The 64,266-nt window shown below is 34.9% G+C and overlaps 3 protein-coding genes and 2 pseudogenes across 3 annotated transcripts; all 5 read right to left on the reverse strand.

Annotated features, from left to right (window-relative positions):
- Positions 1-9,858: 9,858 nt before the first annotated feature.
- LOC142597881 (uncharacterized) lies at positions 9,859-11,213 on the reverse strand. Its single transcript, XM_075734898.1, has one exon. It carries the CDS (start codon positions 11,188-11,190, stop codon positions 9,859-9,861), a length of 1,332 nt encoding a protein of 443 aa, XP_075591013.1. The 5' UTR covers positions 11,191-11,213.
- Positions 11,214-12,002: 789 nt separating this feature from the next.
- LOC142597882 (threonine--tRNA ligase 1, cytoplasmic pseudogene) lies at positions 12,003-13,311 on the reverse strand (annotated as a pseudogene).
- A 3,188-nt stretch (positions 13,312-16,499) lies between these two features.
- On the reverse strand, positions 16,500-18,182 carry LOC142597911 (uncharacterized). Its single transcript, XM_075734923.1, has 2 exons — positions 16,737-18,182; positions 16,500-16,706 (listed from the first exon to the last, which is right to left on the reverse strand). Exons 1-2 carry the CDS (start codon positions 18,180-18,182, stop codon positions 16,500-16,502), a joined length of 1,653 nt encoding a protein of 550 aa, XP_075591038.1.
- A 15,643-nt stretch (positions 18,183-33,825) lies between these two features.
- Positions 33,826-35,904, reverse strand: LOC142597883 (GTP-binding protein 4 pseudogene; annotated as a pseudogene).
- Positions 35,905-56,279: 20,375 nt separating this feature from the next.
- On the reverse strand, positions 56,280-58,875 carry LOC142597909 (elongation factor 2-like). The gene has a single exon (XM_075734921.1). It carries the CDS (start codon positions 58,873-58,875, stop codon positions 56,353-56,355), a length of 2,523 nt encoding a protein of 840 aa, XP_075591036.1. The 3' UTR covers positions 56,280-56,352.
- Between the last annotated feature and the right edge of the window lie 5,391 nt (positions 58,876-64,266).

The following is a 64,266-nucleotide window of genomic DNA, read 5'->3' on the forward strand; positions in this document are numbered from 1 at the left end:
CTGCGATGTTTAAACGCTTATGACAAGGCGTGTAAAAAAAAAATAATTTTACGAACTTGTTGGTCTCACCGCATTTTGTATTTGTTTAATCGGATGCTCCAACTTTCTTCTCTTATCAGCAACTCGATGAAACGTTATCAGCAAGTTTTGCTCGACTCAGAACTGAATTTCGACCCTAACCGTTCACAAAACTGGAGTTTAGACCTCAATTTGGACGACGAAACAAACTATATTTTTTCTTCTAATTTTGGTTTGATAGATCATTGCTTTAAACGTGAACTTAACATAGTTGAGAGCGATGAATCCATTGAGCCATTTAAGATTAAATCCAGCATTGTTGGAGACGTTATAATTAAACTAAAAACGATTATTCCGGTAAGTATGACTGGAATTTTTCGCCCAGATGACATCTCTTCGTATTCCATAGATTTGTATGACGTATACACTTTATTTTTTCAGTGGGAAAAGATGAAAACGTTCCATAAATCAAAATCTAACCAATTACAGGACAACGCTTCTGAGACGAAAAATAAACCTTGGTATAGTTATTTGGAATTTTTGTTCGACTTGCAAAACGCATCACTTTTTCAAATAGTGCCTCTGCACTTAAAATACAAGTGTTCCATTTATAGGGATTTTTTGCAAATGTTGAAAACACGATTTGAAGAGGTGTATCGTAACATCAACCCTTTTGTGGAGTACGAAAAATTACTGACTACTTGGACGAACAACTTCGAAGACCTTTTTTTGCAACAGAAAATCGGTTGGTATGCGATCGACATCAACGAACATGAGGGTTTTTCACTAGCATTGAACTATTGTGCGGAAAACAAAGCTGAACTGGACAAAATAATGGTGAAGCCCGCATCTAGAGGAAAAATACGTAAATTCGAGCGACTTAGCGAGGAAAAAAAAATAGAAATCATTAAAAAAGCATCTGAGTATATGCGAAACGTGGTACAACAAGAATATGTAATAAATTGCTTGATAAATCTACTTTCCAAAAACTTACAATACGCACGGCAGCGAGAGTTAGCTCATTACAACGGCAATATCGACCCTTCTTGGGATCAAATCGATGCGGAATCAGACAGTTTGCCGAACTCGGACTATTCCGAAGTTGAATCTGACGATTCAGAGGAATTGTATTACTCCGACGAGGACAACGCTGCCGCTGAAGAAATGAAAGATTTGACAGAGCCGAAAAAAAAAAAGAAGATTCCGCTCGGTCCTGATGGTAATCCGATTCCGTACTGGCTGTATAAGCTGCACGGTTTGAATCAATCATATAAATGTGAGATTTGCGGGGATCATACATATTATGGTCAGGCGGTGTTTGCGTCGCATTACAACGGATGGCGTCACCAGTACGGGTTGTCTTGTTTGAAAATCCCGGCAACAGCAGAGTTCAATAATATTTCCAAAATTGACGACGCGCTTGAGCTTTATAAAACATTAGTAGCAAAGCAGTCGCAAAACCTTTTCAACCCGATTGAAGATGTCGAGATCGAAGACGAGTTGGGAAACGTCATGACGTACCAGACATACTTAGACCTGAAAAACAACAACTTGTTGTAATTGTAATAAAGTGAGATAATTATGTATGGATGGCAACGATAGATTCTTTCTACATCAGTGACAAAAATTTTCGTATGACGAATAGTGTGAAATAGAGTTTATAAAGGCTAAAAACGACTGGACAGCTACAACTGTGTGATCGAAGTATTTTTAGATAAGTTATGTTATGCCGCAAATTTATTTAATTATTGAAAATTTATTGTATTGTCAAAATGGCACTAAACCTCAGAATAGTTAAAAGACTTGCTTCTGGCATTCTTAAATGCGGTAAAAAAAGAGTTGTCCTCAACCCAGATTGCGGAACTCAGTTTAAGGACGTCACTACCCGTGCCGGAGTCCGAAAGCTAATTAAGAAGCATTTAATTGTTCGAAAGAGCATCAAATCTCAATCTCGTGCTCGATGTAGACTTTACCGCGATGCTAAGTCTAAGGGACGACACATGGGTCTCGGTAAACGACGAGGTACTAAGAACGCCAGATGGAACCAAAAACGTTCTTGGATTGTCAGACAACGAGTTTTCAGAAGACTACTCCGAAAATTACGCGAAAAAAAGAAGATTGACAACACTTCCTACCACGCTTTCTACATGAGAACCAAGGGTAACCAGTTCAAGAACAAACGTGTTCTTATTGAAGCCATCTGGAACGCCAAGAACACCCTTCTTAAGCAACAAGCTATCAAACAACAATGTGAGGCTAAGATTAACAAGGCTCGTCTGAAGAAAGAACGTGCAGAAGCAAGAAAAAATGAGCTTATCCATGCAATTTAAATTAGTCGCATTAAATTTTCGATAATTTAGTTAATTATAAGTATTTATAGCGTAACCGTTTATTTAATGTTGTAAATGCATTTTTTAAACTGTGAAGACGAATTTTTTGTCTGCATGCATTTGTGATGTATTTTGTTTAGCGATATTTTATTAAATATTCTCTATAGTAGCAAATTTAAAATTCCCTGAAACGAGCTTTTACACCCATGGGTAACATTTTTTCGGAAGTTTTTAAGGCCGTCTCTTTCCGGTTTATAATTTTGTTGATTTTCGGAGCCGCAGTGATTATCATTGGTATTTCATTAGTGGCCTATAGTATATTCCATTACGAGTCGACAAAAAACAACCAATTCAACGAACGACGGCAAGCAGACAACAAGCATAAACGTTTAAAACAACGAAAAAGAGAACTAAAAACAAATTATGCAATTAATGTTCTCGAAGCTCAAACCGAGCAGAAGAGAATAGAGCTTGAACTAATGGAGCAAGAAGAAGAAAGACTCAGAAATGAGAGAGAAGCACACAATATCCCAATGCAAAACGCAATGAATGGCAACCCAGACAATTACACCCCCAATTACTATTCAAACCAATACCCTCCACAACAAGAACAATTTTACGAGCAACCTGATTACAATGCTCCGCCAGGCATACCACCCATGCAAGATAATAATTACCCATATCAGAACCAAGTTTATAACCACCCTGTTTACAACGGTGAACAACCGGTAAACAACTATATGCCAAATCAAGGATATTCGCAAAATAACTTTCAACAAACCCCTAATAACAAGCCACACCACCATTGAGCGGACTTTAAATTGAAGTAATCACTAAATTAAAAAGGAACGGATCCGTAAGTCGTTAAACTGATCATAATATTTTTTACTCACTGTTTTTTACTTATTAAAAGTGTTTTTATGTTTTGAGAAACTTTACAGGTTTTACTGTAACATCCAAATTAAGTAAAGAAAATAGAGACTATTCGTTTAATCAGAAATGATAGTTCAAATTTGCATTTCAAATTGACTGTTATCATCAATTATTAACTTGCACTGTGGAAACGTTTCCAGGTCAGCATTAATTTTTTTTAGAAACTCGATAAAATCTGTAATATAAGCTTTGTTTTCTATCAATTTCATTGAAATTATCTGGTCGAAAGTCGATTTAATCTGCACAACCAAAGAGATGTTGACAGAAATCGTTCGCGACAACTTGTCTTGCACATTCGCGAACGAGTTCCACAACAGTTCTTTCTCGAGTAACGGCAGCAAAATATATTCCTCAAGTGGAGTTCGTAGCCAATATAAAAGTATTTCATTTTTGATTAAATTCAAGATAAATCTGGAGCCGTCTTGTTTGCTGGCTGGGGAATGTCCGTCAGGTGACTGCTCCTCTGCTTTTTGGTTAGTGGCTTTTAAATAATTGGCGGTGCTAGATTGCAATACGTTCAAACTAGAAAGCTTGGACGCTATTTTAAAGAGGTTCGTAGTGTTATTGCACATTTGACCGACATCGTCGTTTTGAGATATATCTTTATATATTGTGTCAATCAACTCGTGTGAGTCGAGGTGCGCTGAATAGTCGTTATCTGTCTTTTCATTAGTTCCGTTATTGGCAGAAAATAACGTTAAGCTCTCAGTCATGGTTTTTATTCTGTTTTCAAATAATTCTTGGATCGTTTTGTGCCACTTGAACTGGAGATATATAATGTAACACAAATCGGCTTCTATATTTTGTAAATCAGCGAGAAACTCGATGTTAAAAGTAGATTCGTTCAAAAACTTGGCCATTTTAAAGATGAAGTCTTGGATACTGCTGCTGATTTTCGATATTGTTGGTACGAAGTGCTCTAGCCAAGTGTAGATTGGCCTGTTTGCAAGGTTGGTTTGTAAATGTGTGTAGATAAAATTTTTAACTGGAACTGAGAAATCGGCGCGAATAACGTTAATCAGGTCGTTTTGAGACACTGAACGAGATATGATAATGTTTTGAGAACTGCAAAGTCGATTTATCTTTGAAATCGTGTTGACCCTTCGAATAGACGAACTTTCGACTAACGACAGGTCTGAACCATTAGACCTTACATAGAGTGAAGTGTCGTTAGAGTCGGGATAAGAACTGGACATCGACGAATCGCTGTCTTCAGGCACGTTATTGTTAATTCCGTAAAACGCGTTGTCGCCTATGATATCTTTAAAGGACAATGACTGGTTTTTGTCTTGCATTTGTAAATTTTCATACTTACTCACTGGAGACTTGGACTGTGTGATTTGCACGATGTCAGAACCGAGAAAAAGGCGGTTACTAAACATCCAATTAGCGCTTAAAGAAGAATACAATGGGTTCGAAGTTTCTAAACTGCAAATAAACTCTTGAACATTTAAAAGTAAGTAAGAACTTGTAAATTGATAAAAAAGCTGGCAGATTTTTTCGATTAACAGCGAGTAATTTTCTTTATCAAACTTTTTCGAGCTGAAAAAAGTCAGCTCTTTTTCAGCGTTAGTCGCGTGCGTCTTTGCCTCTGCAAGATTTATGAAGATTTGGTCAATCTTGGTCCAGAGCCCGTCAATGAATTTGGTGAGGTCTTCGTAGTGGATGTAACTAATCATGCGTTCTCCATTCTCAGATAATTTGTAATTAACGTTTAAAATGTGTTCGCTTGCGTTTTTTTCCGGAACAATCAAGCCAGCTTGCAATGAGATCAAGGGCAAAGACAACTTAGCCATGTCTTCTATTGCTTGCACTGCGACCTTCATCGCAGCATTGCGAGAAGGAGCAGTAAAAATGAAAATGCTTATCAATGTAGAGACCAATATACCTGCAAGACGCCCTGCTGTTCCTAAAAACTGGTTGTAAATTATATTTTGATCAACTGGAGATGGAAACAGTAAATACACACTGGTGCTGATGCAATAAGATGTGAATAATCTAGGTTCTGGAAAGTTAAAGTACACCCAATTCCAAAATATCAAACAAAGCAAAATGGTGAAAATGTAATAAATGATTTGTCGAAAGTCCCGATTAGCCTCTCCGTCAAGCAAAAACAAATTAATTGGTAAAGTAAAAGAAAAAACAACGGATGACGCGATTACCACTGCCAAGAGCGTGTTCTGAGTTTTTAAGTGCGTGGCCCCTCTGTAAAATTCAATAGTTGAAGCTGCAACATAGGTGAAATACGAAGCAGCATCGCCGAGCAAAGTAACTACGTTGTTATAATAAAGCACTGGTGTCGTAAGTAAATATATTAATACAACAACCAAACCATGCCGGTTTTTTTCATAAGTTAAAGGAATAAATTGAAGAAACCACTTAAAGAATCTTGCAAAACGATTTTGCGGCTTTTTTGTAGTGTCGTTGACAGGGACTGTGTAACTAGACAAACTCTGAATGTCTTCATACGACTGTCTGTAAACACGAAGGTCATAGTTATCCTTGCTAGCTTCGAATATCTTACTTTTCTTCTGATCTTTTTCAGTGAATTTTCTACTCATAAGCCAAATTTTGGTTTAATTTTCTGTGAGTCAAATATGTGTAATTAAGTTGGGAAAACTGCGACTTGACCATATAGTCAAAAAACCATACGAGACTTATTTATATGAAAAGAATCTCGCAAAATTTATAGCTTCATTTGCTTTCAAAGAAACATTCATTTAATAATTTAGAATTATTTTTTATATTATCAGCGACTCGAATTCCGAAGCGGAAAACAAAATATTTTTTAGATTAAAATAAAATTTAAAAAAGTCGTAAGTGATCAAAGAAATATTGTACACAAAAAAGATAATTGTCAAGTCGGCCATTTTACAAGTTGGGGATACCAACAAATTTGGTTAGATAAAAAGCAAATTTTTGATGTGTCCTAATGAAGGACCAACGAGTAATTTAATCGTCACTAACGTCTCGAAAAATTTTGTCAGTTTAAAGTTATTGAATTACATCCAATGGATGAATGAAAAACTCGGATCTAAAGTGCATTTTTGCAGCAATAATTATTGTAGCGATTTCTCGTGTAGTAATCTTTTAACATTAGACAAGTCCTGGAAAACTAGCCGAAATTTCGACGACGGATTCGAGTTTTGCATCATCGAATTGAGTTTGCCGATTTTAGTTAAATTTATTGAATTCACAACTGGTGGATTGTATGATTTGCCGGAAAATATTTCGATATATATTGGCCGTCGAGTTGAGGAGTTACACTACTTTACTCTGATGCAGAAACTGTCAAGTCAGACTCAAAGCGAAATAAAAGTTGAAACTAACTACACAATCAGTTGTTCATACCCTTTAGACCCTATTGTGAAAACTCGTGTGTACGAAATTATTCAAACTTGTTTCAATTGGGATGAAGTCTGCACATATTCTAGCTATTCTCCAAATAAAACGACTTTATTTAGCATCAATTACCCTGAGGGAATGATCCGTAGGAATAACTTTGTAATGATTAAACTACACAGGTGTGGTGAGATTTCTAATCTCAAAGTTTACGGTAACTTTATCGGAACTTTTCCGCTTTTGCTTCGTTATAAAAGAATTAAAAGTAGCGACGAACTCGAAAATTACGCAAACGTTCGTTTAGGAGCGTGCGTAATCTATGCATCTGAAAATCGCAGGAATGCACAATGCATTTTATCGCCGTTGTGCGACGAACTCGAAAAGCCAACTAACGATAACTACTGGAAATCCATGAGAACTACAAAAGAAACATTTTGTTTTGAGCAACAAAATCAAGTTGATGTTTGTTCGTTTATTCGATCGTGTCCTTATTTGGTTATAAAATTGGGTTTCGTCGTTTCACTACAAGAGATATCGCTCTCCTTTCGAGACATTCAGGGAGATATTCCTTTGCGCATCGAAATATATGCCGGTGAAGTCGATCTCAATGAATTAATGTGCTGCGATGAAACAAACGTAGGTTCGGATTATTCTTTTTTATCTTCGCTTAGTTTCCTAGGTTATTTTGACAGAACTTGCATTCTCGCCGGTCAAGACAACAAAGTCAGTCTCTTTAGACCCAATAGTTGTGCCAATGTGATTTTACTCCGATTGATTCCGCACGGAGGATTGCGATCGCTTTCCGTGTACGGACAGGCTTTATAAATTGAATGCGTGTATATCATTCCAAAGTTTCGATCTGGAAACATTTGTATGTTAAGATATTTAAACACGTTTTAAGTTAAGTAATGTAATTCGTATTTTTTATTAAATAGCGCTGTTTATTTTCAGTTAACGACTATTTGAGCGTTTCTATTATATTGCAGTATTGGTCGCTTTTATCTTCGAGAACATTCATTCTACTACAAAGATAATTTACTTTTTCATTGAGCTGAGCGTAATAGATCTTTAATTTGTGATTAGCTTTCAAATATTCGTTTAGTTGATTCGACAATGACTCGTAACAATTTATTATTTCGACGATCAGACTATTGGCTGCTTTAAAATTTTTTTCGCACGTGCAATGGTTTTTATTGTTCTGTTCCATCCATTGATCATAGGTATTTTCCTCATCCTGAAATTTAAAAGAATGATCATGATCTTGTTCAAATTCCTTATTATCCATTAACGGTTTAGGATCATTTAAATCACAGTATGATTCTCGTTTTCCACAGCTACTATTAGTGGTAGAACCATTTGTAAACTGATTTTCACTCATATTTTGCGATGTGCATAATATTGAGTCATTGCTAGACATTATTCTTTCTGAATACAGTGAAGCAGTCCCTTCTGAAAAATCGTGGCCGGAATCTTTTAAGTTGATTTTATGATTAAAATTTTTGTAGTTGTCTTTCGACTTAGCTAGAGTTTCTGAATACGTCTTAACCAGGTTTTTATTTTGTCGTTCTACTTGCTGTGAATGCATGGTTTTCGACAATGTGTAGGATATAGATTTGTTAAGCTTATTCATGTAGTCTACAATAAAACGGTTTTTATTTTTCTTTTTGATTTGATTGAAAGTATCTAGAGTAGCCATCACGTTAGTAAATTTTTTTATATGTTAGGTTAAAAAATGGGAACAATATATAGTGATCCCGTAGATTTTTTGTGATTAAATTTGATCACGAGATATTTAAGTATCAAAATGAAAATTAATCGGTTTGATTTTTTTACAACTTTTAAATGACACACGAAATATTGACGATTGCGCTTGGACAATGTGGAAATCAAATAATTAGTGATTACTGGGCAAAATACCTTACTTTCTTAAACATAAATGCGGACGGTACACTAGATGCAGAAAACAATAAAGAAGATTACAAGAGTTGCCGGTATGAAGTTGGCCTAATGGAAGTGGGTGAAAACCGATACAGACCGAGATCGCTGATGTTTGATCTGGAATCAAGAGTAATTTCAAGTATTTTGAACGGTCCAAACGCAGAGTTTTACGATCCGAAGTCCATATGGATGGGCACTGAGGGCGCTGGAGCTGGAAACAATTGGGCTGTAGGTTATGAGCAAGGTCAGAAAAATTTGGAAACACTATCAAATATGATTGACACTGAATTAGAAATGTGTAATTCTGCTCAGGCCATTACGATTTGTCACTCGATAAGTGGAGGAACTGGTAGTGGGATGGGATCCGTATTGCTGGAACTTTTGAGGATGAAATACCCCAAAATTTTACTGCAAACCTACAGCGTCGCTCCAAACACCGAATGCGGAACCTCAGACGTTGTAGTTCAGCCTTATAACACCGTCCTAACTCTTGACAGGCTGGTTCATTGTGCCGACGCGGTGCATTTGATACAAAACGAGTGTCTCGACAATATATCGTCCGACTCAAAGACGAAAAAAATGAAACCAGTAAACGCTCAAAATGAAATAATAGTTAACTCAATGATTGGTTTGTTAAACTCAGTATTGTTTCCTTCATATATGGACTTCACTCTGGTTGAAATTCTTAGTCCATTAATACCAGTTCAAAAGACGCATTTTCTGCTTGACTCTTTTATATCGATGGATCCCTTTAATCTGAAAGCTAACAAATCGGAGAGGTTTATAGCAAACTCAAGTAAACTTGAACTAATAACACGAAGTTTTTTTTCTAACAATTACATAAGCTGTTTAAATAAAAGCGAAGGCCTGTACATAGCTTTGAACATGATATATCACGGGGCTTTGCACCCGTCTATCATAATCGAATGTTTAGAAAACGTTAAAGAGCGTCAGCAACTGTTATTTACCGAGTGGACAGTTAAAGATATCGAATATGTCATAGCAGCAAAAACACCAGCCTTGTTTAGTGACAAATCTTGTCTCTCAATTGCAAATCACACTTCAATAAAATCCACGTTTATAAAGTACCATAAGGATTTTAAACAAATGATAAGTAGAAGAGCTTTTATCGAGTCGTTTTACCGCAGTAAATTATTTGATAATATGAATGAATTTGAAAGAGTTGAAGATACGCTATTAAAGTTAATAAAAGAATATTCAATTTGCGACGAAATGAATTATATTAACATATAAACAAATAATTTAAAATAAAGTCAACGGCAAGAGCAAAGCCGTACTATTCATAATGTTTTCGCTTTGGGCATGACTCCTGCTGATCTTGTGACGTCTGATGTCGTTTTTTAGAAGATTTAGGTTGTTGGTCGTCTAAAATTTCTTCTTTGCATTCCTTAACCTGTTGGTTATCTTCTTTCAATTGTTCTTGTAAAGATCGAATGGATCTCTGCATATGTGGTAGATAACCTTCGTTATTGAACCACTCTGCTGGAGTGTTTTTATTGACCTTGCCATTCTTGTCAAGCAAACCTTTAGAGATGTATTCTTTCTTGAGACTTGAAACAGGGCCAAATCCCCATTTAGCGGAGTAGTGGTCTTTGGGCATCAAGTTTCGTTTAATCACGGCAACTACTCCGTGATCTACACTGCACATCGTGCTGGTAGACATTTTGGCAATTCCAATGGCAATTGCTTCACCCTTAGTTGTCATCATAACAACTTCCGTATTCACTTCAATTCCGTTTTCAAAACGAAGTAATCCTGGAATCATAAGCTGAGCTCCGTAAGTAATTGCGTTTACAGCAGTGTCTTTGACAACAAGTCGGGGGAGGTGAAGCAACAGCGTCTCGTATGGCATGATAATTTTACGCAAGTAACTTTCATCTTTGGTCGATTCGTAGTATTTTTTGGCGTCCATAACGTCATACAAATTAACTAAATTAGTATCTTCAGTTAAGGTTCCGGACCTGACCCTTCGCAGTTCAGCCATATGAGCTCCGCAACCTAACAACATACCAATATGGACGCACAAAGTTCTAATATATGTACCAGCTTCACAGCTAACCCAGAACAAAGCAATTCCATTTGCTTCATCGTATTCGATCAATTTAGACTCGTATATTGTTCTAACACGAAGTTGACGTTTGACAGCGGACAATAATGGAGGACGTTGAAATAAAGCTCCAGTAAGGGTTTCAAACGCTTTTGTTATTGCAGCTAAGCCACTAGGTTTGTTGTGGAATTTTATGATTCCAACGTACTCTTTACCTACAGATTGTTGCATTTTCACTAAACGAGTAGCTCTATTTATGCACACAAGCAAACAGCCAGTTACTTTAGGATCGAGTGTTCCTGAATGACCGGTTTTTTCACAATTCAAAATTCGTTTTACCCACGAAACAACCTCGTGAGAAGAAGGGTTTGCTGGTTTGTCTAGATTTATTACTCCAGAATCAATGTATTCAGTTATGGGGCGTTTAAGTGGCGAAGACCCGTAAGCTAGTGGCGTGTAATGCCCAGTTCTTACGTTCAAATCTCCATAATTCTTTAATAGTAAAGGCCAGTTGGAAGTATCAATGGCTTTAATTTCTTTGGTAGGTTCAATACATTCCATAGTTATTAGTAGGCTAACAAAGTTTCGTGTTAAACATCAGAAACCTAATAAGCTATTTTTTATATTATTTTTTTTTCTAATTTGTAACAAAATTTGTATAAAGGCAGTGCAGCATATACTAATATATTTTAATTTACGTAATTTTTTTTTTGGAAAAATCTTTTCATTCTGTACATTAAAACGTAAGAGCTCAGCACAATGATGACCATCTGAATCATTGTAGCCAGCCCAACTCGGTTAGATAAGTTCTTTGTGGCGATGTTCAATTCATCAACAAATTTTTCGTTGTATTGATGATCTGCCACAAGCTTTTTCATTTTCGTCTGTAAAACTTTCATCATTGACTCGCTGGATTGAACGTCATGCGCAGTAGCAATGTCTTCTTGGTTCATTTCAAAGTCGCCTAAATCCACACTTAAGTGCCATTTAGTGCTGTTCTGGTTAAACCACTTTGAACTGGGGCATTCAATGCAAATTTTGTGTGCTCCCTCAGATTTTGTCAAGTAAGTTTCTTTTGCGTAGTTAACTACGTGTGGGATATTGGTGTTAAGAACAAGAAATTCTTTAGGGTCGTATATGCGTAAACTGCAAACAATACCTGGATTGTCGTAAGTTCCATACGAAACTGTAATTGGAAGCACGTTAGCTGTGTTTTCTATAAAACATTTAGATTTTCCCTCTTTGACCAAAAAGTAAGGGTACCGTGATTCATCTTTTGCCAAAACTATAACGCTTACGAATGTTAACAGTTCGAAAAAATTCATCGCGATAATTTTTTGTGCAAATTTGTAAACGTAGTCAAGTTAAAGTATTTAAAAATTTAATCTTTTATTTTAATATTACAAATTAAAACGTTTGGTTTAATGTTAAAAATTAGATAAATCGTTATATTATTTATTAAGCGTCATTCACACAGTTTGGGTCAAAAGTGGGAATATCATGCTTGATCCTTCTGTGTAGATTGTTTAATTTTTCGAAATGTTGCATAGCTTCGGGTACGGTCAAATAAAGCTGGTTAGACGCGTCGTCCCGATCTCGTAGCGTGACGCACTGTTTGTTTTGCTCTCTTTCACCGATCACAGCAATATAATTGTACATTTGCATTTGACCGTCTCTGATTTTTTTGTTTAGTGTAGCTGCCGCTGTATTTAGCTCGGCTGCGTATCCGTTTTGAATTAACAATTTATACAAATATTTCGAAAATGGCAGAGTTGCGGCTGAGATTGGGCAGATATAGATTTGTCTTGGACTGAGCCAGAAAGGCAATTTTCCACCGTAGTGTTCGAGCAAAATCGCTATCATACGTTCTACACTTCCAAGAATGGCACGGTGAATTATCACCGGCCTGGCATGGTTGTTTCTAAGTGGTCTTTCCAAAGTGTAAGCATTGATGTCGTTGTCATCAACGCTCTTGTCGGTGGTAATTTCACATTCTGGCTCCTCGTCAACAGTGGCATTGCCACTTGAGGTGATGTACTGTAAATTGAAGCGGATTGGAAGTTGGAAATCCAATTGAATGGTACCGCATTGATGTTCACGACCAAGAGCGTCAAATAATATTATATCGATCTTGGGACCGTAGAATGCACCGTCTCCCTTGTTGAGCTGCCACGGAATTGAACACTCATTTAAGGAACGCTTTAACTGCTCTTCTGCTGTGTGCCAGAGCTCCAGACTACCAAGAGCTTTTTTAGGGCGAGTGGCTAAGAACAGCTTGAAGTTGAAACCGAAAACTTTGTAAATGTAGAACAGAAAATCTAATGCACTCGAAACTTCTTCGTGAATTTGTTCAAACACACAAAATATGTGCGCATCGTCCTGCTGGAAGCGACGTACTCTGGTCAGCCCACTGAGCGAACCTGAAAGCTCGTTTCGGTGTAAGACACCAAAGTCGGCCAATCTCAACGGCAATTGTTTGTAACTAGGATTTAAGTGCTTGAAGATGCAACAATGGGAAGGACAGTTCATCGGTTTCAAGGCCCAATCTTTGCCTTCTATGTTGGTAATGAACATATTCTCTTTATATGCTTGCCAGTGCCCAGACACCTTAAACAGATCTGACGAAAAGATATTGGGCGTGTGAACTTCTTGAAAACCACGCAATATGTACTCTTCACGCATGAAGTTGCACAGCTTGTTGTACAAAATAGTTCCGTGGTTTGTCCAAAACGTACAACCTGGCGAGTACACTGGCTCAAAGAAGAAGTAGTTTAATTTGTTACCCAAGACACGATGGTCTCGGGTTTTTAATTGTTTGATTCTTTCCTTGTACTCCTTTAGCAATGTAGTGTTGGGGAAAGCAATACCGTAAACTCTGTAAAGTCTGTCACCTTTGCTATCTCCCAGCCAGTAAACTGCAGAATGACTTTCTACACTAAACGCTTTGAACATACTTAGCGACGGTACGTGTGGACCGAGACACAAATCAACAAACGGACCACAGCGATACACAGAAGTCATACTCTTTATTTTACTGTCGATCAAAGCCAACTTAAACGGGTTGGCTTTGAACAGCTCCAAAGCTTCATCTTTAGTTACTTCTAAATATTCGAACGGAGCTTTGGATTTCATAACACTTTGAGCCACAGTTTCTATCTGTTTGTAATGACTTTCATTAACTACAAGGTCATCGCCAATGTAGAAATCATAATAAAAACCATCCTTCAACGCAGGCCCGATTGTCACGTGACATCCAAAAACCTGTTCAACACACAACCCTAGCAAATGGGCAGCACCGTGGTTGAACGCGTGACGGGCTTCTTCATCGTCATAAGTCAAAAACTCAACGCGGCAACTTTTGTAGATGGGTTTTTTCAAATCCCACAAAAATGAGTAATCTTTTTCGTCATATTCGTCGTCGCTTTCTTCGATGGATTCTCGATTAAGCATTTTTTTTGCTTCATCTACGTCAATAAAAACTAAGCGAGCAAGTAGCACGTCTTTCAATTTGTGTTCGTTTACAATGTCCATTGGAGTAATTGATCCTGCTTTGACTGTTTTTGAATACTCATTCTTAAAAGTTACAACTATTTCTGTGGTTTCGAGCTCACGAGCGTCAGCCTTGGCTTTCAACTCTTCAAACAATTTCAATCTTTCTTTAATGAATGGAGCAGACCCGCCGGAGTGAACCTCAAACGGTCCCCCAATTTTAACACCAGGGGTTAATGTAGGGATAGTTCCTTTATAGGCTCTAGATGACATAATCTTAAAAAAGTTAATTATCAATAAATTTTTTAGTATATATATAAAAATTATATGTTTTTTATTACGCAGCTGCAAATTGATGCATTCTAGTATTACTCTTCCCGGCAGTTTGACCAAGCCTATTGATTGCAAGCCAATCAATAGAATTGACAACGGCATGCTGTCTATTTCTTTCGAAACAGACGGAGTCCAACTCCTCGAAAACATTATTAACTCAGTATTCTTGAACCACGATATTTTCGGAGACGATAAGCTGCGGTTGATCAGTTTACTTTTCAAAATTTTCAAAAATATTTTAAACGAGCCCTGGAACGAAAAATACCGAAGAATTAACATATGCAAACCAGCTGTAGCGCGGCTAGTATCACTATCAAGCAGTATTTTTGACTTTTTTTTTTTTTTAGGGTTCAAAAATGAAATTGACAAACTTTATTTGCAAGACGCGAAGATCGCGCTGATAGCCCATTCTTACAGCCGAATTACTGAATTCAAAGATTACATCACAAACTCTAAATCGGCAGAGTTTGATTTTTACAATCACCACGTCAACTCCATCGCTCATACAAGCAGCAACGCAAAAAAACTAAAAAATGAAACCTATATCGTTGGTTACAGACTGCTTTATGAGTCTTTGGTCAAGATACGAGAAAATATTTCGAAGTATGTTGATATTGACTTATGCTATCGATACACCCAAATCGACGTGGTCTCTTCCGCAAATGTACAGCTTCAACCACAAAATTCCATCAAGATAGACGTCCCTGATGATTTAAGTAGCGAGTCGTTTGAAAAATCGTACGATGACCTTAACCAGGATAAAAATTTCGTCGACATTTTTAAATATAATTATCTGAAACTTCTTCGATGCCCCATTTTCCCTTGTGTCCACGTTAAAATAATAGAAACCAACTATAGCTTTATTACGTTTATCTTGAAACCGTCGGATACTACTAAATATCTTTACAACGTTACTAGAGGGTTTTTTGAAAGTAACAGTCTAAAAGATCAAAAATTTACGCTAATCACAGGTATAGATAAAATACGAGAATGCAATAAAACAACACTTTACAGCGCAGTAAGTTATGTATCTTATATCATTATAGGGTTTTTTTCCTTCTTTAAACGCGATAATACAATTCGCTGTTGACATCGGCATCGATTTTATTTTTAAAAAGCACTAATTAGCTTAGGCCACATTGAACAGTAAGTGATTGTTTATTTTTCCACATACTTCTTCGTGGAAAGACATTATAAGCGAACTAGAAGGCTCTAACGGACTCCACGCATAAAGTTGCGCATCCGAGCAAGCTTGCTTCGCGTTCACGTGGTGAGCGCCGTAACATCTTCCTTCTTCACCGCCAAAACACGAAAAAATTGGAGTTAAAAATGTGGGAAAACGGCCTTTTGTAATAGTTAAATTTTTTTCTGATATAAGTGCGGTTGGGTTGTAGTAAAAACCATTTGTCAAAGCTTTTAACAGTTTTTTGTCGCAACTTTGCTCGCGATAAAAATAAAAAACATCTTCGAAATGCTGTCGTATGGTTCTCCACTCAAATGTAGTGGGCTGATCAATATTCCAGATACAGGCACCTTTTCCTGTCCATTCAATCATCAGACCTTCAAACAGGTTTGGATAATGGTTAAGAAAATTAACTATCAAGCCCCATCCTGGCTTATCAAAAAAAATTCCGTAAACCTTAAAATCAGGATTCTGATCAATTAATTTTTTCTTCAATGTTTCGACCTCAAAATAATATTCTGGACTGTACATAGATTGAACCTCATTCATTAAAGGCACTACCACTACGTTAGCCTCTAGCTCAACGAACTTGTTAAAGCACTTGCCATTGATGTCTTTGACACTAAATGGGTAACAGTAAAGCGCAACAAATTTTTTTTCAGCACTCGATTTTACACTCATCTCTAAAATAGCAGATGCGTGCGTTGGTTCGTTAATTTCTGTTGGGATTTCAAAGTACCGTTCATGACTGAACGTCAAAGCATCCACTAAAAAGGATAACAAAAAAAATGGAACACTCGATATGAACATTTGAAAAAAATATTGATCGTCAACAAACGTGTTATAAATATATTTAGCCGTCTAATTATTCTTCAGCTTCTTCGTACTCGTAGCGGTCTTTTGCAAACACATATCTGTACCATAATACTAAGCAAACTATTGTAACAAACAGAATGCTTAGAGTAACCGCATAGGGGGTTTTGTTTTTCAAAACGTGATTGTAAAACTGAACAATAGTTGGGCTTACCGAGCTCGGCAACATAATTTCAGTTATGACGTTTTGTTTCCAAACCTGAACAACGTTGTGCGTTTTATTACTTACCTTGTACTTATCATTGGACAATGCCATCGTATTTGTAAACAAGTTTACTAATACATCAGATTGGGATGATAGCAAATCTTGAATTTTCTTAATTTTATCTGTTTTCACGTTCAGCACATCTATATCTTTTGAAAATCCAGTCCCGAAGTTATCATCTAGACCGATCCTGCACGCGGTTTGCTCAGAAGCGCCTCCGCACAGCAACTTGAAATTTTCTTTGTTTAAATTAGGCGCAATGTTTTTTACAATTTCCATAAGTTGTTGACGCATAGCTCTCATAGTTTGGAAACTGAAGTTGTTAAGCAACTCGTCCTTTTTCTCTGTATTAAGTATATTTAAATATTTGAATTCACTTGGGGCTTTTCTTCCTAATTCCTTCATAACAAGTTCGTTATTATGAATGAAAGCCACTGTTGTTTTATTTTTTTTTTCTTTTGAGAAAGACTTTGGGAAACCATAAATCTTAAAGATGCTGTCAAATTCCAACGACAGTGCATTAATATAAGAATACCATGGATTACTAGGTTTGTAATTACTCACAGCAATGCTGATTTTTCCATCCAAATCATATTGGTTTTCCAAAACGCTACGAAGCTCTTTACGCTTCCCGTAAAACGGAATAACTGTAGAATAAATGTTTTTTTCTATCCAGCTCAAAATGTTCGGCAGGCTTGTCAATTTTACAGGTAGGACCGCTGGCGTATCAAATGCACTGTGCATATATAGGAACGGAGCTTCAATGTTTTTGACCGGCAGAGTATTGACAGTTTCCTTGTCATTAATGTTGACACGAACAAACTTAACTCTCCCAATAAGTGCTTCGGAAAGATATTTCAGCATAACATTTAAATCTTTGGTAGACGATGATATTGGACTCAAAACAGCATAAAAGTACGAAGAAGCGAATTCTTCAGGGTAGTCAAACCGTTTTCCATATTTCAGAATAGGAAAAATCTCGTTGATCAACGTAGATTTGTTTATTACTGCTTCAATCAGACCCAAATCTTTGCTCAATATTGTAGAATCTTCATTAAGGTTCTTATTTGTTTGGTCGTAAATTTTTCGAGATTCCGAGTTTTTGAGTATTTTGTAGGCTTCTTGCAGTGTGTTGAATTGATCGTAGCATGTTTTGTCACATTCTGCGCGTTTGTCCGGATGCATTTTCTGACTCAACTTTCTGTACGCGTGTTTTATCTCATTGCCAGATGCTGTGATCGGCACTTGCAAAACTTCGTACGGATCAAAATTGATGTTTACACCTTTTGAGTAATTGTAATAATTAGTTATCTGCTGGTACTTCATGTACGAAATGATGCAAGTTAGCAAAAAAAATACTAATCCTATTAAATTTGAATAAAACCTCCTTTTAACAGGTTGTTCATTAGGTTGTGTATTTTCCCGCGCATTGGCATCGTTTTGCGTTCTCCTTAAACGACTGTTGCTCATTTTGAAAATAAATTACTGAAGTAGCAGTACTAACTGGACAACCACAAACTTTTTTTATCTTAAATCTTAACGGGATCAACACTATAAAATGCGTAATTGGTTGGTTAAATCGAATTTATAATGCAAAATAATATTAACGATATTTATTATTGAGACAAAAAACAAAATAGGGGAGCATAAGCGATTATCGTGTCTAAAAGAACTGTTTTAGTTGTTTCTCGACTTGTGAGCAAGTTTTTTACGCAGCGAATTTTCTGCTCGTTTATTAATAATCATAGATCTACATTTCGCTAACAGTTTTTCGAACTCTGGCATCAACAACGGGGACGTCGAACTTATTTTCTCCTGCAATAAAGCCAGAATCGAGTTGCCCGCAAAGGCAACGATTTGTTTTCTATGCGCATTTTTTATTTTCGGCAGTTCAGCCACCCAAGTAGCAACACTCGGGTTTGAGAACGACTTAAACTCCTCAATGTCAAACAGGGACAAAATGGACTTCTGGATATGAGATGAGTCGATAGTTTGGATCGTAGTAACCAGCAAAGCTACTATAATAAGTTTTTCTAACAAAAGTGTGTTTACGTGCTCCTCGCTCGAATCGCCAGCTTCTATTTCACTGTCTGGAAAAAAATCTATATCAATTGAATGCAGCTGCACAAAAATAGAGTGAAACGCTAGTATGATACGCACAAATTCTTTTTCCAAAAATTTTATGTTTGACTTTATGATGTCAGCATAGCTTTCCAAAGACAAAATATATGTTTGGTTGGCATGACGAGTCGACGAGAAGCGCTCCTTGACACTTTCTGTTTGTCGAACAAAGTTCTTACTATCAGACAGAGCAGCGAAAACAAGCTTTACATCACTTGATTCGAGGTCTAAAACGTTATCGTCTTCTGACGAAACAGCGTCTTGACCTTCAGTTTCAAGATTTTCGTACAGTTGCTCGAGCTTTGCCGCGTAGTTTTTGTTTTCTAATATGTTACTTTGTTTTTCAGAGTCCGACGACACTTCTTCAGCCTCAACAACGTACAATAAGTCTGCATTATTATCAATCATTTATTCATAAGCCGTAATGCAATTTTCAACCTTTAACAAATTTTTGGGCTTCCTAGCCAAAATAATTTCTAAAAAAAATAAATATGCAACCGCAAACTCGAGATCTAATTTAATATTTCTGTAAATTAATAATATTAATATTTCCGATAAATAACCAACAAGAAAATGTCGGCCAGTAATTCATCGTACTGGCTTATTTGGCTTTTGAAAAAAAACTTTCGTGAATGCTACAAATTTCTCAACGATTGTGAAAAACCGAAGCCAAAAGGTATGTTTTTTTTTTTAAATACTCGTGTTTAGAACTCATTAAAATGGTTGCGGTTTGTCTTTTTGGAATTTTCCTGTTAGGTACAATAGCCAGCACAATAAAGCTTATATTTATTCCAATGAACAACGTTATTATGGGCAGTGGCAGAAGATAAACATTGAACCGACACATTCCACAATAATGTGATCTAAAAATTAAAAATCCTACAACACATCAACGTCTGAAGCACTCATATTGAAATCATTTTCCGCAGGTTCAAACGTATTATGAGAAAAAGGTGTTATCTTTTGTTCTAGCATATACTTAATTTTATATTTCCGTTTTCTTCGGCCGCCTCTGCGTACGCGATTTTGCACTGGATTGATGTGCAGTGCTTTGACTTTTTTCGGCACGAAAGGCGTGGTCAACGTTGCTAGTCTGTGCTGAATTTGATCGTTAATGCTCGAGAAATAACTGTGGTCTGTTTTACTGGTATGGAAGTCGCATTTTAACGCCAGGGCCAACTTTCCTGCGAGACTTCTAACGGCTTTTGGGCGCTCTTCTATGCTCAAGCACTGAACAGATTCGTGGTAGTACAACGCACCAAACCCTTGGTCTGGTTTTCCACGCTCGTTCCTGACGGGGTATGAAATGTTTTCGATACTAGACAGTGCGAAAGGCTTATTTCCCAACACTTTCAGCGCGGAGCCTGTTGCTTCAACCAAGTTCTTGCATGAACCTGCCGCGAACAACATAGTAGCTAAGATTTCACTGGGCATAAAAATTACAGCAGTTTTGTAAAGCAATTCACTGTAATGCTGGATTTCTTCTCTAACACTGTGAAAACGACTTATGTTGGCGTCTATCTCTTGGATAAGGAGTTTCGTGTTTTCTAGCGATTTTCGAGCTAATTCCGGGTTTATTTGCGTTCGGAAAAAGAAGGTGATCTTCATATAGTTGTGCTGGTCGGTTTTCTCGCGCAAGCTCAACTCGAGTTCGTGAATATCAAAGTTTTTGTCGGCATGTTCTAACACAATTTTGTAGAAATCGTAAGAATATTGGAACACGTCTTTGAACGTCTCTTTGGGTAGTGAAAAATGGTCAATGAAGGCTTCAAAATCTGCGTCTAACTTTCTAGCCACATGATGCAACTCTTTGATCAGCTTGTCAATTTTTTTCGTCGTGTAAGTCACGTCGTTGACTTCCTCCTCACTGTCTGAGCCCGAAGAGTCTGGTTTGGCGTCACTATCAACAGAGTCGACGAACAAAGATTCGTTTACAGCTTCCAAGTTTTCAGCTTCTTGCATTCATAACGCGACGCCAACGAGGCTATCTCAAATATTTAGTTTGGCAAAGTAACTAAATCTTAATAAGTTAAATAATATTTATATCAGAAAATTATTTATTGGTTTCGTCAAAATTAATTAATTTGGGCGGTCTGATTGTTTCAGAAGCCGAAGAAGTGTTTAAACACATATTCAGCAGTAAGAGTTCTTCAGCTTCATTGGTGGTGTGGCGAATCATCTTGCTGTTTGCCGGTTTGATAGTCGGCGAGCAAACAACGGGGTCGCTGACCGGAGCCGAGTCAACGTGTTCCGGTGGTGTTTCGTTTAAATAAGCGTATGAATCAGCGCTGAACCGTTTTTTTTCAAAGCCTGGCAAGCCTCCATTGTCTTCGTTCAAAGCAGAAGTAGGCGAATCGATGTTCACACCTAAATAGTTGCTAGCCTGTTCTTTAAAGTCGCGTTTCGCGTTTTCCCTTTCCAAGACGTATTCCATGGGCTGTTTGGCGCGATCTGCGTACTGATCAAGCCAGGCTTTGTTGGTTCGACACGACGCTGCCAGAATCTTAGTGTAGTTTCGCACTCGCGAATATAGAGAGGTTTCGAAAACATGTTCTAGACCGCTGTTAGCCAAGTCAATTTGGCTTTGGCGCAAATCATTCATGATTTGACTTGATATGCAGAACAAGTGACTAATGTTGGCAAACTTCATGTCGCAGTTCATGTCAAACAAGTCCTGCAGCATTTTTTTATTGATATAACTGTCCAATTGCGACTCAAACTCGAGTTGCACCGGCGTTTTATTTTCTTTCCGTAGAGTTTCAAGGTCTTCCTTTTCCTTCTTGTCCAAGTAGCTCTTTATCTTCTTGAACATGAGCATTTTGCGCATTAGGTATTCTTCCGTTGTACGTCTTAGTAAAGCTTCAGACAAAGGAGCAGCGCGAGCCAACGCTACCTTGTCGGTTTTGAGAGAAGTTATCGCGGTTTGGATAGAGTCATTTATCGTGTTCATCCGTTTTTTAACGAGCAAACCAAGCTCGAACTGTTCCAGTTCTTGTAATTTTTCTTTGGAAACACCTGCAAAATTTACGTCGGAACCACTTACAAGCTTGCAACAGGCTTCTTGACAAGTCGTCGAGAAACTCAGTTATACTTTTGGAAGAAGATAACATCTAATTATTTACATCTGAGCACGTCACTATGTTTCAAACAAAGTGATACACGCCTCAAACGATGGTTTCGAACTGTCAGTTTAATGAACGAATGTGTTTAGATAAACCGATTTATTTCTGATAGATAATTACAATATTTTATTTATCCCAGATAATAATTAAATTTTTCAAACTTTAGAACTATGTTTTGACAATGGAATTACGTTAAAAACTGACTTACGAGATATACTAATTTAGTACTTTTATTACGTTTATTATTCTTTTTTATTATTAGTAATATCGAAGAGTGTGAATGTTTGGCTACTCGAGACAAAAGTGGCGCTAGACGGCATTTTAAGATATTTCATAAAAATCGGGTAACCACCGCCTATGGTCATTTTGTCTTGTTTCTGCAGCATTTCAGACAAGTACAGCTTGTAAGTCAGCGGATAGTCCAAAATGTAAGAATAAGGCAAACTTTGAATCGTGCAAATGCAGTTTTCCAATTGTGTAATGCTGTTTTGCATTTCTTCTGGCGTTACTAACTTGTACTCGACGAGAATAATGAACATGATGTGGATGCACATTTCGAGTGCAAGCAAAATAGCCAGGATCGTGTTTGTGTCGAGCTTGAGCTGTTTCCCTGTCTGTTGAACGGTAAACGTTTGCGATATCTGGTGTAGCAAAACTATGAGCAAGTTTTTTTCTACCATTTGCACATCGATCAAATGGTATCTGGCGGTGAACAAAAAAACGATTAACGTGCGCGCCCCAATGTCGAAGTTGAGCGCTTTGTAGTTCAGGCACTGTTCTTTCTGAGGCACTGTACCGATTTTCAAGTATGTTCCGCAAATTATCCAAATAGTGATGACCTCTGTTATGTTTGCTATCAACTTGTACTTGTTTATGTTTGCTAAAAGATAAGTGAAACACTCTAAATAGATATGGGAAATATCCATGGCAGTGAAACCCTGGGTAGCCAGACAACTGCCTTTTTTCGTGCTGTCGTATATAGAGCGTAGCAGCCGTCTGCAAATGCACAGAGCAATGTGGTCTTGGTAGTCGTTAAATCGGGTTATGCTGACAATGGTGTTTAACGTTGTAAATACACGGTGATTTTTTGGTAAATTCATGAAAAATCTAATGATTGGATTCAGGTCTGTTGCACCGTTGTAGTTCATCTTGTATGTATGTTCTACTTTTTTAGCGTATATGTCTTGAATAATCTCGCTCAATTTTGACACTTCATCTCCGATAGATGCCAGTATAGTTTGAATCATAACGAGGTTTTTGTTTTCCTTCGGATCGGTGGGTTTACTTTGCGGGGACGTTACTTGCTTTTGTTTCGCGTGCATCCGGTCGTAGAAAAACGAAATGTTTTGAGAAATTTTTTCGCTCGTTGCCAAGCTTATGTTTTTGTAAACATTGAGCTGCTCAGGTGTTAATTTCGCTGTCGACTTGAGTTCGTCAGGCAGCTGGGCGGGCCATTGCGAATTCTCAAAATAGTACTTTTCGTCCACAAACGGAAGGCCAGAAGCCAGACTAGCTTGGCGCGCTTTAAGGTCGGTCTCCAGTGCGTAGTGCACCGATTTAATAGAATGTTCAATAATAAATTGCTCAACTAACGCGGCAACCACTTGCACGTTTTCGTTAGCTACCACTAAAACAGCATGCTCAAACGAAGCTGCAGACGCAACTTCGTTAATGAAGCTCGAATTGGTCGAAGGAGTTCGAATCAGCAAACGAAAATGACGTGCAATAGTATTTCTTAAAGGCAAACGACCGTTAATACCAACTAAGTTCGAAGACAAACAGCTCACAAGTTGGCTGGCGGCTTTTTTAATCAAGTTCTTGTCGGTTTCTAGGGCAAAGTCTTTACGAATCAGTTCCAAAGTTGTTTGCACGGCAATAACAGATGCTTTTTCTGTAAGTACAATTATCAGATCCTTCAGTGCACGCTCCATAGCAAGGGGGACAGCGATTTTAAGTTCTGGGAATTTTTGAAACAACGCCAAAGAAGGATTGATCGAAGCGCTGGCGATCAGCGTGTTTAACAACTTAGACCGCGACGGAGCTTGAAACATTACGTTTTCATTTGAATTCAATTTAATATCGTTTTCAAAAGCCAAACTTTCTTTTTCCAAAGAAGGATTTGCGTTCATTTCATCGTAAGTGTGCATAAAGTTGGCATTCGTTACCGGGGTTTTGTTGACATGGCCATCGTTTAAAGGTTCAAACAGTCTTGTGTTAATTTGAGAATTCGTAAGGTAGTTTTGAATTTCCAAATCCAAAGTCTGGAATGCAATTTCAATTGAATTTTGAACGCGAGTAGAAACCTTAGGACTGCGATATACGGTAGTAAGTAAGTTGTAAATAGAATTGTTCCAAGCGTTTGTTTTACTGAACACTTTACTGTGCTTTTGAGTCATAAGGCAGTTGCACACGAATGGAATAACAACGTCGAGTGCGTTATACTCAAGAGATAGCATGATAAGCTGCTTTATATCTAAGCACTTTGCCTTGATTGGCTTGTCACGTGCAAGCGTCAAACTTCCTAGCCACGTGCCGAAATTTTTGATAGCCTGGAGGTAGACTGGCGAATTCTCCAAAACCTTTACGTAGCGCAGCAGCAAATTAATGCAATCGTATGTAATGTAACAAACGGTGTTGACAAAAGTGTCAGGTTTGATTTCGTATACTAACTTTGAGTATATGTCAACCAAGTTTATTTCTGACATCGCTCGCTGCACAACCAGCGTGTATGCTATCCAAAGAAGATCACAGTTGTTATTAATTAAATTGACCGTATCGACGCACTGCTTAAAGTTTTCGTTGTTGATGGTGTTTAGTACGCTGTTAATGTTTTGCTTAACAACCATACTGGGCATTTTGATAGACATTCCGATTTCACTTTCATCCAATATTTTTTCGAGATCTGCGAAATTATCGATTGTGGGAATCTCTGTCAAAGCAAGGTTCTCTTCAGCTGCAAACGAATTATTGCCGCTTTGAGGCTTGATGAGGAATTCTGAGTAGTTGTTGGCGTAATTGGGAGGAGTGAGATTGTATTCGGGAGGGATTTCAAGCTTTAAAGAGCTTAACACAGTTTGGAACATTTCAGGCATAATTTTCTCGTCTATCTTTATCAGCGCACAGTCATGATACTTTTCCTGAATACAGCTCAGTAAAGTATTTAAAGATTCAATTAGTTTCGGGAACAGATCGTTCAAAGCTTCTAGTATTAGTATTTTCTTGATAACGACAGGCGATGTATAAATCATAGGCAGAGATTCAGATAATGCGACGAGACCGAATTTGAACATTTTAGACTGGCGAGGAGACGTAAGTGCTTCAATTAAGCATTTGTACGCTAGAGCGTGTAAATCTGGCAACGACAACAGAAGATCATTGCCTAAAAGCTTACCCATTAAAATAGCTGTCAATTTGAGTTCTAAGTTTGGGTACTGGTTGAAGTACGGAATTTCCTTGAATAAAGCAGCGAAGAAGGAAAGACACAGCTGATACGAAGGTGATTCAATCTTCGACTCTTGAAGCTTTTTGAGAAATTGTATCAGTTTGTCAGCGGAAATTTCCAGACGGTAGTATGGAACTAAAATGATATCGGTAGGAGAAATTTCGGAATCTGATAACCTGCCGAGAGATTCGTTAATATTTTCGTCTGCATTACTGTTCGCTTCATTTTTCTTAGGGAGTGCAGCTCGAGTACTAGTGTCCGGCGAAGCGTCTTGATTAACGTAGTACTTAGAAATGTTAACAAGCTTTTCGAGTTCTTTGCAGCACTGAGAATTTAAATTAAGTTGATTTTGAAATAGAACGAGCAAGAACTTAAATACTCGCGCGTCTACCAATAAAAGTGATTGTTTGACATTGCTTGCATCGAGGAATTCCAGTAGATGATAAAGATAGAGCATGACGCGAAGTTGAATGTCGCGGCTATTGCTGTTTAGCGATTTATTGATGAATTGTCCGAACAAAACGCAAAAGGCTTGGAACACGTTGGACTTAACTTTGCTCTGCAATAATTTTTGGATTTGTTCGTTCAGCAGTTTAGGATCGCCGTCCATATTTTTCAAAATGTAGTCACACAGTGAAATGTACGAAAACGAAACTTCGGATGACGTTATGATTTGGTTAATGAGCGACGAGCCGTTTACGCGGTCAAATTCGAACGCAAATTCCACGAAACTCATATGAGACACTTCCTCCAACAAAGACAAAGGGAACAACTCGTAGTCTTTAGGCTGCCGCTTCTTCACGTAATTCACACAGGCGAGGAGGTTTTTTGCTGGGCTCATGTTTTGCAGCTGGGTGTCTTCGATGTCGGCCAAAAACCAAAACAATGCAGCCTGCCACGCTCGTAACAAACTAACCCACTCGCTGTACAAGTTAGGTGTTGAAAAATACTGCGCGACTATGTTGTTTAATTTTTCAAATACGTGTTTCCAGCAAATGAGAGGAAAGTATGAACCAAGCACTTGGATTATGCTTTCGAGTCTCACACCGAGTTCGAGTGACTTTTCTCTGAAGTTCTTCAAAACATTCGATAAACAAATAACAACCACGCTGTCATCACAAAGCAACAAGTAGTTAATCTTTGCCTGATCGGAATGGCTCGAAGAGTTTTCAAACTCTTGAATGGCTTGCTCTATGACCTCGCAAAGTCGAGATGTAGACAAAAGTTCGTCTGCCGTGAGTTGAGAAATGAGACTAGCAAGATCCTTTTTAAAAGAAACGCCCTGCATCTTTATTAAACATTGGTATTTGAAAATTCAAAATTAGACCAATTCGTTTTTTTCAAATTAATTATCTATACATTTATCTATAGATTTTTTTTAATTTATTTTGGAGATTTTTTTTTAATTGCAGCTGAGAGTATGGATGATATACCAAAATCTAAGATTCTTGAAGACCAAATTAAAACTTGGAAAAAAGATATAAACGATTTGGACGACGACTTCAAAAAGAGCACAAACACCATCAAAGAAATCGACGCCAAGATTTATTCGTATGCCAGTAAGTAAACGCTATTAACCAGTTTTAGAAACATTTGCTGAATTCACCTTGCAACAAGAATATATCAACAACTCAGCGACAGATTTGTTAAATACTTTGTGCAGTCTTGAAGAATACCAAAACTCATTAGAATCTAAAATTAACACCATTGAAAAAGAGATTGACCAGAGATTCACTGAAACGTCCGCCACGAAAGTGACGTCTCCACTTGAAAACTCTTACCAAGCTCTTCAAAAAGAACTGTTAGAAGTCGAAAGCGCGCTTCTAGATCTGGTTAAAGACAAGGACATTTTGAATCTAAAGTCTTCCTCACCAGAGCTGCACCAATTAATTAAATTACTAGATAGAAACCGAGTTATTATTGAAGAACTAAAAAGTCCAAAAAATAAAGATTAAATGCCGTCGTAGACATGAAGTTTCGATCTATTTTGTTTTTTGATTTAGACCAAAAAGATTTGTCTAATCATTTTTTTGAGAAGGCAGCTTTGTATGCTATCGCGACCAATTTATCGTTGGACAAAACAACCAACACTATCGCGCTGAATCCAAAGCTTTTGAATCTTTTCACTAAAATACCTCACAAGACTTTAGTAAACACTCTGCTACACATGCCAATTGAAACTTACTTTGACTCACTTCAAAATCCAATTGCTTTCTCCCAGCTCACTGCACTTATTGAGTTTTATTCGCTCAAAGGCATCGTACTTTCCATCTGTGACAGCCAACAACTTGAGGTTTTAATTAATTCGAAGCAGTCTACGAGCGGTTTTTTAATATTAGTCAGGTTTTCGATTTCGATTACTACACCGCTTAATTTGTTTTTGGTTTCCACAATATCAAATTTCTTCGTCATACTGATTATTCCTGTCTCTGAAACTGTTCTATTGCTGCCTTATTTCAATTCATTGACTCGTATCCTGTGTGTTGAGCTAGATCAAATTGATTCTCAGCTGCTATCTACGATCACAGACTCTTTTAAACTGCTTGTGGAACTACAACTAGGCTTATTTTCTAACGATCCTCAACTGATCGACAGATACAAAAAAGTGACTGAATCCACTGTTTTTACGCACGATGATAAATTCTTGCTTCAAAAGCCTTTAGACACCGTCAATGAAATTTGTTTGTTCGAAATATATCGCAGAATGCTCCTGGATGAGAACAAATACAAGACGTATTGTGTTGCAATTGAAACTTTTTTTGAGTCTTATAAGGATAACAAAGCCTATGTGGTTTACGCCGGCTGCGGTACTGGAGGAATTCTGTACCAACTTTTTCGATCTAAAAATTTCCGTTTACAGAACGATGAAATTGTTTATTTCAAAACATCGGATGGCTCAAAAATCATCGTCAGCATATACGCCGTTGAACTCAATAAATACGCGTGCGCAACTGTTTTAGCTCAGTGTGCTTATGCGGACGACGAGCTTTTCAGGTTTTTTAAACTAGTCAAGTTCATCAATTCGGATATCGTTGATGTCGCATTCGACCACCCAATTTCTTTGTTTTTCAGTGAAATGCTCGGCTCTTTCGGTAACAATGAACAGTACTGTGATATTGTGTATAATCTTCGCAAAATCAGGCATAAGACTTACGCTCAATGCGTATTTATTCCTAACGTCATTAACGAGTATATTTATCCGGTCCAAAGCTTTCAGCTACGAGAAGCTGTGGCTAAGTTGGATGATTACGACTACATGTACGTAGTTCAAACTAATTGCATTTATCCACTCACAGATAGTTGTTTAATAAGTAGTTGGTCAACAACAAATGGCTACGTGTCGGAAAATCTGTCTAACACGAAGCTATACCATGAGAGTTCGATTCTGAATCACACTTATTACTGTGAATATAGTCAACAGACAACTTTTTTGATTGCTGACGGGTGTTGTTTAGACGGTTTCATCGGCTATTTCGAATCAAGCTTAATTTCTGAAATCAAATTATTACCATTTAGCGCCGAACACAGATCGACATCTTGGTACCCCATTTTTTTTCCGATTAAACCCATTTTTTTTCTTGGAAAAAACACAGTTTTTGTAACTATCAGTCGAACCATAAAACCTGGTCAAATCGAGTACAGATGGACTGTAGAAACCAAAGCTTCTCTTAAACAATCTCATTTTTTTTCTATACCTTCCAACTACGTTCTAAATTCAACAGTTTTGCTTTCATAAAAATAATATATTTTTCTCGTTTAATTCAGCTTAAATAATGCGAAACCCAATAACAGGTCTAAGGCATGTCGTTCAATATAATATTGAAAAATGTACCTAAAAAGTCTATTGTAAGGATTGACCTCGACTTATATAACTTAGGAAACGCGACTGAGATAAAATCAAATAGCAACGATGCGATTGAATATTTCGGTATACTTTCTGTGCCGGTTGGAATTCATTATTTACAACTAAATCCGGACCAAATAAATCGATCTTCGTACATCATAATAGGTCATCACAATAGCAATGTCTATCTTCGTTACGACGTTTGTCAAGAAAACTTTGTTCCAGAATTTGCAAATGAAGAAGACGTATGCATTCGCAAAGGCATCGAAAATCTAACTTTCCTTCAGAACAGTGTTCCTTTCAAAACTTCTCATCACACGCTACTGCATGATACACTGAAACACACGCAATTTTTGCATAAATTGCTCGCGGCCCGATTTAATCTAGGTGCTGTGTCATGTAACGATTTTATAGATTATGTACAGGAAAACGCGAAGCCTATTGATCTCAAGCAGACTTCGATTGATAGTATGGACTGTTTGATTAAACTAGCTCAAGCTCATTTTTTTTCTTTCGCGTTTCGAACTCTTGAGCAGGAAGCTTTGCTTGATGTAAGCGCCGAGTTTTGTCTTTTCTATTTGTTGTGTGCACTTTTGTTATTAAATGAACAGGCATTTGATAATTTTGTGACCTTTTTCTCTAATATTTGTAACACCGACACGTCTCAGTTTAAAACCATATCAGCTAAAATAGCACAGGTTCTACTTTTGGTAGCAACATATCTATATAGCGAAGATCAGTCTTTTGACGATGAAACGTCTTTACAATCATTAGATGTAAAGGGATTTTTGACTTATATTGAATTAGTTCATGACTGTTATTCGGATAAGAAAATTATAAATATTGCTAATACTATATGTGTAAGTTTAAAAAAATATCAAATTATAGAATTTATTAACTAAAGCGTCAAAAATGCCGATTTTAGAACTTTTAAAGCTTAATTTATTAGATAATTAGTAATTAATTAAAGGGTTATTGTTTTTCAGAACGATTGCGAGGCTTTGGTTTATTATTAGTAGACGACTCGCTGGAAAAGTGGCTATTAGACTCATCATTATCAGATTCATAGCTGTAATCGCTGTTAGTTTCATCGTTTAATTCTGCATTTCTTAATTGTTGTTGATATTGAGCGCACAACTTATTTAGTTCTGCGACGCGTTCATTATAATCTTGAACAATTTTTTGATTTCGGACGCCAACGTAATGGCAGTAAATCATCAACGCCAAGGCGATCCCCATGAGCAAAGTATACAATAAACTACCTAAATCGCTAGCCATAAATTCGAAAAAACGAGGGAATTTTTCCATTAGATAAGGTGTTTTGACTCGTATCTCATCTTCCATTTCGTAGTTTGACCCATCTAATTTGAACGACTTGACGACTCTGGCAGTCAGCACAAGCAAAAACATCATACGAGAATTCATCATATCTTATTACTTATAATCAAAAATTTTTAGCAAGAATAATGTGAATAGTTTTTTAATGAGTAACTAAAAAAATTGGTTGCTGGTAATCTCAACAAAAAATCTTGGAAAAAGCTTGGCAAATTATTTTTTGACAATTCTTAATATTTATTATTATTTCCAAAACGACAAAACAACAATAATTATTTGTACATCCGTCAAAATATTGTCGCTATCCTACAATGACTTCCACTGCAGCATCCAAAGTTATCACTCTTGATTGTTCCATACCGTCAAAAGATAACATCGTCGATGTAGCTGAATTGACTCAATTTTTTTACAACAAAATTAAGGTTGCAGGAAAAACTGGAAACTTTGAAAAGCGTGACTCCAGCGGAAAGATAACAAAGCTAGTTGTCGTATCTAATGAAGGCGACATTATCAAGGTAGAATCTCAAGTTCCTATGAAAAATCGTTACATTAAATACTTGACTAAAATGTACTTCAACAGTGTTTTGCTCAGAGATTACCTCCGTGTTTTGACGAACGGTAAAAACAACTACATTGTACGATACTTTAAAAAAGACCTTGGAGTTGTATCTGCTTAATTCGGCAGTTAAATTCTAAAATTATAACGAAATAATTTCTGTGAAAATTACTAAATCCTTATATCATTAAAAATATACTTCCCAAGTGCATTTTTTTCGAAAATTTTTTGGTAAAATAAAATAATTTAATTGTGAATTATACCCGCACGCTATTGTAACTTGCAAGTAACATTACAGTTTGTGGGATTAATTTTTTTGGAAATTTAAATCTAATAAATTATTTTAGATATTTCGATTTTAATAAAACTTCAGTATTAACAAAAATAGTTTAAGTTCACGCTACTCCATTGATGTCATGAGTCATGATTTGACAAATACTGATTTAGACCGTATTATCTTGGCATCCACCGAGCATGCGGTGCAAAGTCATCAGAAAAGCAGCTTTCGGTCTAAACCGCAAAAAAACGACATGCTTCGCATAATTAAAACGTCTCAGAAAGACCAAAAAAAAGGTTACAGACAAAATTTAGGTCAAAAAAAACAACTTATGACTTCACGCTTCAAATTAAACACTTACGCCAAACGCCAATTTACCAACACCAATCTCAGCAGCAAAAGTATAGAGCATTCTAGCAGCCCAGTAAATGCAGAACAATTAATCAAACGGAAACTCTCTTTCAACGACGATGAAAAAGAACTCGTTGTTAATTTTTATGATAGCCCTATTATTAATATTAATAAATCGACAGGCGTTTTAAAACTGTCATGCAATAATTTTAAAAACTCTAAAACTTTGTTGGCGTTGAATATGTGTTTACATCCGTTTAGCATGATCGTTCAAGCCGTTCCAAATAACCCAAGCACTTGGCTCGTTTTGGAAAACGGCGCAACGATCGGAACTTTCTTCAATGAAATGGAGATCAATGAAACAACTAAATGGACTAAAAATCGCATGCTTGCGCGAGCATCAGTTTTAAAGCAATATCTAATGCAAAAACTTAAAGAAATTTAATTTATAATACTCATACTTAATGGAAGTGTCTGTTTTTAGGTTACTAACTGTTGAGAATTTTTAATTTTTAGAAACATGTTTTATAAAATAAACAATAAACTATTGCAATACGTTTAATTGACCCTTGGTATTTTTCCCGAGGTCGTTCTCAATCCATTTTGGACGACCATGTCAGGCACGTTGTTCACAACAACAACAGGGCGACTTGACAAAGAAGGGGAAATTTCACCCGAGTTGTGCAACGCCATGAGATCTTGATCAGAAAGCTTGTGTGCGCGAGGTATAGCTCCACCGCCGGCTATGGTTCCTTTGATTACCGTATCTAACTCTTCATCTCCTCTGATTGCTAATTGCAAGTGACGAGGAGTGATTCTCTTTTGTTTCAAGTCTCGTGAGGCGTTGCCTGCAAGCTCAATAACTTCAGCAGTGATATATTCAAGAGTGGCAGCCATATAGACTGCAGCAGTGCTGCTAACTCGTCCGTTGGCTGGTGTAAGCAGTCTCAAAAGACGGTGAATTCTTCCTACTGGAAACTGCAATCCTGCTCGAGCAGCTCTGGTCGTTGGAACTTTTTTGGTAGCATTCGTAGCTGCTTTACCTTTTCCTCCTACTTTTCCTCCTACTTTACCACCGACTTTACCGCCTACTTTACCCACATGGTGTACACTCTTTCCAATTCCTTCCATTTTCGTGGTCTAATTTTCTAGTTATCGAATTTATTTTAATAATAATAATTTTTAATTTTCTAGAAATTTTACTAATTTTTGAAATTTTTATCAAAATTTTTGTTCATGTTGATAGAAAAACAAACAGCTAATAAAAAGAATATCAATCAGTCGTGTAAAAAATGCTATTATGGAGACAAAAACTCTGCTTTGTTCTGTTTAACTTGTGAAAACCTTAATTTAGACCTTGATGTAAACAATTTGAATCCTGCGTCGATTTTTCCCACTCTTTCTTTTTTGCCCGATGTCAATTGCAATAATCTTAAGAAAGATTTTTTAACAATTGCAAAAAAATTACACCCCGATTTTTATTCAGCGCGTGAGCAGTCTTACTGTCTAGAAAAAGTCACTGAGATTTTTTCTCACGTGAATTCTCTGTACCACAAACTCATAGATGAAACTAAGAGAGCAGAGTTCGTCTTAAGTTTATTTTACGCACAACAAGAAGAGGACGAAAATGAAAACATCACTGACATCGACTTTCTTGATCAAATTTTCGATCTAAACTGTGAAATAAAATCCGTTTCCAACCAAAATGAACTCCACAAACTAAAGAATAAAATCTCTTCGTTAGAAAAAGACGTCAGTTCCAAGTTAAAACAAGAACTTCAGAGTTATTATCCAAACAGCTTTAAATTCAGCAATAAGTTAAGCTCTAAACATCTGCTCCGCGACGAAAGATATTATAGGGTTAAATCTTTGTGCGGGAAACTAAAATTGATTAAAAAATTGCACTCTGAAATAGCAGAAACTTATCTTAAATTAAGCACAAGCAAGAAACTTTAGTTTTTGCTTTGATAATCTTTTTTTATAAAAAAATTGCATTTTACACACAAATAAATTTGTAGATCATACTTGAATTAATTGTATTTAGAAAATATATATAATCGAAAAATTAGCGTCTATCGGTTTTTCCGTTGCTCCGTTTACCAGAAAATATGTGTTTTGGTTTCATAGTACCGATGAATCGATCGCTTTCGTGAGACTGCCATTTCTGTTGGTTTGAACCAGGTGTAACAAATCGTTTTTGGATTTTCTTAATGTGTTTTTCAGACTCAGCAAGCAGCTCAGGGTGGTTTTTGAAACCTTTAGATTTACGATCTTTGGGCAGCAAATCAAGTTTGGTTTTAATTCCTTTGGCTCCTGTGCGTCTGGCAAGCTTGAACTTTCTAATGCGTTTTTGCAAAGACTGTGCATTGTCTGAATTAGAGATTTGAGGGACGTCAACGTTAATATCTTCTTTATTAAGTTCAGTGTCGGAGTTTGACATTAAATAGTCGTCTTCGTCAGACACATAATCAGAATCAATATCTGTTGAAATAGTTTTCAACTTCTGCAATACATCTTCAGGTTCAATATTGAGTTCCTCCAAACGCTTTTTAAACTCACTCGTATCGATAAATTGGCGAGAATTGATAGCAGAACTCTTGGATCGTTTCATTATAGAAAGAAGTCGCTTAGCTTCAGCTTCAACGCGCATTTCGTATATAGAATTTTTCAACTCGTACCACTGCTCTGTAGGTTCGTTCAAAGACTTATTCCACAACAACTCGATTTCTTGCTCTTCTTTTTCCAAAGTCTCAAGCTTGGCACAAATATCTTCGTCAATAAAATCGTAGATGTTTTTGCCTTCAAAGAACTCAGGGAATTTATCGTTTTTCCAATCGTCATTGGCTAGCAGCCACTTCTCGTTGGCACCAATACTAAACACACCAGCTCCACCCTGCTTGTTGATATATTCAGATATGGAATCGAGCGTAAGTTTTTGTTTGGTCTCTTCTACAGGAGGTATGTAAGCAGGTCTTTGGGGATTCGGTTGTACATTTGAAACATATGAAGATTCTGTGTTAACAACAGATTTACCTGAAAGTAACTTGTTTCTCTTACGTAACGCCACAAGCATTTCACAAGCTTTGTTTTTTGCTTCGTCCAAACCTTCTCCTGTTTTGGTCGAACATCCAACAAATTGAATAAATTCAAAATAATTAGACAAAGAGTGAATCAAATTGAGCTCTTCTTGAGAAATTTCGGAAGGCTTGCAAATATCAATCTTGTTTAATACAACAACTACTGGTTTATTTTTAAGTACAGCAGCAAGAGAAATGAGCAAGTTGACTTGCTCTTCAATTGTGTAACCACAAGTTGTAGAAATATCAATTAGAAACAAAATTGCAGCAGGTAAGTGCGCTAAACTGACAATACTTGTCATTTCAATAGTATTTCTAGCATTTAGCGGACGATCTAATATACCAGGCGTATCGATTACCTGCCATTTTTCGAGTTGGTAATCAAAATGACCTACGTAAAGAGAACGAGTGGTGAAAGCCCAGTTTGCGGTTTCTACATTAGCGTTAGAAAGTACATTCATAAAAGTACTTTTACCGACATTTGGGTGGCCGGCCAAAAGTAAAGTTTTGGAAAATACATTTATGTTTGGAAGTCTAGACAGATGACGTCTAACTTCTTCTAGATAAGCTAACGTATCTTTGAGCTTGCGTACCAAAGTACACATACGTCCTAAAGCTGCTTTTTTTAGCATTTTACATTTAAACGGGGAGTCTGCATACTTCAGAAGTTTAACGTATTCTTTAGCTATTCGATCGATGAATTTTGTAACATTGCTCACTTGACCAAGAGCAATTTTAAAATGATCTTTGTCATATAATACGTTTGCCAAATCGGCGTAGAAAGGATGTATCGATTCTATTTTTGGAAACTGTGTTATTATTGCTGACAGTTTATCATGGAAAGTTTGTTGTGCAAACTTGACTTTTCGCATATAAAAAGACCTTATTCGACGAATATCATACTGTGGATGGACCACCGTCGGAGTTTTCCTCTGCGTACCAGATAATACAACATCAATTAAGTCATTTGATGATAATATTGTCTGAATATTCTAAATATACATCTTCATATATTTTTTTAAACTTACATTGAACGAATGCAATTGCGCAAAAGCATTAGTCTCCATTTTGAGACCCATTTGTTTGACAAAATAATATAATAAATAAGAATTTTTTAGTATGTTTATTAATTATTTTTAAACATAACAAAAAAAATTCTTATCATCAAGATGTCTGAAGAAAGCATAATCAACACTGAGCAACCTGAGGCTTACATCGCACCAGAACCCGAAAAGATAATTGAGTCTATAGATAATGCTATAGAATTATTATTAAAAGACGCGATTAAAACTGGGGACATACGAATTGGCGCTAACGAAGTAATTAAGGCTATCGAAAGCAAGCGGGCTCATTATGTTTTCTTAGCGGCTGACAACAAAGAAGAAAACATTAACAACGTAGTACGACTTCTTGCTAAGAAGAACGAAATTGAAGTTATTGATGTACCCCAAGCTATGCAACTCGGTGAATGGTGTGGACTTTGCAAACTTGACATCAATGGACAACCGAGAAACATTAGAAGCACTTCTTGCGCAGCCATTCTTTCAATCAAAAAGACTACTCAAGCATTGACATTCTTGAAAGAGCACATTAAATCCTTAAAAGAGTAAATTCTTTTTTTTAGTTCTGTTTAATATTATTTTATAGTTTTTCAGATATATTCAAGTGTTTTCTCAGCTGTATGTTGTATTAAAACTTGTTAAATTATATGGATTATTTACCAGTAAGGTTAAAAAACGAAATTCTTCATATTATTAGCTTTATGTATTTTTCTAATTTCTAAACTATATTAGTTTAGTTAATAAGCTAATATGGTCCATGAAATAGAAAATCTTTGTCCAATATTTTACCCTTCATCTTATCACTGTCCACTTCTACATCATTACCGTGTATTCTTACTTTGATAATAAAATCTTAAACTCACAATCGTTTTTAAGCATACAAGCGACTAGTTAAAGTTTGTAGTTTTCAAAAATTTAAGCTTCGTGCTTGATCAAAAAATATCTACTAATTTGTTGCTGATAGCATTTTGTTTTTAGCAACGATTCTTTATTTATAGTATAAATTAATAACAGTTAAAAAATAAAACACGAGATAGATTTAACTTCATTACGGCACACAAATTTATTATTTAGTATTTTATTGTTTATGTATAATAGAACATTCATTGAGTTTTTTTCAGCTCTAATTTTACGTTATAAAATCTCTATTTAGTTTAACTGTTCCACTGAAATATATTAAAACAGCATTTAATTTTTACATAAGCCACAATAAAATTAAAGCAAACAGACAAGAAATTTTTCTCGATTTTATCCTGAATAATCAAGCTAAAAAACAAAAACGTATACTATAACGCGCCAGAAATCTAATTCATTGCATATTTCCATCAAATATACATTGACAACAAACTTTACGATATCTATGCGTAGTTAGAAAGTTGCGATTCTAACAAACAAAATTTAGTTTAAATCTAAATAAATAATAAATTAATAAAGAAAAATATCCATGGAGACAACTGTTATATATAATAAACAACCATAAGTTCAAACAAGCATTTTACCTTTAGCTGTAAATATTTTGTATTTATGTAAAATAATACATGTCAGAAGAATACACAGAAAATCCGTAAGTGTCATAATTACCAACTTGTAGAAGCTCTCAAACAAACGTTAGCAATGAAACCCTAACAGCTGTTATAGATACAGACGTGAATTTATTCATGAAATGGATGAGTGAACAATGGCTTTTTCAAGCTACAAAAAAGATTTTTTGGGTTGAAGAATTAAGATTAGTAGGAATAATGAATGATATTTTTGCAACAATTCCAGACTCGCTACTAGATTTAAAAATTGGAGATTTAATATCGTGGGCGGAAAATGGAGAAGTTCCTAATGAATGTAAGTTGAGTTAAAAAATTAGTTTTAGCATATTTAAAAATCTATAAAACTTTGCTTTGGTGTCGACAGCTGTTTCCAATTTCTAATGAGCAAAGTAAACGACACGAACTGCTACAATTCGAGTAAGAAATTGATTCTAATATAACCAAATGCTATTAAATTTTATTATTAAATATGTAATTTTCTTAATATTTGATAAATACTTTTGTTTTGATTGAAAAACCTTGAATTCACTGCCATGATCTAGAATGAAAGTAGTACGTATCAGAAGTAAAAAAGGTTTAAACCGATTGTCAATTGACGAAAATATTATTGTGTCAGAATTTGTCAATGTAATTTGCGAAAAACTTGAGCTTAATAGCGTCGAAGATGTCAAAGTTAGATCTGGCAGCGTAATAATTTCTGACTTAGACCCGAAATCTCCATTATCCCTTCATATCAAAATCAACGATGGTGATGTATTCGATGTTGATTTTATTGAGTCTGAAACCAAGGAAAAATCAGAAAATGAAAACGACATAGAAAACGAAAATATGGTTGAAAAAAACGATATGAACCCGAATGAAGGGCAAAGTAAAACACATAAGTATGATACGTTTGAAAAATACTTATTTAATGTCAAATACAAAATAGATAATTTACCATTATCGCAAAAAAAAGTAACAGAAAAACTCAAGACTGGCCATCAAATAAAACTGCCACCTCCTATTACGCTAACAACTCAATCGTACAGAATGATTGACCATATTGAAATATTAAATACGCAAATACTTAACGAAACTGTAGCTGATTGGTTAATTGATCCCAAAGCTGAAAAAATGATAGCGTTTCTTATTGGGTATTACGCATCTGACGCAAATTTCGGCGACAAGCACAATAAAGGTATCAAAGCTATTGTAGAAAATATTGTAGTTCCCTCGCAAACATATGATCCAGAAACTCAACAAATAACTGTAATGGATAGTAATAATTCACTGTTAGAAAAACTTTTGGATAAATTTAACTTGGACATAGTTGGTCTACTGTTTGCTCATCACGGCGATTCATATATACCCAGTGCGAACTTCAAAGGACTAACAGATTTACAGTTACATTTCTTAAAAAAAAACATGCATTATACTGGTTACGCTATTAATTCGAACGTCATTCTCACTGCGAGAACCGAAGAAGACCAAACTGTCTACGATGCATTTACGATCTCTGATTTAGGTTTGTATTTAGTTTCTAACGACTTGATAAAATATAATAATAAATTAGATAGTTTAGTGCCCACCAAGCCACAGAAAGGTGAGTATTTTCCGCAAATAATCGAAAATGGCAAAGAGGTGGAAACAATAACGCCCGAATGGTTTTTAATTAGAGTTGTAGAATCAGCTTCTGCCAAACCGAAACTTAAGTTTAGCTATCTTCAATCTCGGGCAAAAAACCAAACTTTAAACCATTTAGATCAAGTTTTGAAGCAGGTCAAAAAAGATGGTCCAAAGTACTTGCTAGACTTCCACTTAATTTTTTACCTAGCAAAAATAATAGGGCTCGATAGCATCGAACCAATCATTGAATATTATAAAGATCCTGATTCAGAAATAGATCAAAGTTATCTGGAGTTTTTATATTCATTAACCAGTTGAGTTTTTTTCTATTCATTTTTTGTTAAAAGACTGCATTAAAACATCTAGGTTTTCCAAATTTGTTGTCTGCAAAAAGTTAACAATCGAGAGTTGTAATTCCGTTGCAAATTTTCTAAAAACATATTCTAGTTCAAGAGACTTACTCAGTGCTTTTAACATCGCTTTTATTTGTATACACTTCGCTGATTAATTCGATAAATCTATCTGTCATCGCTTGCAAACTAAAATAATAAACAAAATTAATATAAAAAGAAATTCCCTTATTTTGCAAAACCAAAACAATAATAAATATTGAGGTTAATTCTTACATGTCGTAAGTCTGTTTTCAAACTATTAGAATGTATGACTTAGGATTACAAGTCGGAGATGTGTGTAAGCAAATAAATTTTGCATCAAAGCTCGGTTTCAAAGGCGTTGCTTTCACAAGAACGCTTAACGGGTTAACTCGTGACAATTTACAGAAGGTGGCTCCACCCGACGTTAATTGCAATACTGATCTTGTTACTTCCATCTACAAACTTCGGGACCCACTAGACATCGAACTGAGTAATACGCCGAAATTCACCGTATTTTTTCGTCTACACGTTGTATTAAACGAAGTTTCTGATTTAACCTTGCTTCACTCGTTTTTAAAACTGTCTCAAAACTCTAAATCTGATCAATTTCATATTATAAGTGTAGAAATAAAATCCGAAAAAGTACTCAACAACTTGCTAAACTTACCTTCGAGATTGGTGGATATTATTCGAATCGGTTTAAACACATGGGATGGATTTATTAAATTAAAACGGAAACAAATAAATCGTCTTGTGCAACTTGGATATATGTTTGAGCTTTCTTTTTTACCTGTTTTACTGAGCGTTGAGAACGTATCTTTTACTGGGCAGATTGCAGTTCACTATTTACGATATATAAAGGCGGAAAATTTATTAATAACGTCAGAAGCACAATTTTGTACAGAAATGAGATCACGTTATGATTTAGCCACATTATTGAGTCTTTACGGTGTTACGAATGCATCAGACAGACTAAAAATTGTAAATACAAATCCTTTAAAAATTATAGAATTTGCTATATTGAGAAAAGCTAACGGTCCTATTATAAATTTTTCTTCTAAAAACAACTAGGCTTTTTTTTAATAAATAAATTTTAATTAGGAATTATTAATAATATTTCTTATTATAAAAATGAACAAAGTGATACAATCAATCAGAGATTTCTTTGCTAGAATTTTCTTTTCCATAATTTCTCTCTTCATTCCAAAAAAGAAACTTAAGGAAGGTCAAAAAAAACGAAACATATCAGAAAGCCTTATAGAAGATTTACGCAATCGCAATCATAAGCGTTCGCTGATTGCAGCTCAAGACTCGATAAATCTCGTTGATGTGATATCCTCTCCCAGCAGCCAACCTGGCAAAGAACCGCGTTTTTTAACTTGTTACAACATTATTTCAATGCGAACAGACAGTTGCATTAGGAAGATTAAAAATATAATTAGTAATTCTAAAGAAACAGATCAATTAAAATCCAGTTTTAGCTCAAATATTTCATTATCCAGAGAAAACAATAATAACAACTTAAAAGTTTGTTTCACAGAGCCCGTCATTAGTGACAGCTTTTTTTACGAATCCCCAGTCAACGCTGACAATTCGTCATCGATTTCTGATGATTCTGAATTTTCCAGTGAGAATGAAATTGAAACTAAAATTTATAAATCAATAAATAAAGACAATATTCACATGAGAGCCAATACTGCCATACCACAAATAAGTACTGAAGAAATTTCAAACGCTTTTTTTTCAGATAACGTTATGAACGTTAACCCAGCTTTGTTAGGTGCTACCTCGCATATAGATTTGCCTCATATCAATTCTGAATTTAACAATGTGGACGACTTAAACAAAGATTTGAGCGAAAACAATAACTCAAATGATATACAAACAACTCTTTCTAACGATCAATTTGTTTCTAATGAGCAATCGGTTTCTGGCGCGTCAAACGAAGAACCTGGCAATACAGCGAAATTGCAGTTGATAGACCTAGTTGTATCGGACGAAGAATCTTTTGGTTCTGAAGAAGCAAATTACGACATTGAATTCGGCGACGATGTTATAGAAAATTCAGACATTTTTAGAGACTCAACCAATATTTGTACACCTAATGAAACCACGGATGAAAAATCTGAAGATTGCAATGAAACCTCTGCAGAATCCTATTACGACCACGATGAAGCAGAAAAATTAAAATCAGAAGCTAAAACTGCACTAAGCCAAGAAAATTATGAACAAGCTATAGAAATATACTTCAGTGCACTTAAAGTTACTAATCCTGAAAATAGAGAACTGACGTCAATAATATACGGCAACATCAGCTACGTTTATGGCTTTCTCAACGACTGGGACAAATCACTTGAACACGCTGATCAATGTATTAAACTAAACTCAAAATATGCGAAAGGGTATTTGCGCCGATACAAAGCTAATTATCAAAAGGATAAAATCCACGACGCAGCAGCAGATTTAGAGAAAGCTTGTGAATTATCGGAGGAAATTGCGAAAATTTACAAAGTAACGTTGCAAACTGTTAAGAATGAATCTGCTACGCGATTCGAATCAGAAAAAAAAGAGATGCTGGACAAATTCAAAACTTTTGGAAATTGGGCTTTAGGTAAAGTTGGAATGTCGATAGACAATTTTGAACTTGTGCAAGACAGCAACTCCGGAACATATTCCGTTAAATACAAAGGAAACAATCAATCTGAACAAGTTAGTGTTTAAAATAGTGCATAAATACATTTGAACTCACGTTTGCTAACTGAGAAAATTTTTTATAAAGAAAGTTATTTATTATATAAGTTCATTCTAATTTAAATAAGTATCATAAAAACTACAATAAACAAACGTTGGTGATTTATTGAACCATAGCCAGAGTTTCAAAGACTTCTTTTGGAGCGGAAGCAATGGCATTTTGGCGCTTAGCTTTGAATTCTGCAAGCTGGTTCTTTCTCTTTTCAAATCTGGCGAAACTCTTTTCCTTACGCTTAGTTTCAAGTTTCTTAACTACGGCATCTCCTTTCCATCCGACAGAGCTACTTAAATCGCCAAGTCTAGTAGTTGGAGTTACATTTTTCAAAACTAAATGTTTCAAGGCATCAGGAGCGCAGACTCGTTTTTTCATGTCAAACTTGCCTGGGATTCCTTCGAAAACACTGATGCGATTTAAAGCGTCAGCTCCTCTTCTAGTTTTATGAGGGAGCATTCCACGAATAGCTCTCTTGAACATTTTTGATGGTTCTCTGTAGTGAATGTGGCTGTGTTTAGTGGGGTTTGAGTTTGAGTGTTTACGTAAAAACTCCATAAACTTCAGACGGTTTCTGAATTGAGAACGAGAAATAATTATTTCTTCGGCACGGACAACAACCACGTTATTTCCTTCCAAAGCCTTCTTAGCAACTATGGCAGCTAACCTACCATAAATATGGTTTTTACCATCTATAACTATTTGTTTTGAACCAGTTAAACTCATTGCTACACTAATAATATTAAATTATTCGGACATTCTTATGTTTTGTCTAAAAATTTATACAAGGTCAAATAGAATCTTTTATACATATTATAAAGTATACTAATATATCAAGAGGACTTTTAAAAGAAAAAGTCTGTAAAACACGAGTTTACATCGATTATTATGTGTCTGTCCATAAAATTTATTAAATCATTTTTTTTTTTATTAATACAGAATATTATATAAAATTAATCGGTATGATTTTTTTTTGAAGTTATGAAATGAACAATTATATAGATAATCATTACTTATTATTTATATAAATAGTTAAAATTTTTAAACAAAATATTGAACTAAATTAAATTAGACTAAAGTTAACATTGTTTTTGTTTAATAGTCTTTCCGTTATAATTTGATTTATTTGTTCTCCTCAACGTATAGTTCTGAATTAGATTTTGGCAAAATATTTAAAGATAAATTTTCACACGAATCCATAATGTCGTCTAGAATTTGGTGATATATATCCCAAAGGAGGAAAAAGTAAATTATTATATTACCCTCATAAAGGATTAGCTTCATCACGTAAAAGAGTAAAATGAATTGTGTTTCAATTACACTTGTTTGAATTGATTTTTGAAAATAAAAAGCTAATTGCTCGAATGTATGTAATAAATAGTTAAAATCTCTCAGTTGACAATTCAAAAACGTCTTATCGAAGTTTTGTTTTTCCAAGTGATGGATGGAGCAAAATGACTTCCAATCATTGAAAATCTTTGTAAAGTATTTTGTTGAAAAAATCAACAAAAATTCTTCTTTAATTATTCTTAAAATCAAGTGAAAATTTGCCGGTTCGAATTTGAGCTCGTTTTGAAAAACATATAGATTTATCTTTAACTTTCCACAAATTAGTTTGTTTATTTCAGTAGGAAAGATAAAAGTAGAATTTTTTTCAATAGTACTTCGTATAGTTTTGACAAAAGGCGAGAAGGAATCGAATAAAAAAACACGGTATTGTTCAATCAAAAAAACATTAGCATCCATCATCGGAGTATATTGATAACTATAATGCAAAGCCAAACTGTTTAAAATTTCTAAACTCGGATATTTTTTAAAAAAATCTTTGTGTGATAGTTTTAAAGTTTGGACTAGTTCTTCCTGGTAAGGATTCATCATTATTTCGTCAGAAATAATATTATTATTTACCGGTGAAAAATTATTGTTGAGATTGGTGTCTAAATTTATTACGAAACCTGATGGGTAATCGTAATTAATTGGTTTTTGCTTCTGATCTACATTATTGTGCAGATTAAAAGGTGAGGGCGATAATATTTCTGGAGTCAAAATTTCTGAACTGGTAAAGTTATTTTTAAATTTAGTTTCATCTCTTTTAAAGCAAACACCTGTCAAACTAAATACAGCTTTCACGCAACTTACAATTGATCTTATCGTAAAAACAACTATGCCATATAGCAAGTAGAAAATTGGTTTGTGTAATAGGATAACTATAAATATAGCTAATAGAAAGTAACAAACTATATGGAGCTTTGCATAAAAACGTTCAATAGAAAATATCGACGTAAATTTGTTCCAGTAGCAGAAAATATCAATATTTGCGCATGAATCATTTACAACAGGATTGTCTACGGGTTTAGGTTCTTCTGATTTATTTTCTAAACTGTTTTGTTTTTGAATAGTAAGATTTTGCCGCACTTTTTCGTCAAATTCAATTATAAACGCGCTTTCTTCTAATTTTTCGCCTCGAGCATCAAACAATAAAATCTTGCAATTGTAGACAGCTCTGTTAAATCCAGAATCTCGCTTAAATGACAAATAAACATCTTTTTCTTTATATTCATTTACTGTGAAAGTAGACGGGAGTGTTTCGATATAATCAGGACTGTCAAGGTCAGAATCATCGCTTTCATGATGTAAACTACATTCATTTCCCATAATGGCAAATTTTCCAGTATTAGCAGAAAGGTTTCTCACGACTGACTTCACGTGTACTATATTATGAGAAGAGCTTATAATTTGTACCGAAGAAAAACTACCTTTCGCGATCAAAGCATAGTTTTCGACTGCGTCGGCGTCTAAACTAAATGAAACTATTGAATTGTGTTGTTTTCTTGTAAGTTTCCAAGTAAGTGAAACAGCTTTATCTGATGGTTCTTGGTTTCTAATTTTATATTTTGACGTAGTTATCATTGGTTCGTCTTCAGCCCAACTATCTAATCTTTGATATTTTAGTATATATTTTGTGTACTCAGGACCTTTTTCCGTTAATATTTTTTCGTCTGATTGTAAGTAATCCAATGCATTATATCCGGTACAGTGGCCAGCTCTTTTTAAGCAAAACTGACTGTTGTCATCAAACCAATTAGTATTGAAATCTGAATTCATATATGCCCATGTATAAATACTGGTTCCGATCTTTTCACATCTGTTGCCATTTAAATCAACATAGTTATTATCCACCATTAATGATTTACTTGTATCAGTAGAACCTTTGGGAATGAGAACCATTCGATGGTTCAAAGAAGGATATGACGATCCTGCCACGTCGCCACTCAATTCCAGCTTGAAATAAAATCCGTATTTAGGAAAGTAAACAATTGGTTTTGAAAGATTTAGCACGACGTTCAATTTATCATATTCACAACCGTTTACCGAAACTATTATTTTTAATTCAATTTCAAAAGCCAAATTTCCTGAAGTAATCGAATATACGCTATATAGAGGTTCTTCTAGTTCTATACAATGTCTCGAAGCCCAATTCTTATCATTACCAGAAAATAGTTTACAGTGTATTTGAGATCGTTTAATGGAATTTGGGTAGTTGATTTTTTTACAACCACAAACTCTTCCCTGATTCAATAGTTCGATTTCTTCATTGCTCGAGCTTATTTGTTTCAAAATAGCATCATTTTTTGGATTTTTACAAGCTAAAGGGTCCCAGTCAACATCTTTATCTCTACTCATGTAGTTAACACTTTCGTCAGACCATCGATAATGAAATACTTTTTCTTTAAACCCGCCAAAAACATCATTCTCATACCTTAAATTATAATTTAAAAAAACATCAGACTTCTCCAATATTATTTCGAATTTTAAATCGTGATATAAACCTTCTATTTCATGATGTTTTTTGGCGACAAATTTTACACCACAATCTGAGTTTACATAAATAAACCCTTTATAGAATTCTTTTAATTTTCCGTTGATATTCTCAAAAACTTTTGTTCCTTGAAAGGAGATTACTGCTGAAATTAGGAAAAATAATATATAAAGAACCATTAAATAGCATTAGTTAAATTAACATAATTCAGTTAAAAAAGATTTTTAAATTGATACAAAATTTTTAATTAATTGTAAAAAGTCTCAAAAACTCAGCTTCCATTTCGTCTAAAGCTGGAGCACAAATAACTAATGAGTGTAAATGCATACCGAAATCAAAATTTATCAATTTTTTCCATGAACCAGCCGCTATTTTTTGAGTTTTATCTCCAACACGTGCGACTCCAACTAAAATTGCTTCGTCAGGCAGTTTCTCAAACAAACCAAGTTCATTCAGCTGTTGTACTGCTTGATTTATTGACATAAAACGCGGAGACTCATAAATATTATTTCTTTTTATCAAATTATCTACAGTTTGTTCACGAACTTTTATGTCTAACAACGTCAAAGTGTGCATATTCGCGTTGTAATTGGTAATTATTTTATCAATATATGAATTTGGTCTCCAATTGGATTCGAAAAAAGGAATCGATACAGTTTGTCCAAATCGATAAAGTTGTAATCCCGTACAGCCTATTGCATTCATTATTGACGCGTTGTGAACTACTTCAATGTTTACTTTTTCGTTGTAGGCTCGCATATATAAGTCGTGATGTGTAGTGGCACAAAACGGATCTCCAATGACACAGAATGCGACGTTGGTGTTTTTAGCTGGGACAATGATTGTGTCACTATTAGATTCTACCAACTCTCGGTAAGCCATAGTAACTTCAGCGTTTGGATATCTGTCCTGAAACACTTCAAGGGAAGTTTCTAACTGCACTGATGTATAACTTTCTAAAAATATTTTCTGACATTTCTTTAAAATATTATCGCCTCTAATTGTTATATCATCAAGTGAACCAAGTCCTAAACCAACAAAGTAAAGTGTCATTTTTTTTGCTGTTAAGTAGACTAATTTTTTTTTGTTTTTTTTTTTTTGAAAGCTTAAACAATGATTCTTCAAACTGTTACCACACATATATAAATTAACATGAATCATTTTAGTTATTTTCATATTTCTTTCATTAATTAGATGATAAAATAATAGTTAGGTTCAAAATTATAATTTCAAATTCATGATGTTAAGGCAAAAATATTTTAATAGTTTCGACATAAAACTACTATCTAGTTTATATTTCTAATTTATAACTATTTGATCAATTTAAACGACTTTTTACCTAAATTGACTCACGCACAAGTCAATGAACAGCTAATTTTTTAACTCTGACTGATATTTTTGTTATCTAGTGTTATTTTTTTTTAATTTAATAATACTACATTCCTTTTGGCAAATTTTCTAGTGTCAATCGGTGTAAATGTAAATTAAACAAAATTTCTGGAAAACTAGATATCGACAATATTCAGCAGTTTTAAACCGCAGAAAAATACCAGTTTGGCTTGGCTTATTTTGTATATTATAAATAATATAGTAGTTAAATCAGCTTAAGTGATAATAAATCACAGCACAGTCGTTATATTTATAATATAATAACCCTTAAAAATAGCAATTAAAATAACTGAGCTTATTTTTCATTAAATTTACGTTTTTTACGATGTATTACACATCAGTAGATCGAAAAAAGTTTCATTTATTAAATTAAAAATAATACTTTAAAATATATTTAAACAAATAAACCTTAAGTTTTACAATAATATATCAATAAATAATAATAAACAAGTGGTATCTGGTAAAATTAATGACTGCTTTAGTAAAACAAAACATAATATCAAATCGAACTAAGACAAACAATAGCACAAAGTTTATTTGATTAATTGGTTTTTCGAACCTATTAATCAAAAAACAAATTTTTTTAAAGTCAAATACATATTTAAGCTAGCCTAGTTTTTTTCTACTATTTAATGCACTATCGGAAAACAGTGGAATTGTTGTAATACTTTTAATTAGTGCTTTTATAATATATTTATTTTAAATTATTATTAAAATAAGTCATGTAAAATTATTAATTAAAAAACTAGACAGATAAATAATAAATTTTGTTGTTTTTCGTATTATAATTATGTAATATCATTATGATTTACTAAATAAATTAAGAATATTATAATAAAGCGATATTCTGATGTCATGATAGTTACGATAGTCCTTTTGATCATTATTTGGATTATAAAGCACTTAACATCGTTAATAAATGATTAAAATAATAAAAATAATTTATAATAAATGTTTGGAAAAATTGTTACTTAGTGAAGCTACAACTAAATTTACATATATAATATTTAGTCTAGTAAAAATTTGAGTTTTTAACATGAAAAAACGAAATTAATGTTGTGTATTGATGTTTCACATTAAAAATAACGTAGAATTCGGTCGTGGAATTTATTCTAGTGGCGAATGTACAAGTGGAAAAACTATTTTCAAGGAAAAAGCTTGTCTAGATGCCATTTCTCCTGAGTGCTTACCTTATGTTTGCAGTTTTTGTTTGAAAGTGAACTTTGAAAGCGGTTTTGTAATAAAATGCCAGCTGTGTAAATTAACGTTTTACTGTAGTAGTGACTGTCAAAAAGCCGATAATGGTCGACATCAAAACAAAATGTGTAGTTTACTACTTTATTACCAAAAAAATAACTCGATTGAAGAAACTTACATTGGATTTGGATTTCTGTTAATTGATTTATTTTCTTGGAAAAATTTTTCACGCGTCGACGTAAAACTTGATCAAGAGAATTTTCTAAAAGGCATAGTCGATAGCACTAAAGAAAACTTCAGTGTAAATGGACTAAATTTTCTTGAATCTAAATCTGAAAAAATTGATGTAATCAAATACACTAATTACATTGAGTATTTAAAAACTTTGTTAAATGTGGACGAAAAAATAATAATTTTTTTATTCGGGGTTTTTCAGAACAACTGTTTTGCTTGTACAAACGATTATGGAAAAGTTTTTAGTATAGGATGTTTCATACGCCAGTCATTGTTTAATCATGCTTGTGATTACAACTGTCTACCCATTTTTAGTTCTGTATATGACAAAGTAAAAAAACGTTACGTTGTGTACTCAAAAATAAGATCAATTCAAAAAATTGAGGCTAAACAGCAATGCTTTATTCCTTACATAGACATTTTTAAAACACCCGAACAAAGAAATGATATATTGGAGAAGGAATATGGTTTTCGCTGCAACTGTAAATTATGTGATAATTATCAATATCCAGTTTTAAGCTTGAAAGTTTACTTATCACATTTCGTTGTAACGAAAAATATGGAGGATCGTTTAGAAAATGAAATAGAGTTATTTGCTGACGGACAAAAAGGTTTAAATTTAGATATAAATCGCGTTCCTCTTGAAAAAAGCAAAAACGCAATTTTCATATATGAAATGCTTCAGCGTTCAAGAAATTCTTCTACAACATCTCTTTCACATTTACTAAAACGCAAATTAGAAGAGTTAGCTGTTTTGAAAAAATTGCTTCATCCACTTAACAACCTCATTTATTCTTATTTAAACGATTGTTTCCAAATTTGCGAAGAACTAAAATTCACTACGCTCAGTTTGTCTATACTAGAAGAAATAATTTTCATTTTAAATAGTGTGTTATATCCAAAAAAAGAATATCTCGTTAACTTACTGTTGCTGGTAACATATTATAGGGTGTGGAGCGAAACTGTTTTTTTCGAACCTGAGTTTGAATGTTTAATAATTGATCTTTATAGCACAGTGTTTGGCGCTGACAGAGAAATTTACAAAAATATGCAACTTGATATCAAACAATGCAAAGAAACGTGTGAAAAAAAAAAGAACGACTTACGGTTTACGCCCAATGTAGATAGGAACTAAAAAAATATTCCAAGTTTTTTTTCTTACCTTTTTTAATGAAAATTCGTTTATAAAGTTTAGGAACTTTTTTGTAATCTGTTTTTTGTAACTTTTGGATTTTAATATTGTCAGTGTAAGTCAAATTCAGATCAGTTTCTATTTTGACAACTTCAGGTAATTTTTGAGATAAAGCAGAATGAAATACAATTTTCCAAATGTTGTTATTTTTTTTTGATTTCAAGCATATGCAGTAAAGTCCTTCCTCATCTCGAGGTATTTCGTATGCTTCTTCTAAATGAAGAACATTTGCGTTGTATTCCTAGCAAAATGAAAAATAATTCCTACTTACATTTAAGTGAATCTCTTTTTCAGGGGCTTGCTTAGCCTTAATGCTTACTGACATTTCAGATTTCGCTGAGTTATCCATGCTGTTATTATTTCTATCTTTTCAAATTATAATAAGTTTGCATGCACATACATTATGTAAAACCAAAAAACTAATTCAATTTTAAATGTCGATTTTTCAGTGTCATGAAATCAGAAGACTGATCTATTTAATTATGTAATTTAATCAAAAAAATTTTTGAATATTTATCTGGTTTAATTATTCACATTTCATTTTGTGACAAACAGTATGAGTATTTCTAACTATCATAACAAATCACTGTCTAATAAGCACAATGCTAAAAGATATGAAATTTCAGACGAACAGAAACAAGAACTTAAAGAAGGTAAGTCAAGTAACAAACGATTTCTAGCTTTTGATCTATTTGATTCTAACAAATCCGGGAAAATCGATTTTCACGAATTTAAAACAATTTTAAAAGCGTTAGGTTTTGATGTAATGAAACAGAATCTATCAGATATCATGAAAACGTATGACAGTAGTAATGCTGGATACTTATCGTTCAACGACTACATGAAAATTATGACAGAAAAAATAGCAGCACGTGATCCTTTAGAAGAAATTAAACTCGCTTTTAAGCTGTTTGACGAAGATAACAGTGGATTCATCACTAAAGAAAAATTAAAACGTGTGGCAATTCATTTAGGAGAAGATTTGAACGATGAAGAGCTCAAAAGCATGATTGACGAGTTCGATCGAAACTGTGATGGTATGAGTAAGTTATAAGTACATAAAACTCTAATAGTTGATGCCCAAGAATTTATTGCAATAATGAACCAAGCGGCGCTTTTTTAAACGTTTTTAAATTAATTTAAACCAAATCTCTCCCATACACTATCGCCAAATTCTTCGTAAGTTTTCTTCGTAATGGAAAGTTCTTTAAAATGTTCGATGCATCCTACTAAACTAGCGCCTTTCCATACCGCGTTTTCTCTTGTCAAAAATCGCCAACCTTTAGGCAAGACTTTTTTTTCTTGTTGAATTTTTTTCTGCCAAAAGTTATGATTCATAAAAGGTAAGGAATCAAAAAGCTGAGCCGGCAAAGCTTCCGCAATGGAATTTTCAACGTAAGGAATAATCATTTCCGCGAATTCACCAAAACTTACTACAGTACTCATCATTTCTTGCGACCGAAAAGACTTCGCGTTTTTAATCGAATTTTTGAAACACTCAATGATCGAATTAGGTTTAGAAGTATCGCAAAAAAGATCGAAAAAAACATTATTAATAAGCTTTTGTTCGTCAGGCAATACATCGTTGTTTTTAAATGCATTTAAAAAATTTTCCTTGTAAAATAATTGCAACAAGGAAGGATGAATGTTCTTTGTGTCGAAAGAAAGTTTTTTAATTCTTTCAAATTGTTGTACGACAGACTCAGATGTTAATGCTGCTATTAGATCGCGGCCCGTTCGATCATGAGGAGATAAACATTCTGCCATGCGGCAACCTTGTTTTACAATTCCCGTATTGCAAAATAAACTTGAAAGTCTGAAAGACACAGCTGAAGTGCGAGCACAAGCATAAGTTGCAAGCACTGAATCGCACTGTGGTAAAATATCTTCTCCGTTTAGTTGGTAAAAAAATAATTCGGTAAACCTGTCTCGAAGAGCGTTTATTTTCGTGTCCGGGAGAGCCAATACAATTGAAGTGTCAAGTGGTTGTTGCATAGAAAACAACATTGATTCTAATATATCCGTGTCTATTGTAATATCATTTCCGTTAAAATTGTATAAATCTTCGACTTTAGAATCATATATAATCTGAATAGGTTTTTTTATAGGAAACAATGTATCGTGATTACTAGATTCGAATTTTAATGTTGAAACTGCACTTGAACATTCATAAGATTCTGAAGGAGCTACATTTCCACAGATTCCTACGTTAAAACTACTAGTAATCTCCAATGCAGTTACCATGCTTATAAAACTAATTCAAGATATTTAAAATTATTGATTCAAGCAATTAAAATCATATGATTACCGTTTTAGGCCAATATTGCACTAATCCCAATATAAAGCAAAAAAAAATAAAAAAATATTTCCTTCTAAACTCAGCTTCTTCCAGAGTTTTAAATATTCTACTTACTTTTTTGATAAGTGGCTGCATATTTAAAACTAGCAACTTTTACTAATGTATGACACTAAAAAAAGAAAATACAGTTTTAATACTGTAAATGACGTATTGGAAGAAAAGAAAATTTGTCATAATGTTTTTAATGGAAACGAAGCTAAATTTTGTGGTAAGCTTGCTGATCTTGAAAAATATAAAAAATACTTTTCTGATATCAAAACGCTATTCAACGAGGATTTAGAATCTAATTTAATTGTCTATTCCATTGTAAGGTTGGCATCAAAAATAGTTCTGAATGAAAAATTCTCAACTATAGTTCTCGAGCAAACATGCAGCAAAAACATTGAAAACCTAATCAAAACTTTTTTAGATATAATTCGAATGCGCTGTAACGTAAAACGAATTTCTTCACCTCTCAAATCAGAGAAAACGGATGAAGAACTAATTTGTTCTATTTTAGATATAATCAACTATTGTGTCGTTAGCATTACACCAGACATTGCTTATATTACAACTAATATATATGCAAGTCATACTGTAGAATTGCTCATCAAAACATTAATTAGTGTTTTGTTAGACGGTGAGCTAGAAAATTTTTCTGGCAAAGATGAAGTAAAACGTTATAAAAAGCTTTTTACAGAACATTTAAGTTCTATACTGCAGCAATTAATACCAAACAATATGAATGTTTTAATCTGTTTTATATCTCATCGTTATCAATCGTTCGTAATCCGGACTCTGATAACTGAATGTGCAAACAATTACGAACATCCCAATTTGAAGGAAATCAATCAATCTCTTCATAAATTTGAAAACGAGTTTTTGGATTGTATTCATAAGACTGAATTGGATCGTTTATGTGAAGATACGCGGGCTTCGGCCACTTTACAAGCTTTATTTTATCATACCAAATTTGACGTATCACTTTCAAGCCGAATGTATGAAATGCTCGTCGTTAAAAACGATGGACACGTTTGTATCGATTGGTATGTGACTTCTGATAAAGATGAAAAAAAAAACTTCATGCTCAATTTTGTAATCGCAAATTATTTTACTGATGACGACCGCTATTATGTTTTGCACAATTACTATTTAATTTTGGAGGATTCTGAATTTGCCATCAATAAAATATTGGGCGTCGAACGATCTGTTCAGATATATTGTTTTAAAACTTTAATCTCTCATCTGAATTTGAGTAAGAAAAGTTTAAACGCGTTGCTAGACGCGCTCAATTTCAAATTAATAATTTTATCCTACCGATCTTTTTTTGCAAGTCTACTGGAACAAACGTACATAAAGTCTAAAGCTTTAGGAAAATTGTTTATTAAAAAGATTATGGATGCACTTTCATCCATTTGCGAAATTGATAAACCCAATATTCAAATATTTTCGAAATATAAATTGAAAAAGTCCGAAAAAGTATCTACTATATTTATAGAAATGCTTATTAACATACTTAAAACGCTCAACTCTCGAAAATATTTTTACGATGACTTGTTTGACCAAATTGTTTTATTTTTTAATGAATTATCAGAAGATGACTTGAACAATCCAAAAGTAGTAAAGTTATTGGAAATTGCAAACCATTCTCCAGATGACGAATTAAACCAAGCAATAAATCTAATTGTTCTCCAAAACTTGAAAAAACTGTGCTTTGATTCCAAAGGATCTTATTTGGTTAGTTCAATTTATGTAAAACTGAATGACAAATTAAAAAAAAAATATTTGGAAAAAATTAGGCCTTTCACTACTGAATTAAAAAATAAAAATATTTCCCTATATAAAATTATCTTTGGCTGAAATTGAGATATCTATTTCACTAGAAGAAACGAGAAATAGTTTCTTTTACAAAATAAATTTTTAATATGCCTACTATTATTGTAGATTCGGTTGAACTCCACAAAACTTTTTATAACAAAATTTATTTTGAACCATATGAAGTTGAGAATTTTATTGAATTCGTAAATACCATTACTGATGAATATGGATTAGAGTACGATGGTATTGACACAAATAGCGAAAAATGCAAATTGAGGATTGAAGTCCCAGCAAATAGGTACGATCTTTTGACGCTCGAAGGCTTGGCTGACTCATTATTACGTTTTAAAAGCAAAGATTGCCAAAAATTTTACGAACCTCTCGCTGCAAGTGATATTTATACTGATCTACGAGTGACTAAAAACACGTTAGCAATACGTCCTTATTGTATTGCAGCTGTCTTTAAAAATGTATTGATGGATGAACAAGCAATGGCTTCGTTTATTTCTTTGCAAGATAAATTACATCAAAACATTGGAAGAAATCGAAAATTAGTAGCTATAGGTACGCACGATCTTGACAAATTAACACCCCCGTTCAGATATGACGCGTTACCTAAAGATCGTGGATTTCAATTTGTGCCTTTGAATTATTCTAAATTAGTCGATGGGAATGGAATGATGGAACTTTTAAAAGATTCTTACTTAAAACCCTATCTTTCCTTGATATCTAATTTTGAAGATTTTCCATGTATTCTTGATGCAAACAACAATATTTGTTCTATTCCCCCAATAATTAACGCTGACTTTTGTAAGATTACTTCGAACACAAAAAATATTTTTGTTGAAATAACCGGGATTGATTTTGTCAAAATGGAAATCGTGTTAGATATCATTGTTCACTTCATGTCGCTAATATCAAATAATTCATCGCCCGTACACAAAGTCATGATTGCGTACGATGAAGATCACTCTGGTGTATTTTCAATGGCTTCTAGAGAAACATATAAAACGTTAATAACCCCTAGGTTGTTATTAAATAAAATTTCTTTCAACATTAATTATTGCAAGCAGATTTTAGGAGATTTACCTATTGATTATGATATAATTACTGATAAATTACTACCAATGATGGGATTGAGAATTGTCGACAAAGCAGATGAAAACTACATCGTTGAATGTCCTATTTACCGTAAAGACATATTACATGCTTGTGATATCTGTGAAGACATCGCTATTGCTTATGGATTTAACAATTTCAAGTTTAAATTTGAAAAAATCGCGTTTGTACAAGATTTAACTAGTGTGTGCGAACGAATCAGAAGACTTATTACTTGTGCTCAATACAAAGAATGTTTGTCATTTGGATTAGTTAGTTTGAAAGACCTATTTGAAAATTTAAACAGAAGTAAAAAAAAAATCGATTTCAGTTCGCAAAACTATGAAATAAATCAATATTATGATTATTTAGAACCCGTTGAACTGGAAAGTCCCAAAAACATTACTTTTGAAGTAGTCAGAACTTCCTTGATACCTGGGGTTCTTCATACATTGTCTTCAAACCAAGCAGCTGCATTGCCTTTGAAAATATTCGAAATCGGTGATGTCAGTTTTATCGTGAAAAATTCCGATGTTAAATCTCGCCACGCCACCAATCTTTGTGCTTTATTTGCTAATAATACTCAAAGCGGTTTTGAAATCACTCACGGATTGTTGGATTATCTCTTGAAATCGTTGGGGTATACATTTTTATATTCTGAAAAATCTAAAAATAAATATCCCCAATACTGGCTTGAACCGTGCAGCAATTCTATCTTTATTGATAAAAGATCTGTAAAAATTATTTTAAAACATGAATCAAATGAACAAAGAGTTTTAGGAATAATGGGTGTAGTACATCCATCTGTTTTGGAATGCTTTAACATACCGTTTCCATGTTCCTTGTTCGAAATTTCAATCGACGTATTGCTTGAGTTCCTAAAAAAATTTCAAATTCACTTGGTATAAAATAATTTTACCCATGTATTGATTTTTATAGCTGCGTTATAAATAAATATAAACCTTATATGAGTTTTAAGTACATAATATTAATGCGTAATTAGTTATGCTAAGTAGGTAATATTAGCGCAGATTTAAGTAACAAAAATAACTAATTACAATATTTTATGAACGAGTACAAAAAATAAGTAGAGATATCAAGCAAATTACAGTTTGTCTAGGAAGTGATCAGCTGATGGGAAGGCTTCATTGAGACCCTTTCTCTTACGAATAGCAGTAATTGTCGAGTAGTGAGACGAAGAGGAATCAAATGGGTTACCCGGAAGTAATTCCCAGTGAGAGAATACACATTGTGGGAAGGCCTTACCTTGAGTCTTTTCTCTGAGGTCAGAAGTGAAACCAAAGGATTCAGCTACTGGTAATAAGGCTCTCATTTCGTGTAATGGAGTTCCTGGACGAACTTCGTCTGAGGTAACAATACCTCTTCTTCTGTTGAGAACAGAGTAAACACCGGATATGTTGTCTTCAGGTACGGTAATTTCTACCAAGAAAATAGGTTCAACAAGTCTTGGTTCAGAGTTCAATTGAATACCGAGAATACCACGTCTTGCGGCACTGATTATTTGAGATCCACCTCTGTGAATGGCATCAGCGTGGAGAACACAATCAACAAGGTTGAATCTACATCCTCTCATCTTTTCTTCACAAAGAGCTCCTTCTCTGGTAGCCCATTGGAAACCAGCATTGACGTGATCCTTAAGTTCGTGTACGTATTGAAGACCACTAGTTTGATCAACAAAAACGTTAGGACCAGTTAAATCAGGACCGAAACACCATATCTTAAGGGTGTGGTTCTTGTCCCAACCGTATTTATCAGAAAGAACTTTGGATCGTTCTTTAACATCATCGTTGTGGCTAACACGACCATCTTCAATGTCGAGTATAAGCTCTTCTTGAAGAGGTTCAGCAGTCATGTAAAGTCTGTTGTGTTTGTTCGCAGATTTAGTCATACCAGGATCAGTAGGAGTGGAAGTGATAGTTTCCATGTAAGATACAACTGGTTCAGAAACAGTAATATCTATTTGGGCGTATTCTTCTTTGAGATCTTTGAGACAGATTTCGACGTGAAGTTCACCACATCCGGCAATAATGTGTTGACCATTTTCTTCAGATGAACAAACGACAAGCGGATCAGACTTAGAAAGTTTCTTAAGACCATCTACAAGTTTTGGAAGTTCTTTGCTGTCCTTTGGTGCGACGGCAACCCTTACAACTGGAGATACAGAGTATTTCATGCTGTTGAATGCGTGAGCAGATTCAGAAGTAGTGATAGTTCCTGATTTGAGCAAGAATTGATCAATACCGATAAGAGCACATGTGTTACCGCATGGAACGTCTTGAACTTGTTCTACAAAACGGCCCATCATAATAACAGTTCGTTGAATGCTCTTAACAGCAAGATCTTCTTTGGATCCTGGAGTGTATTTTGGCCCGAGAATTCTTACTTTCTGTCCTGTTGCCACAGTACCGGAGAAGACACGGCCGAAGGCGTAGAATCGTCCTTTATCCGAAGTTGGAACCATTTTAGATATGTACATCATCAATGGACCTTCTGGGTCACAAGCCTTTATGGCTTTGGCAGCTTCGTCGTCTTGAGGACCGCTGTAAAGAACACCACATCTGTATTTCTGAGCAACTACTGGGGATGGCAAATGAGTTACAATCATTTCAAGTAAAGTGTCACCAGCTGGTAACCAAAGTTGCATAATTCTCTTGAGTAAGTGTTTGCCTTGAAGTTCTTTTTCATCAGATTTAAGTTCAACACCCATGCTGACCAACATTTTATCGAGTTTGTCCCGTTGGGCGCTGTTGTCAGAATTGAGAGTAACTTCAAACAAATCGATGATTGGCTTTAATATGAAGAAACAGAAACCTCTAACAAGGTCGGTGTCGTTGGAACTTTTGCTGGTGTACCATTTCTTGGTCTTTACGTTGAAGTAGTTTTCACCCCAAAGTCTCTTCATCATTTTATCAGTTGAAACACCAAATTTTTTGCCGTACATTTTTGCAAATCGTTCGATGGTGAAAGCCCAACCGTGGAGACCGGAACCGAAAGATACAGTTCCCTTATCTGCAGCAACTTGAGCATCAAATCCAATGCTTTCGTCTTGGTAAGTTGAAATGACGACGTTTACGTTTTCGATGTTGTTACGGAAAGTATCGTACATTGCTTCAGGAGACTGTCTAAGTTCTAGCAAACATCGATCGACCTTGTTCATGTGGAGAATAGGTCGTACTCGCTCGGCCAGGCTTTGACGAAGTACAGTCTCGGTTTGTACACAGACTCCTTCAACTGCATCGACTACGACAAGTGAACCATCGGTAACTCTGAGTGCGGCAGTTACTTCAGATGAAAAATCGACGTGACCTGGCGAATCAATAAGGTTGATTAAAAATGGTTCTTTTTCTTTGTCCTCAGAAAGCTGGGCTTCAAAGAAAAGTGAAATACCAGTTGACTTGATGGTAATGCATCTTTCTTGTTCATCGGCTCTGGTATCGGTGAAACGAGCTTCACCAGCATTTTTTGCAGAAATGATACCGGCTTTTGAAACAAGAGAATCCGTCAAAGTTGATTTTCCGTGATCTACGTGTGCAATAACAGAGATGTTACGGATATTATGGGGCTTCCCCATAATTTCTCGGAGCTCAGAGACTGTAAAGTTTACCATTTTGCTTCACTAGATTTTATATATAAGTTTGATTTATTATGCGTGAAACTTTAGACAGAACGATTATTTTGATAAACGAAAAAAAAAAAAAAGATTAATTTAGCATAAACATTGTATTTAAAAAAAAAATTTTAACGCTTAATACTTGTAAAATCGGGTTCAAGTTTTTGATTGCCGAGAGTAATCCGAAAATCTAGGGTTTTATAAGAGTCCCAGTGTAGCTTAAATAATTGCGGACAACCTAATTTATATATTAACTTTATAATGTTGTTGTTATCTATTTTAATTTTTCGTAAGTCGATTCCATAGTCGTGTTTAAAAGCTTTAACTAACTGAATAAAAGTAATTCCGTTCCAATGGTTTGCACCTTCTGTTACGCTAATCGTTGAATATTTCAATGATTCTAAAAAATGTGTTATAAGTACGCGATGTATTGCTTGAAAAAGTAAAGTAACCGGTTCTCTGACTTGTTTAGAAGGATGCGCCTGAATAATCAAGATAAGACCATTGATGTTACGCGGTTCAGCCATTAACATATTGTTTACAACTGGGTCTTTGCTTCGCTGGTTAGTGATCAAAGATGTGCTATTTATGGGCTGCACGTTGGATTGGAAATCATTCATGTAATAGTATTGTTTGTTAACGTTTACGCTATCCAAAGTCGATCCATTGGCTCCCGGGATGTTGGTAGAATAAGAATGTACATCATTCGATTTATCTATGCGTGACGGATGTTCATGAGGGTCAAACGATGTGGCGGTACTTGAGTACGACATGTTTGGTTTTATCGGCGGACTGTAAGTAGTAGTTGAAGGATTCCTGTTTTCGTATGTCCTTGTAGGAGGCGAAATATGCGAGCTAGAGGATATTTGCGGATGATGTTGTTGCATAATGGCTTCGTTTAAAATTCGTTTATTTTGATGAGTAGAAATGTTGGGGTCATTAACGATGTATTCCGGACGAGAATCGAAACTTCGTAAGTGCGGATTGATAGATTTACCACTGGGCTCAGCTGATACTGTATCGAACTGATTACATTCTTCTTTGTTTTTCTGATTGAGCTTGGATTTAAAGAGGTGAGATCCGTCTTCCAACGAGTATGTTGCTGATGAATTTTTGAACTGCATTCCAGACTTAGCCTTAGAATCATCACCTATATCGTAGCTTGCTGAAGCGCTTTTTATCAAAGTCGCCGTTGAACCGCATTCCAACGGTTCGTGGCTCGATCGTTTGGGAGAAACAAGATACGAGTTGTCGGTTTCATTGGCTAAGTTATTTGTCTTTTCGCTCTTTTGTATAGCTCGAGTGAGAGCGTTTATAAATATTGTGCAACTCATTTTGGAAGCATATTGCGGAAGAATTTTATATACAGCACTTGGATTTACTTGTTCTGGCTTTGTTATGATCTCATTGGTATTGCAATCTTGCAAGAAAAATACATTTCCCGGGATCGCTAGCAGTGCTCTCGCTACCAAACCTTTTCCCATATCTAAAATAGACTGAAGAAGGGGGGTGCCGTACATTTTTTGATAATGCTGGAGTAAATTGTTTGTTGTCAGCTTGGGAACTGTATGCGCCAAATAATGTAAAGTATAGTAACATTGTACAAGCTTGACCGAAGGTTTGTTAACATTCTTTGGATGTGCTTTTTGATTCCGCTTGTTGCCTCCTTGATGAGAGCTATCAGCTTCTATTATTAGTTCATTTACTGTATCCTTGACTTTTTGCAATTGATACGGATTGTTGTAACGAACTAGCAAGTGCAGAGGCTCACTTGTTTTAGCCTCGTTGTTATAATATTGTTTGTCACCGCATAATTGAACGTAACAACCTGATTCTTGCTGAATCCGGTGCAAGTTTACGCTTTTGGGACCAATAATCAAAGAAGGTACTTTGATATATGAAGGAATATTAAATTTATCAAGAAATATTTTTGCAGTTTGCGTGAAAACCCTCTGAAATTAAATCCCTTAGGACCAAACTTACATCTTCGTTTGACGTTAGATTACTAGTTTGATGGTTGGCATTATGCATAACGTAAATTATTTACTGTGTCATTCTAGTTCTATGAATGGTACCTAAAAGAGAAACACATCATAAACTAAAATACTTTATCTCTATGAAAGATTATTTTATTTTTCAAGAATTATTTTTTTTATCACTTGGATATTTAAGAAAGTTTTTGACGTTTGTTAATTGTGAAATTTTTTGATGCTCCTTCGTATGTTAATTTGTAAATAAGTTCTTATATGTGTTATATTCATGTGAATGGTTTAAATCTTTGCATATATGTCAGATAAATCGGAAATAAGCAAGTCTAAAGTCAAGCTGAATATTTCAGCCACGAATCTTGCTCCAGGCAGTATTCGTAGTATGCAATCCCTTTCAGTAAATGCTCGAGAGGTTATAGATAACTTCATGAATCTCGCGGAAAACAAAGACTCTTTAGGTATTGAAGCGAGAAAGGTTGCTACTTCGGTGAATAGTCGTCAAAACATCAGTCTCTACTACGACATTGAGATGTTGCGGCAATCATGTTCCGATGAAAACGACATCTTGCTTGGACCTTTGAGAGTGCTAGAGAAATTCGAGCATTTAACGGGTTGTCGAGACATCAATTACTACAAAGTTAACAAACTAAGGGAACAGCTTCGAACTAGCGCATTCAATGCGTTGAGTAAGCGAAATTACAACGATGCATTACTTTATGCAAATGAATGCTACGAGCTAACAAGAAATTATTTAATCAACATTAAGGGCTGTGGCTTACACTCTGATTTGGTTTTCGAATTGATCATTATTAGTCGATGCTACGCTCTTATTCAAAAAACAGAAAATGGTTCCAGTTACTTAAAATTACTGTGTAATTTAGTTGATTCAACCATCAGATATCTTTTTGAAGAAGTAGTCAAATCTGACGAAAAAGATCCAGATCGCTTGAAAGAAGCTTGGCTTAACTTAAGTAAAGTTGAACCTACAACTTTAGAACCTATCATACTTTCAGAGCCCGCGGTGTTTTTGGGGATACTACGCGAAGTCGCAGAACTAAACGTACTTTACGAGAATTATGACTTAGTCAAATCGTACTATAAGGACTTAGTGAGTTTTTACGAATATTTATATGGGATTGCGCACCCTTTGACCGCTGATATTTGTAACGAAGCGGCTTATCGGTTCTTCGCTTTGAGAGAATACAATTTAGCAGGTTTTTATGCTGAAAGATGTCTGGCTATTCGAATTCAATGTTTCGGTGACGTCGATGCAGAAGTGCCGAGCGAACTCGTAGCAGACGCTTATTGTAACATTGGGTTAATTTATAGAATTCTGGGTTACGCTCAAGATAGTCTTGCAGCTCTACTTTCAGCATTGGATATCAGAATGCGAATTTCAGATGGAGATCGAACGTCATACTCCTTATTAACTACGCTTCTCAGCGTAGGTATTCTGTGTCATCAATATGGACAATATCGAAGAGCATTAGAAATTTACTCTGAATGTTTTGAAGGATTAAGAAGCCACACAGGGTTTCACAGTCCTGAAATTGCTAAAATTCGACAATTAATGGATGTTTTACAACACGATATTAGCTCTGCTATTAATCAAGGACCGATTACATCGGGGTCTGCGTTAGCTGGTTCTCTCACTCCTTATGTTACAGAACCTAGACTAAATTCTAAAACGGGTAATCGCTTCATTAAATGGAATGAATCGATTGCGCCTACACTCAACGTCTACGTAAATTTAGTAAGAGAAAATGCAGAAACTTCGTCCAAATCTTACAACCACATTTCGACTCCGGGAATAAGTCGTGCTCGATGCTTATTTGCTGACGATTACCAAGGTTTGGAAATCCCCTCCACAATGATGTTACCTTTTGCAAAGAAGTCTTTTGTTTGCTCAGAAATGTTGCAGTTCATGACATACTTGAGATCTTTCGGATATCTGAAAAATGACTTGAAATATATTAACGGTAATAGACGTGTTCCTATTATTAATTTGCCCAAAATCATAGCAGGTTTGCCAATTTTTCAAGACACAAACTGTGAAAAAGTTTGTATGGAACTAAATCCGGGTGTAATTGAATTCTGCGATGAATTTAAAATCCCGGTTCCTAAAGTTGACGAAGATGGGAACGTTTTCGTAATCGATGAATCTGTCGAAGGAGCTCCAGCATATTTGCCAGTTCTGGATCCTAACACTAATAAGGTTTTAGAAGGTATTAACGGTATTCCTATTATGGTTATTTTACCAATTATCCTTGCCACTGAAGGGTCTGCTGAAAAAAATTTTGCTCATTACGACGTAGAAGAAATCAAAAATACGACTAAAAATAAAACATGGACTAACTTTGTTGACGAGAGAAATTCCATTCCACCAGTCATCAAATCATTGTTTGCCGAAGACAACAATAATAACACTTCTGCCGCTAAATCGTTAGCATCCAATAATCCTTCTCCTAGAACTGGTCAGAAGGCTACTACTAGAAAAGATCTCTGCTTTTTACCTAGAAGAAAAATATTGAAAAAATTGGCGGCATCTTTGGAAACTAACGTAAAGATTGGCACTTCGACTGACTTGACAGCAAAGCAATCTGATCCTGTTAAAAAGCCCGATGTATCAAACGAGGTTCAAAATGCATCAGCGGAAAGGAATACAGGTAAAATGGTAAGAAATATGCTACGAGACGGGTCACCTAATGATTTATCGAATGATTTCGATACTTTGGAGTCGAATAAAAATAACATAAACCTACTTGATAAGTTAAAACATAAAGATGTTAAATTATTAGCGACAAAGTCTCTTAGCAAAACGGAATCTGGTAAGAAATCTCTTATAATGAAACGAAAAACTATAGCTTTGAAAGATATAATTACGAAAAGTTTTGAATCTGCTGCTAAAAAAAACGTAGATTCGCAAGGATCTAGTGCTGATATTCTAAAAAAAAAAACTACTAGCATTTTTGCTCCAAATAACCAGCAAGACGGTTCAAAACCTCTTGCAGTGGACGCAGCTAGCATTAGATTAGCCAAAAAGCCTTTAATGAAAAACGAGAAATCCAGTGCAATTCGGTCAAAACCGTTAATTACGTCTCCTGTTGGCAAGCATTCGTTAAACAGAAAAACCCACTCGCAAACAGTTGTAGTAGAAAAAATTAATACTCCAAGTCAAAAAAATATTGAACCACTAATAAAAAGACCTGCTGAAAACCGATTATTGCCATCTGGTAGTAAAGCAAGTACTGCCGTACCAAAAACAGAATCTGTTTTTATAAAAAAAATGGACGTCGATCGCAATAGTTCAATGAAAACTCTTCAGATAGTAGGTAAAGAAAAATTATTAAAACCATTAAATAAAGCTGGAGTATCGGTGAAACCAGTAATAAAACTTGCA

The sequence above is a fragment of the Dermatophagoides farinae genome, unplaced genomic scaffold (assembly GCF_024713945.1).
Source record: "Dermatophagoides farinae isolate YC_2012a unplaced genomic scaffold, ASM2471394v1 contig1, whole genome shotgun sequence".
Classification (NCBI taxonomy): Eukaryota; Metazoa; Arthropoda; class Arachnida; order Sarcoptiformes; family Pyroglyphidae; genus Dermatophagoides; species Dermatophagoides farinae.

Excerpts from the sequence above, each read along its gene's own strand:
- LOC142597881 (XM_075734898.1), bottom strand. The coding sequence starts at position 11,190 with ATGGAATGTATTGAACCTACCAAAGAAATTAAAGCCATTGATACTTCC.
- LOC142597909 (XM_075734921.1), bottom strand. The coding sequence starts at position 58,875 with ATGGTAAACTTTACAGTCTCTGAGCTCCGAGAAATTATGGGGAAGCCC.
- LOC142597911 (XM_075734923.1), bottom strand. The coding sequence starts at position 18,182 with ATGAGCAACAGTCGTTTAAGGAGAACGCAAAACGATGCCAATGCGCGG. Across the intron at positions 16,707-16,736 it reads TGTCCAATGATAAGTACAAG|GTTTGGAAACAAAACGTCAT; the intron begins GTAAGTAATAAA and ends AACGTTGTTCAG.